Raw genomic sequence first — 72,089 nt, 5'->3', positions numbered from 1 at the left:
CCGCTGTGCGTCGGGTGCAAAATAGGAATGATACATGCGTCGGTGTACAAAGGCAATTGCGCTGGGTGCAAGCTAGGGCCCTATATGTCCAAGTATTGATGCCTCACGCACATTTTTTCACTCCATATCATCCACGTTATCATGAAGATTAAATCCAGCAGTGCTATTTGCGCTTGTACTTAGTTAGAATTGTTCCATAAACACCTGGTAAAATCAAATTAAAATCTTAAATAAAAATTTGTTCTTAATGTTTAATCGGTGCTCTCTCACCGTCACATTGTCCGCTACGGAGCGCAAGAGGATGAGATGGCCCAACTCCATGGAATACAGGATAGCATAGCATCAAATACCCTAGCATTAGATAACGGCAAAACACAGTGTAAATAACTAAATATCTTTAATACTGTGCATATATCATCAAATGTCAAAGTCACAGCCATTGTACAATGTACAGACGTTTATACCGAACGGTGTCCTTTTAATGTCCTTGTTATCGTATAACTTTAATACTGTTCGTGACAAAACCTGCATGAAGAAAAGTGTGTTTGCCTATTACACTTTTGTCTTCAAATTGCTTCTCAGGGTGTGGGATACCACTAGCTGATGCTGTGATTTTTAACAATCACAAATTGTTGTAAACATACAAATACTGCGGTGACCCCCGTGCGTACAGCCCAGTCTCACAGCAGTTCCTGAAATGGTCACGTAATTTATTACTATTGATTCGTGTACACAGATGTTTATTTCCTTTTTTTGTGATGGTCAGCACGTTTTTTTAAACTAATGTATTTCAATGGGAAGCATCTTTCGTGATCACAGCATGATTGATTAAGAGGGACTACGGTAGCGTGTAGTATGAAAGCCCGAAAATCTTCATAGTGAGGTTGGTTGGGGTGGTGGATGGCCCAAACAACACAGGACTTTCACCCAGGAGACCGGGGATCGTGTCCCACGTGTCACGTTTCCTAAACCCAACCGTTGCCTTCTTCTTTTCCTAAACCCGACTGTCCTGTTTTTGTCCCGCTTGTCATGGAAACGTAAGCCCACCCACAACCTTTTCCTTAACTTAAGGGTTATGTTAATTTCACGGAATTCTGTGAGATCAGCTTGTAAAAAACGTGCTGACCATTACGGAAAAAAAACTTGAAGACCATCACGAAAAAAACGAGATAAACATGTCCGTGTACACAAATCAATAGATTAAATTACGTAACCATTCCAAAAACTGCCGTGAGACTGGGTTGGTGCGTAATGCTGCATGATGGCACTGCTGGCACTGCAGGAGGACTAACCCCCAATGGAAGAATCAGGAGAGAAAGAGGCTTCAGGGACCATGACGATGACTGGCTAATATGCTGATTTAGATTCCCTAAAGCTGTGCTCTTGGATCTATGTACTGAATTGGGTCCAGTAGAGAGGGCAATTCGCCGGAACTGTGCCAAATACAGGTCCTCGCCACTCTGGGCAGACAGCTAAGTGTTTTTTTTATTTTTATATAAATATTACATATAATCTTGATGTTTATCACTAAGGCTCGTTTGGATATAATATACACTCACCTAAAGGATTATTAGGAACACCATACTAATACAGTGTTTGTTTATTTATAGCGCTTTTCTAGTCTTAACGACTACTCAAAGCACTATCACATAGTACAGGAACCATTCATGCACATTCACCCACATTCACACACTGTGGCCGAGGCTGCCGTACAAGGTGCCACCTGCTCATCATATAAACATTCACACACATTTACACTCCAATGGCACAGCATCGGGGGCAACTCTGGGTTCAGTGTCTTGCCCAAGGACACTTTGACATGGGACAGGTGACTGCTTTACCACTGAGCCACAGCCACCCTATCCTATCAATGTGGGCGAACATTTCTAAAGAATGCTTCCAGCACCTTGTTGAATCAGTGACACAAAGAATTATGGCAGTTCTGAAGGCAAAAGGGATCCCCCACACCATTACACCACCACCACCAACCTGCCCAGTGGTAACAAGGCATAACGGATCCATGTTCTCATTCTGTTTATGCCAAATTCTGACTCTACCATCTGAATGTCTCAACAGAAATTGAGACACATCAGATCAGGCAACATTTTTCCAGTCTTCAACTGTCAAAATTTGGTGTGCTCGTGCATATTGTAGACTAATTTCCCTATTTTTAGTGGAGATGAGTGGTACCCGGTGGGATCTTCTGCTGGTGTAGCCCATCCGCCTTGTTCGTTTTGTGGTTTCACAATTACTTTACTGCATACCTTGATTGTAACGAATTGTTATTTGAGTCAAAGTTGATCTTCTATCAGCTTGAATCACTCGGCCCATTCTCCTCTGACTTCTAGCATCAACAAGGCATTTTCGCCCCCCAGGACTGCCACATACTGGATGTTTTTCCTTTTTCAGACCATTCTGTGTAAACCCTAGAAATGGTTGTGTGTGAAAATCCCAGTAACTGAGCAGATTGTGAAACACTCAGACCAGCCCGTCTGGCACCAACAACCATGCCACGCTCAAAGTTGCTTAGATCACCTTTCTTTCCCATTCTGACATTCAGTTTGGAGTTCAGGAGATTGTCTAGACTGGGACCACACCCCTAAATGCATTGAAGCAGCTGCCATGTGATTGGTTGATTAGATAATTGCATTAATGCTAAATTTAACAGGTGTTCCAGGATTATTCCTTTAGGTGAGGGTATAGTTCTGTTGAATCTAGGTCTGGTATATCAAAGCTGTCCCCAAGTGCCGAAATGCCTGCCGTTTTGGACAATATTATTAATATAGGTCTATAGATCAGGTTTCCCTACACTGTGTGAGAATACACCGAAATTATAATTCAATTTGCAACTATTCCCGAGCGTCTGAGAAGTTTTTTGCTTTCTCCCCGCCAGTCGTCATGATTCAGCGTAACGAAAGAACAACTGCCAGGGTCATTAACATACTGATCAGCATTCATGAGGTGCTTTGCATTGACTATTTATGGTTAAACATGGTGGTGTACAAGGCAGGATAAGTGGCTGATTCACGTATGCAGACTTGTGTGTAATCTGTAATTTGTAAAGGGAACATTGCTTACAGGTGTGCGTACGCACAATTTTATAAATCTGAATGTTTTTTGGCGTACGCCATTTTTGGCTTTCGGTCGTACAAACACTTTTAGTAAGGATCCTACGCATATATAATGAGACCCCTTGTGTGTTGTGTAATCCTTGTATGGGTACCATATCCAGCCATTTACTGTTTCATTTGGCATGGCCTTCACCTGGTTTCTGGTGCAGGTTTTTTGTTGTGTTGAGACATTCATAGAGCTGGAAAACTGCAACATTGTATTAAAGATTCAATTTATATATCAGCAACAAAATGCCAAATGCATAAAAGATCAAAGTAATAATAATAACTTTGATCATTACAATAGGTACCTCTTAATTCGAATCACAAAGTACAATGTGTCAAAGGAATAACAGTTTGGGAAATATGCTTTCTTTCCAAGATTGAGATGAAAGAATTAATAACACTTCCGTGTCTCTGAGTTGGGAGCTGGTGCCAGAAGGCAATTAGCTATCTCAGCATCAAGGTTACATGCAAGGCAAACCAATTAACTTAGTTCTCTCAAAAGTTCAAACCTACACTTGGACATCTAAAGCTCACAAATTAACACATTGTATCTTACTTGTTTAATTCATAAATAAACAGCAATTTAAAAACGACAATTTGTGGATTTAGGAGGAGCTACAATCTTCACAGAAAATTGTGAAAACATTTATATCCCAAAATGTTGAACTTAATTTCAGCTAAATAGACTTAAGTTAATGTTTTGGGGCTTTTTCTAACAGTTGTTTGCAGGTTTGCTTAGCATGTCTAATACATCTAAAGTTTTACAAAACACTGCTAAAGCGCAACTTAACACCAGCTGAAAATCTCCAGTTAAACCGCTGGAGGTCACTTCACCCTGCTGCAGTAATGTAAATGTACTCAATGGTGTGGTCAGTACGCTGTGACATTACTGTTGTGTGTAGTTACTGTTCCTGCTTTTATGTAAGCTACCCTTTCATCTTGCTTGTTATTTTAAATTCATCAACTAGTCATGTAAGTCAGTGAATTATTGACTATTCTTGTACCATATACTTTTGTCTAAACACTGTTAAACTTTAAAATATTTCTTTTTTTACTTGAGTTTCTTACACTTCCCTTCTTGCTCTCAACAAATGTTAAAACATGGACATTGATTTTTCAACAAAACATTGCAAATATCCACCAACAACTTGACAGGAAAGTGGGATTCAAATTCCGATTATGTGCATTAGTTTATTTTGGCTATGGCCTGAATTGTCTGGTGACATGGTGTGGGAGTTAATTTTTGGTTCAGTTAAGTTGTAAAATAAATTTTGTGTGTCAATGTTTGTGATGATTTGACACATTCAATAACATTTACTCATGAACTTTGCATTCTAAATACTGCTGTACATCTGCAGTATACATGTTTCTTTTTATAATATCTTTTATTCATATTTGCCTATTGTTTGTTCATTATTGTGTTATACCGTTTTCAGAGTTGTTTTGCTTTTTGTCTCCATGACCATGTGGTGGCATTTGAATTTTAGTACTTGTTTCTGTTTTGTTAACATTGTCAGTAATGACATTACAACAGACTCCACATTCAAAACTGTCAAAATCAATATCCTTTTGTAACTAAATAGAGGTGATAAACATGACTTAAAAATGTGAAACATTAATTCTAAGGTTTGCTACGTAAAACAATGTGCTGAAGAACACACACTGTAGTCATACTGTAGTTTATAGATGTACTGTACTTTGTTACATGAGTTAAAATGATTCCATTAATTTGTTTTCCTGGTCATGAAAGTGCGTGATTGTTTGTCATTTCTCTTGTTGCATGCTCTCCATGCTCTTCCGTCCTGGTCGTGGAACAACGGACCAGCTCTTCACTCTCGCAAGGATCCTGGAGGGAGCCTGGGAGTATGCCCAAACGGTCTACATGTGTTTTGTGGATCTGGAAAATACTGTGGGAGGTGCTGCGGGAGTATGGGGTGAGGGGGTCTCTTCTCAGGGCCATCCAATCTCTGTACGACCAAAAGTGAGAGCTGTGTCCGGGTTCTCGGCAGTAAGTCGGACTCGTTTCAGGTGAGGGTTGGCCTCCGCCAGGGCTGCGCTTTGTCACCAATCCTGTTTGTAACATTTATGGAAAGGATATTGAGGCGTAGTCGGGCTGGGGAGGCGTTGCAGTTCGGTGGGCTGGGGATCGCATTGCTGCTCTTTGCAGATGATGTGGTCCTGATGGCATCATCGGCCTGTGACCTTCAGCACTCACTGGATCGGTTTGCAGCCGAGAGTGAAGCAGTTGGGATGACGATCAGCACCTCTAGATCTGAGGCCATGGTTCTCAGCACGAAACCGATGGAGTGCCTACTCCAGGTAGGGAATGAGTCCTTACCCCAAGTGAAGGAGTTCAAGTACCTTGGGGTTTTGTTCGCGAGTGAGGGGACAATGGAGCGGGAGATTGGTCGGAGAATCGGCGCAGCGGGTGCGGTATTACATTCAATTAATCGCACATTTGTGACGAAAAGAGAGCTGAGCCAGAAGGCAAAGCTCTCGATCTACCGGTCAGTTTTCGTTCCTCCACTCACCTATGGTCATGAAGGCTGGGTCATGACCGAAAGAACGTGATTCAGGGTACAAGCAGCTGAAATGGGTTTCCTCAGGAGGGTGGCTGGCGTCTCCCTTAGAGATAGGGTGAGAAGCTCAGTCATCCGTGAGGAGCTCGGAGTAGAGCCGCTGCTCCTTCGCGTTGAAAGGAGCCAGTTGAGGTGGTTCGGGCATCTGGTAAGGATGCCCTCTGGGCGCCTCCTTAGGGAGGTGTTCCAGGCACGTCCAGCTGGGAGGAGGCCTCGGGGAAGACCCAGGACTAGGTGGAGGGATTATATCTCCAACCTGGCCTGGGAACGCCTCGGGATCCCCCAGTCGGAGCTGGTTAATGTTGCTCGGGAAAGGGAAGTTTGGGGTCCCCTGCTGGAGCTGCTCCCCCCACTACCCAACACCGGATAAGCGGATGAAGATGGATGGATGCATGCTCTTGAAAAGATCTTACACTAAATTGGTGGTATGAAGAATTTCAATTGGGCATTAAAGCTGCATGCCTGTTAACATTTCTCTCTAACTCAGCTGAGTGCAGTTTCTGTGATGACTAAGACTGAGAGAGACTGTTCACTAGAGACCCTACACACACACACACACACACACCCCACCCCCACCACCACCATCGCCACAGCCACCTGCTTGTCATGAACGAAGTCTTTGTGATTGACACAACTATCTGATCTGCCTTCCCCTCACGCCTAGTAAACACTGCGGCCAAAAAGCAGTGACCTAGTCTGTTTGATGAGAGCAGATCATAAACTTGATCTTAAAGTGTGCCCAGAGACGGTATTATAAATTTGAGTTGGAGTTGGAAATCACCTCAAATAAATGTGTTCCCAGCAGCAAATTACAACCGTTGTCACTGACTCACAGCTTTTCTTCAAAACATGAGAAATACTAGGATGTGATTCACTTAACCTTCACCTTCTTTGTCATCCTTTTTCTATTTTCAACTTTTCTCTCATCCTTCCTCAAAAGCTCTCCAGTTCTGTGCTTGGTTAGAAAGCGTGTTTTACACTTACAAATGACAAGTCATTTCAAGGACAAAGAATTGCAATCATACCACTGAACTAAATGTCACTTCCTGCATCAGAAGACTGTTTTTAGAAAATGTCCTGTTTTTTGATATGATCCGTTTTTAAGCAAACAAAAAAATCGGTAGGATTTTAATATTGTTTATCATGGTCATGCATGTGATGTGTGGAACCAGTTCATTTAATCCTTTTTCACTGATTACCAGATTGATAAGGAATCATTTCTGTGTTTGCACTCTAAACATCACAAAATGTGTGTAAGCAGCACTAACCTACAGCTAAAACATTTAACTTTAATAAATGAAAAGAAAAGAGAATCATGTTTTTTAAATCTAGTGGTTGTAATTGAGATCACACTGTACTTGAAATAGCTCTTACTTGATACCACATAACAGCCACATGTATTAGTGATGGCTTTGTATTTGGTATACAAATCGAAAACCAATGCAAAGCAGCCACTCGGTTTGGTGTTGTGCTTCTTACATTGTTTTTGTTGCTTTATTTTTGGAAGGAAAGTAAAGGCTTTAAGTGCAGCTGCAGGCTAGCCGTTTGGCAGCTGTATGCTAATGGCTTGCCTTGTTTGTGACTTTGAAATCAAAGCAAGTCTTCTTCTGGTCAGTGCTGGCCTTAAGGCTGCCAGTTTTAGGAATGTGGCGAGAAAGAAAAGAGAGAAATAAAACTATTGTTTTTGAAAGAAATTAGTAAGACTTATGTCCGCAAGTTGTTTAGAAGCTACATGCTAAAAGATTGTTTTTACTTTCAGGTCTGGTCAGAAAAAAAACTTTTGGGGCCTTGGAAGATGTAAAAACCTCATCTGTGACTTTATCATGTAAAAAACAAGAAATGTAGGCAATAAAGGCAAAGTCCCATAACTGGTGCCACAGATAAAGTGATTGTCATATCATTTCCCAATCACTTCAAATCTGTAACTCTTTCTTTGCACCTCACACTCCCTTCAACTACCTTCCCCCTGCCCTGATTCTTTACCTTGCATTCTTTGAATCCTTTCTAGTCCCTCTTCAGTTTTCTTCCCTCCGTATCAATTCCCCTTCTATCTCCCTCTGTCTCTTTCTATCTTTCATGCCTCCCTCCCTTCCTCTCCATGTAGGCTGTGTGATATGTAAATGCGCAGACAGCTGCTCTCGTTCTCCGAGTTTTGATTCAGCAGTCGGCATAATTAACGGCTCTGCGAACTGTGACTCATCCCAAACTAGGTGAGAGCAGCTCTGTCAGCCAGTAAGCACACTTCTTTCTCTCACTGTGGTCCTCTCTCTCTCTCTCTCGCTCTCTCTCTCTCTCTCTCTCTCTCTTGAACACACATACACACACATCGGAGGGTATGTACTGAGACAATTACTGAAACACTTGCACACCTATCCCCAAAACTAACCCTAAAACATTTGGGGTCATCTCCCCTGCGCTGACCGGTGCATTGTTTGCCCTCTTCTGTCTGGGTCTTCCTCATTCCATCCTGTCATCTTCCTCCTCCCCTTTCTCTTTTCGACTACACCCTGCAGTAACTTCTCTGCTCTCTAGCCCTCTCTTCCTCCCCGAGCCTACTTATCTCTTTAATGGGGATATCAATTAACATGGGAACCTGGGACCCCAAGGCCCTTAGAGAATTAATGCATAACATCTTAAGCCACAGAGACAGGCTCCAGTGTGCTCATCTGCTTCCTCTTCTGTACTTTCTTCTTTTCCTTCCTATTTTTCTTCTATGGTGGTTTGCTTCTTCAGAGAAGGAATGATTAATTTTCTCTGAAACTTCTTCCTGGGTTTGAGTCACTTGCTGTTTATACAGTGGATGAAAGTTTTATGTTACGTGTTTATGATTTGGCAGGGGTTGGTGAGCCGCGTCTGCACACCTATTCTAGTGTGTTGCCAACATATACTCTATTTTGACAACATAGCTGGTGTGGAGATTGGACTATGGTAATGGCCCAGAGGCCTGTGGTGAGGATACAAAACATGAAGTAGGTAAAATGACTTCTAAGCTTAAAATCTACAATAAAATGACCCAAAGGGCAATTTAAAGTAAGCTAAATGCTAAAAGATGGAAAGTTTTATCAACCCTTCTGACACAAGTCATCCAGTGGAGTTTTACTGGCGGCTAAACACGGATCTCCAGGTACTGGTGCCGTTTGTCAGCATGTACTGCAGTACACACAGCTGGTTGACTTTCTCTTAGGTTACTAGATAACGCTAGCGCTAGCTAGCTAGTTAGCTAGCTTGATTGGCAGAGAACACTGAACAAGACATTCCTAGGTGACCAAAGTGTTCCAATTAACTTTGATGAATTGAAAACACACAGTGAGAGGGTCAAAGTTTATGATGAAAACATGGACAACACCCAAAAACAAGTTCATGGATAAGCATTGCAAAGCCTCTATCATGATTGACAGGTTGGCATGTATCCACACCCTAAAGCATCCCCTGCTTTATCTTCTATTTTAAAATAAATGGGACCATAATTAACAAAATGATGATCATGCTGTATTTAAGAAAACTAGCGATTGAGGCCATAAACTCAAAACTGACTTATTTTTGGAGCCACTGGAGTGGCCCCCTGCTGGAAATTAGATAGAATGCAGGTTTAAGGCACTTCCACATTGGCTTCACTTTTGAGGCACGGAAGTGGCTGCTTGGTCTGAACAGCAGTGGACCGAAACAATCAGTGTCCTGTGAGGAGATGCTGGCAACTACGGCATGGTTTAGGTGTGTGTCACAGCCATGACTGTTTGTTCAAAACAACAATGGTGGCATGATAGACAGATGGTTCATCAATCACCTGCAAGGTATTATATGAAAGTGCCTGTCCTTTCCAATGACGTCTTCTCTGATGGTTCTGTGTGACAAACTATCTGGCGTGTCAGATTAGTGTGTATGTAGGAAAGAGTGCAAAGTGACAAAAGAGTCTAGATGCTTTGCTTTATTTTTGATTTGATGCCACGTAAAGATAAGATTATCACCATTACAAGTGTAAGTTGAGTCCAGGTCAGAATCTCCTATTTACAGAAGAAATATGCAATCTGTTAAAGCACTTGATTACCAAACACGGTAGTCATCAAATTCACATCAAAAACAACTTCATCCTGTTTCTGATAATAATGAGATTGCCTGAACCCACACTGAAAAGGTTATCAACCATGTGCACAGGAAGTAACAGAGAGAGTTCGAAAAACTTGCAGCAAGCTCAACCCTTTTAACAAACAGACCGATGATATTGGGTGATTTTGTAAAACCTGTTTAATGCAACATTTTTAAATAATTATTGCCAGCATATTTTAATTGACTATTCCTTAAAAGAAATGGTAAACATATGGCTGATGTGATGATCAATGTTTGGCAACTAAATTGTTGTTGGTCTGGGACTGGTCATGGACCCTGGTCAAAGTTCAATGCAAAACACAACCATCCAACCTTCAACCACACTGCATGAACGTCACATTGCCTATTGTATTGGCACCAGATGCTGAAATTACATATAAATCCTGCAGAATCACGCAATATGTACGCCATTCCTACAGGGAAACTGGGCTGGGTGGTGTAGGAAAGGTTTTTTATGTCTATTGTAGCATCAACAACTTTCACACAAATAACAATGGGATATTTTATAAAGGAATATAATTGCTGAATGTTAGAACATTGTGTCAAATTGGTCGTTATTACTGTGACTTATAAAGTGTCAGGTTTAGTTCCATCATAGTGTTAATAGTGTCAAAAAATTTTAGCTGACGTTGTTGTTCAGTAGCTAGCTCAGAGATTATCGGCTAATGAAATTACTGATTTAGCAGGGGGGGGGTTAACACTTTTGCATGCACTATATTCATGTCACATTCTCTTTAGGGGCTGAGCCCCAATAAAGGTCTGATCCAAAAATTGCCCCTGACCTGGACCCTGAAACTGAAGCAGCTGAATAGAATTCAGCCATCGTTCATTCGATTATTCCTACCGTAACTTTGTCTCCTGTAAAAAAAAAAATGTAAAAAGCATTTTAGAAGCAAAAACACTGGACATCAAAACACTTTACTACTGAGGCAGACTTTATATTATTATTGTATATGTATTATAATTGTTGGACAGGGAAGCAACCTATTATCTACATAACATAAGCTAGATAGCTACTACCATATTTTGATGTTAAATAGCATATGTAAACAAACTTTACTGTGACAATACAAAAATTATGTATGATACATCAACATTTTACTAACATTCCAATACAGCCACATTTCAAAGATTGCACTTTTAACAATAGTGAATCAGTAACAGTAGAAGCATGGGTAGTAGACATGGGGTGAATAAAAGTGTTATATAACTAACAGTGTATTTGACAGGAAAAGCTTAGAGGCCACAATCCTCAAGATGACTCAATGTGTTTAGTTACTGCCTCCCCTTCCTTCCAATTGAAAGTATCATAAATATTTTCTTAAACCTCCAATATCCAGCAGGGTGACTTGACCTTATGCTGTAAGGTTACATTAAGGTTCTATTTTCTGCTGTGTCGGAGCCTCAGGTCCTAAGGTCAAGAGTCAGTCGTAATCCATGTCTAAATGGAGACTCAGTTGGCGAGGTGATGACCATATAGTGGCAGAAGAGGATACAGGGTAATATTAATGGCATTATTGATAGTCGCAGTCATCTTGAAAGCAACACTTAAATTCCAACCCCACCCCTTTGAGGTGAACACCACTGCAAGGTTTTGTGGAGTAATAGTCTCGTAGTTTATTCTGCTTTCTCAGACATTTAAAACATTAAAAACTGAGAGTCTGAAAAAGTGATTATTGCTGGAAAATTAATTTATATATGCACTCATTCCTCATAGTAGTGTAACCGTGTCCTATCAATATAGGCACTTTTAATCCAAGCACACACAGCTAAAAAAATGTTTTGCTCCGACCCGTCCGAACACTGATGTGGTCAAAGGGTGAGTTAAACCGCCACCTCTGAGATAAAATTCAAAACCAATCAGAGCTGATCCCATTCATATCCATTATGCTCTGAACTGGATCAATAGTGACAAGGTCTGCAGCTCATCGCTCTGGGCCGTGTCAGCATGGGAAGCCCTAATCTATAGCAATATGGCTGGCCACCAGCGCAAGCTGAAGGAGGCACAAATAAATGAAACATGGATGTTTATCAAGCTGGATGAGATTTATTTAGATATGTGTGTGATTAAGTGTTTGATGTTACTCTTTGAACACAATGTGAGCCAGGGGTTTATCAGATGGGAGGGGTGTCTGTGTGTGTGTGTGTGTGTGTGTGTGTGTGTGTGTGTGTGTGTGTGTGTGTGTGTGCTTGTGTGCGTGAGAATGTGCATATGTGTTGTCTATTTCCCCCTTAATGGCGTTTGAAACACATTTTTTTCTTTTTTATTTAAACCATGTTGCTTTGGTACCCCCTGAGCTTTCAAACCCCTGGGTGGTCGATATGGCCTAGTTTTTGAATTTCCTGCTGCACACGGAGAGGCACACAAACAACTGGCACACATACAATGCATCGTCAGCCCCACTCGCACACAGTGCACACAAGGCAATACAGACCTTGTAAGCAAATGAACAGAACATGTATGAAAGTGTTTTGTTCTTTCCTTTTTCATTCCAGAGAGGACAAGAAAAGCATCTAAGGAGGGAAAAGGAGGATGAAGGAAGGGAGAAGGTGAGAGAAGAAGAAGAGGAGGAGATGAGGATGGAGGGAAAAGAAGGAGGAAGAGGAGGGGAAGACAGAGTATAATAATTTGTCACAGTATATGGAGCTGAGCCAAGACACACGCTGTTAATAATCTGTGGTGTTTTTTTGCTGAGCCGGTTGTTGTAGTATTAAAAATATAATGCCAAATATGTCCCAGTGTCTGGCTGCCTTAATGATGACAGCCCAGGGGATGGATAATTAAGACAAAATGATGAGGAGTTTGCCTCTATATAGTTTTAATAGTTTTCCAATAGGTCTTATTCAATGTTATTGCATAGGTAATTGATACTTTGACCAGCTACTGAGTTAGTAGAACCCTATCAGTCGGAGGTGCCACTATGAAGGACTATTCTACACTGAGCAGAAAAGAAATAGTGTTACAAGGTGTTCTGAATGTATATGTAAACTGCATATGTGTCATTCAACACGCCAGTTCATGTAACCTCATAAGTGAAAACTTTACTTTGTCCATTGAATAAAATAGATTATACCAATCTCCAAGGTGTGCAGCTGTTTTATACATAAAAGCACAGGAGAACTACCTGCCAGCCGAGCCTGCATAAAAAACATGGACAAAGAATTTTCTCTTATTATTTGGGCGAATCATGAAAGTGAATACAGATGGACAGATGCAACAGCAGGTGCATAGCAATAAGAATTATCACCTTGAAATGCAGGTTTAGACCTGAGTCCCAGAGTGTCTTTAATAAACCGCTCTAAAGCCAGCGTAGCTTTTACTGGGAAAGTCTGAAACTTTAAATCCAGAAAGTAACGGCTTTATAATATGCACTTCTGCCCTTCCTTATGACTTTCTCTGTCTGCCCTTAACAAGGAGACACGAAAACGATCTGATTGATTAACCAATTACCTAACTGACCAATTGACTCATTGAGTCACATATAGGGAAGTATCTTTTAATAGCTGTTGTCGCTTTTAGTAGACAGCTTCATGTGGTTAACAATTGATCACACAAAATGCAGAGTTGTATAGTGTATATAGTATACACGGATCAATATTCCAACATATCACAAAAAACACTCCGAGGAACCCACATACATATACATACGGATCCACTGAGATACACAAGTACAAAGCTGACACAACCAAACACACACACACACATTTCATCCCACATGCTCTGTAAATAGAGAGCAGGATGTTGCAGACATTTGAGAGAGAGAGAGTGCGCGCTAGGGGTAGGTGGACAGATGAAGTGGTGACTCAGGAAAGAGATATGAAAAGAAAATATTCAGCACTTGGAGTTATTTTTCTTCCTTCTCCTTTCTCCTCGCTCATTCTCTCTGCGGACAGCAAAGGTAGCATGTGATAGACATGGATCTCACCCTGGCCTTTGCCCTTATTCTACTTGCTCCATCCATCTTCTCTCATCTCTCTCCTGTCCTATCACTTTCCTGTCATTCCGTCTCTCGTTGTCCTCATGCCGGAGAGTGTCCAAAAGCCTGCCACTTTTACCTCTTTTACACTGACCCGGTTCGGACCACGGTTATCTGACCCATGTTCAACCCTTCTTTTGTCAATTCAAACCATGCCAGTCAACACAGTCTGATCCATTGACATGACAATTCAGATGCGACCAGGGTAACAACCCAGGAGCTATGCATACTAATTACCTCACGTGCAGGGAATTGGCGGGGGTTTACAAGTCATATTCAGTGAACAGCTAAATGTTATCACATACTCCAATCCAGCTGTACACCACCAAAACTCGTGTTTTGTATTTGAATTCCACATTGTACGGTAGGCTCTCTGCAAGCTGCAGAAAAATGCACAGAGAGAGAGAGAGAGAGAGAGAGAGAGAGAGCTGTGAATAAGAGAAATAAAGGTTATTTTATGATTGTTTCACAGCAATTGCGTTCTAAAGCACAAATAATGAATCCTCCTTTTGTGGAAAAATGCACTTATAGTTTCATTCTTCTCTGCATTTCATTCACTGAAGGTGAAGCAGTAAATAAGGAAGTAGTGTACTCTAGTAACGATTTATGTTTAGTCTCGCATTGCCAGACTTATCTCCACAGCGCTGTGGAATAAGGTCTGGCTACACCACAGATACATTCTGGGATAGGAGAAAAAAAACGCCCTGGGTTGTTTGCATTTCTTTAAACCAATCACATTCGTCTTGGGCGGTGCTAAGCTCCGGATGCAGTAACGGTGGCTCTGCAAAATAGTCTCGGGAAGGAACTTGTTTTCGTGGAACATTTGCATCCCGCAAAAGAAAACACCACATAAAATATTAAATTAAGTTAACTGTTCACACAATACAGTAATGTGAGCTATTCAAAAAACTGGATACATGGTTAAATGTAATATGCTCTAACTAGTGTATCGCCGTTTGTACTTCGTCCACAGCAATCCCGCCAATCGGTCCCAAAACGTAAATCTTGACAATCATTTCCCAAAAGAACCAAGCAGGCCTGCCTTATTACACAATCTAAATGTTCTTCAAAAACTGCCGTTTTCAGCATGTGGCTTGCTAGCTCGAACTTTGTTGTAGTTTCCCGTGGGGCAAAGCCTGTCTACTCTTTGTCTGATAACATTAAAAGTAAAGGCTTCCAGACTCATTTTAAAAAAGACAGAGAGAAAGAGAGAGAGAGTCTCCAGCAGTCACACTAAACTGCCGGCTGCAGACCTGTGTTTTCTCGAACCGAGAGAGAGAGAGAGAGAGAGAGCTGACGTGCTATGGATGAGAAAATCAAAAAGTAAATAAAGTATCTCTTCTTCAATGACATAATGTGTCCCTCCCGGTTGTTAGTGACATTGTCTGGTCATATGCAAATCACATTAAAATTGGCCCGCGTCCGACCCACCTCACCACCTGGGTTGTGAAGCTGAGTCGATCAATGCTTTTAAACACAAAGTCAACCCTGGTCCAACCCTGGCTGAGCCCTCAGTGTGAAAGGGGTATTTGTGAGTATCAGCAGTCACCAAGCCAGGATTGTAGTTAATGAAAGAGAGGATCGTCAGGAGATGGTACCCAAACCTTTTGCTTGCAGAATTTTTGATATGAAATTATAATATGAAAGTGAAATAAAAAAGAATAATAATAGTAGTGAAATTAAATACTGCTGTGGCTGGCACTGTTGCCTCACTCCAAAAAAGAATTGGTTTGAAAATGAAATATTAGATTTGTTTTGTTTTTTTAAATCCTGCTATCAATGTGAAGAAAGGAAAGTGTCATCTGTGTGATTTGGAAATTTTATATTTTGCTCTCCATGTTGTCATGTTTTTTTTCCTGAAAATGTCAGACATCCTAGTATGTTGTACATGACGTGATGTAGACTGCAGTGCAAGTTCTCAAACGAGGCATTTTTAGAAATTCAGTTGTTACGTAAAGGCTTGTTATCACTGTAGGAAAGCTTTGTACGTGTAATTTGGTAAATGTATAATCTGATACAGTATTTGACATGATTTGTTTGCTGGCTATCCTTTATGTTTTCTCTTTCATCTCTATAATGTACAGTACACCCTGGGTTTCCCCCATGGAAATCGTGTAGCCGAGGTGGTAAGCCACAGATGTTGACGCATCTTGTCTCATAATCAATTCTTTTAGTGAATTATGGGCCTAAAGAATAGACAGGCTCATTAAATATGTGGCATTTGTTGGGTGAAACGGCACCTTTGCTCTGATTTTCCTGTAAAGGTTAAGACTGTATTTCATAAATTTAGTTTAGTTTATGAATATCTAAGATGTTTGGAAAAAGGGTGGTTCGTAAATAGGTAAGGCTTCTTGGATTAGTGGTTTTCACTAAATGAGTGTGTGGATGATAAACACTGCAAGTGCTGCAAGTCTCTTGAGCTGCCTCCACCACCTGAGGTACTGTAAGTCTGGCTATGAGCCCAAAAGTCCCAGGTCATCTCTTGAAAGCATCTGTGAGAAGGCTACTGTACTTTGATGAGCATAAAGGTAGATGCAGTTTGAAGTTATCACCCTGTCTCTCTCTTTCTCCCATTTGTGTTTTTTTTTTAAATTCAATTTATACTTATTGATATGCATAGGTGCTTTGTATTTCGTATTTTAAACCAGTTGAATACATTTTAAGTGGAGTATTGTTTAATTAAAGTCGCTCTCTCACACACACTGCACATCTCTCTCTCTCTCTCTCTCTCTCTCTCGCGCGCGCGCGCGCGCGTGCGTGCGCGCGCTCTCTCAATTCAATTCAAAGGGGCTTTATTGGCATGAAAGTTTCAATAACAATGTTGTTAGCCAAAGCATCAACCTAGAATTTGTCCAAATATTAGGACAACATACAAACAGTTATATGAACATTAACACAATATTAGGATGATTTATATTAATAATATAAATATATTTATTTATTCTAGTATGGCAAATATGAAACACAACTATGAAAACAAAAGTTCTTAAGCTATATGAAGGGGAAAACAATTTAATTGAATTATTATTTTTTGTTTTGTTTTCCCCTTAATAAGACATATTTACTAAATATAGCACAATATAAATTATTACAATATTAGAATTGATTAATTTGTATACAGTAAATCTTTTACTTCTTATGTTATTCTCTGTCTCTCTCTCTCTTTCTCTCTCTCTCTCTCTCTCTCTCTCTCTCTATCTATCTCTCTATCTATCTCTCTCTCTCTCTCTCTCTCTGTCTCTCTGTCTCTCTCTCCCCTCCGGAGCTTATCTCGGTGCGCATCGTCAGCATCAGTTTGAAGTCAAATCTGACAGCCGCTGCCTTGCCCGGTCCTTTTTCCATCCTTTTCACTCTCTGGTGGTCATCCCAGCTCGTTTAAGAGGTACAGTTCCGGATCAGTGGGCTAAACGTGTGTAATTATTGATGTACTTTTTGGGTGGGGGGGTTGACCTCAATTGCCGGTCGGGATGGAAGAGCCTATAAGCTGACGTGCTTTCTCTCAATGTGGTCTTACCTTTTCTCTTTGCAGTCTCAGTCGGGACTGTGGGAGCGCGTCTGATCGCTGTCTCCAACTTGGGGTGAAGAAAGACAGGGGAAACTCCTCGGGATTCTCCGTACCCCGAGCTCTTTTCCGGATATTCTGGTGAGCACACTTTGACCAAAATTGTTGCTTGATTTTTTTATTTTATTTTTAATCCATTTTCCTGTCTGAAAGTGTTCGATCTTTTTTTTTCTTCTTTTTTTTGTTGCTGATTTTAAACGGGCGTGTCTAAATGACACGGGCACTTTTGTCTTCTTTGTAAGGATCAGCGTAAAACACTTAAGGAGCGATTCATGAATTGTTTGCTCATGCCAAGAGCTGAAATAGACAGCGTGGTATCGCTGTATACTTTCTTTTAAATGTGTACCCCATGGCAACGAAGTTCGCGCTTATTAGTCTATTAATGGGAATGAAACGTGGCCATTGTGACAATTATCAGTCAGTGATTCCTATCGCGGAGGGTTAATGGAGTAAAATCCAGCCGTCCAGGGTGAGGGAGTGGGGGAGATATTAGGTGAGAGGATTGAGGAGTGTGAGAAGAATCTGAGGGATCCCTCAGGGAAGCTGCATCCCTTCTTTTATGAGAGGGATTTTATTACTCTTTTATTTCTCTACTATGATGACATTGCCTGATATTGTTTTAAAGCCTCTACTTGATATGCTATTGTCAGTGCCATTACTCCCTACATCCTACAGTACTGCTGGCTCTGCTGCAGGCAGAAATCTATGGGGCCGTTTGCTGCTTTTATTGTCCTGTTTATCAATTAAGCTTGTCTATAATGGAGATATCACACTTCCTCCAACATAAAACATTACTCTCCCACACACCATCCGTTAGCATCTCACCTCCCACATAGCCACACTTGCTGTCCACAGCCGATTATCTGGTTATGTGCCACCATTTGCACTAATAGAGAGTCCCTACTTAATGTAATGACAACTCGATTTGTCAGCCCATGCACAACAGAGGGCCGCTTAAAGGCTCATAAGCGGTGTCATCAAGGGCAGATTGAGATGCCATAAAGACACAGAGGACATGACAAAGGGCCTGTGGAGGTTGTTTGAGTAGTTTGGGATGTGTTTTATTGTCGATGTACAGTATGGGGCTGTCATTGTGAAGCATGTACAAGAATGTGTGTGTGTGTGTGTGTGTGTGTGTGTGTGTGTGTGTGTGTGTGTGTGTGTGTGTGTGTGTGTGTGTGTGTGTGTCAGCTCTGCTCAGTCATGTGTATGCAAGGAAAGAATAAGTGAGCAAAAAGAAAAGATGGACAGAGAGAGGGAGAGAGAGAGAGAGAGAGAGACAGAGACAGAGAGAGAGAGATTATGCTAACTCAAAGTATTGGAGAAAGAGGAAAACCCATGTAAGCAGTTTTTCTTTTAGCTTATATATTTATATATTTAGCTGTCAGGGCCTTCACTGATACACAGTAGGTTCTTCTGGCTTTGACATGCTTGTCACCAGCATAAGATTTATATAAAAGAAGGCCACTGCTTAATTTAACTTAGCTACATGACTGCAAGACAAACAAGGGGAGGCTAAGAGGATTGACCAGACAAGACCACCATTGAAATGCAAATGAGGGTGGCTTATAACTCAGGTAACATGAGAGGAAATTTGCTGGACAACAGTTTTGAGGGTCCGCTGTACTGTAACTCCATTTTACTACTGTATCATTTTTTGCAGTGGCCTAAAAAACGCTATAGGTGAAAGCACAGGAAGAAATGATACACTACTAGTGGGGTGACCTTATGGACATTTGATCATCAGAATTTATCTCATGTTTCGAGCTACATTAGTAGTAACATATCAGAGGAAATGTTTTTCAATCGGTGAGTGTTTGCGTCATCCCTCCTCAATTTACATCCTGTACTCTCTTTAGCTTTGGTCTGGGATTCACACAAATGTTTCAGCAATGGTTTGACACTCATTGTAGATATGGCCAGGCAATCATGCAATGAACCAATAATTTAGCTTTGGCGACCCCCATCAGTTTTTTGTCAGGTGAAAATGAAATGATGTATTCTCAGATGATGTGCTGACACGGTGTCGCTGATGGCAGTCAAGATGATGCTGATGATGGCAGTGTGGCTCTTTATAATACCGATCATCTGATTATCACTGATACTGATGATAAAAGTAGGTGCATTACATCATGGTGATAATGGTGTTACAGTGCTGCAGTCGAAAGGAGGGCGCTACATCTTACACCAGAGTAAGATCAAAAAGACTTGATTTCCCAGAATGCTCTTCATTCTAAGAGCTGTGTGAGTTATATTGGAACAGAGGCAAACACTGGGTTAAGGGGCTCTCACAAGAAGCGGACAAGTTAAGTATATTTTGACAGCATGAAAGAATGGATGGACTAGCATTCTGTGTTGTTATTGAGATGGTGGGCTGGCAGCATCATCACAGTCTTAAGAACATGACAGTCCGTGCAAAATGGTAGCGGCATACAAAGCAAATCCTGATTTTTTCATGTGACAGATTGTGTGTTTTTTTTTTTCCTTTCCTCCGTTTGTTGTTTGTTCTCTCAGACGCAGACGCACTAAATCACACATAACAGGCACATACTCAAATGTACTTATGCACATTTTCTATTTTTTAACATGGACTAATATGACAAACAAAGCGTTCAATGCATTCTCAAAAATACCCAAAACACATTGATCCAGGCCTGGAGTCACACTTGCCTACACACTTAGGTAAAACCTTATTGTGTCTTGGCCGTTTCAACCCATTCTGTCATACAGTACAGTCCGTGGCCCTGGGCTTAAAAATATCTTACGTACACACCACAGACACACACACGGTTTTAGCAGGGACAGCCCTAGTGTGCTGGCACCAAACCAAAGAGCTGGTGATAACGAGGTTGAAGTTAGTTAGGATTTTAGCTGCGCCTCAACCTCCTAACACCCTTTCTAAATCTGATTCATCCCAAAATGAGATGTTTTTCCAAGAGAGGGAGATGAAAACATTCTCTCTCTCCCTCTTTCTTTCTCTCTCCCTCCCTTCTTCCCATTCCAAATACAGTTGAGCTCACACCCCCCTCCTCCTTTCTATTACTCTCATACTCTCACACACTATCTGTTTCACACCCCGTTCCTCCCTCCCGTTCTCTCACATCTTTCTCTTCTCTCCTCCCCTGGCACTTCGATGTGTTTCTCTTTAATTGAGATGCATTTCAGTGTGGTGCAAATTAGCTTTCTACAGCTCCAGTCTAAACTTGCAACCTGTGCGTGTGTGTGTGCCTATGCATGTTATGTGCGCACTTGTAATCTATATATATGTGTGTGTGTGTGTGTGTGTGTGTGTGTGTGTGTGTGTGTGAGAAAAGAATTCCCACGGTTGAAAGTGAAGGCGCTACCTTCCTGTTCGTTTTCTCCAACGCGTCTTGTGATGCCTCCTCTCTCCCACAAACTTACATTTTTAGTACAGCATTAATAACATTCGCTGCATTGGACTCCTTTAGCGTGTGTCTCTTGGCTGGAGGAATTTTTGGCCCCCCTCTTCGGATTTGAATTCAGATCCGTGCATCTGAGAGATGACAGTGCATGACAGCTCATTAGGGAGAGGGCTGGAAATCAGGAGGGTCAGGGGAGGGGGGGGTTATTAAGACATTTTTTCAGTTATGCAATGCTTGTCTTCCTCCGCTGATTTGATCTGGTGCTCTTTGCTAAAGGGAAAGGCTGGCTGGTGACATGCTGTACACTGTGCAGGGTGAGGGCACAAATGCAGGGTAGCTAATGTATTAAAAATCATGTTTTGAGTAACAATTGCCAGTTTATGGGTTGATGTGATTGTTTTCTTCTTTTGAGAAACTTGAAAATTATCTAAAAATGAGAATGCTGGTTTCTAAGCTGGGGGTAAATCTGAGGTGTTACAAGATGATTAGTGATAGGTTTGGTATTTGTGCATGCAGATATTTGAATATTTATTCTAAGGAGTTTCTAGGGACCAGTCAGTTTTAAGGTGACATGGTCTCACAGCAAAACCTAGCTTAGAATGTGTGAATCTGTTATGAGTTTGGGCACAACTGTCACATAGAGGAATTGGAGCCTGGAATGTGAGAATCTATTAGGAGCATGTGCCATAAAAGGTACAGGTTAAGAGGAAACTGTTCCACTGAAATACATGTCTTGAGCTGTGTGAGCACAAAAAATAAAGCTGCATTTGATTTGTACTCATCGGACTGGTCGTCATCTTTGCAGTCTCCCAACATAATTTCTGAGTTATCACCCAATATCATTTAGCAAGATGGGAAAAAAACAAAACAAAAAGCTAATTTTAGCTTATTTTATTGTGAAATACTGGATTGTTTTAACTTTTCATGCCCTTTAAAACGCTTCAAAAAAACAATCTGAGATAATTATTCTTTAGTTGAACCTGTGATACGTGTACAAGTACAAGTAGTAGACATTGCTTTTTTTTCAGAGGTCTAATGCCAAAGAGGCCGGCGACCACTCAGCATGCAGCCTCAATATAACCTTTCTCTGTGATAAAAGTTCAGAAGAAATGGAGTTACATTTGGTAATGTGCATTTATCTCACCCAGTTGCAGTATCTTGAAGCAGGTTTTGCCAGGTGCTCTCTGGTGTGTGCATGTCCATTTGTATGCATGTGTGCGCAGTGTGAACATGGCATGGTGCATTTTGTGCCACTTTGTGTCTGTGTGTCTGTGTGTGCGTATGTATGTGCACATGCATGTGAGAGAGCGAGAGGAGTCGTTAGGGAGAGTGATGCTGACAGTGGGGTGACCTTGGGGCTCCCAGTCTTCCTCCTGTCGATGAAGGGGATGACTTAGTACCTCCCTCCCAACCCATGATGGCTCATTTATTATCATTAGGCACACAGTCAAAAGATGCTGCTCAGGCCCTCAAAACAGAGTCTGCGGATGTGTGCGCTTGTCTCTGTGTGTGTATCATTGAGAGTGAGCGACAACAGGACAGAGAGAAAAGTCTTATCTTTTGCGATAAGTGCTGCTGTCTGAGCATATGTGTCTGTCAGCTTGTGTCTGTCACAGGTGCGCCTGCCTTTGTGTTAGCTTCTGAACGTGCGTTTATACAAATCTTGACGGCAGACGCATTGCCTGTCAGTCCACATCTGCCTGTGAGGCGCGCCTCCCTGCCTGCTTACCATGCACCATAAACAACAGTTCATGTCATAACCTTACGTCACCTCAGCCAGCCAGTGAGTAACATCAGTGGTATATGGGTACATCAGGGCGGCCTCTGTGCTATCGTTTCTCAACGTGATGGATGGAGACTTCTGCAGGCCAGTCAATACCCAATCTGAGCCCCACTGTCCTGATTTAAGATACAGCAGCACCCAGGTGACACACTCAGAGGTATGCCACTTTAATCACTCTGAGCATCAACTCTACACTGCCAAGATTGGTGTGTGTGTGTGTGTGTGTGTTTGTATTAGTATCTCACTCAGTCAAGCACTGCTGTAATCACACAACGATCGGCAAGTGCCTGCACTTCTGACAGAGTTAACATTTCTTATGAATTTAAAGGGAGTCACATAAATAACGTTCACAGGGGGGGATTTATGCTACGTGTGTAGCTTGAACGGCATCAGATAACATACATATAGAGTTATCTTAAAGGGAATAAAATGTGTATGAAGCCTTGTGTCAACTGAAAGTTCTCATACAGTAACCCTGTCTCCTACCAAACATGATTATATACTTCAAATTGCTTTGCCAAATGGCTGATATGTAATTCTGTGTGGTTTAAATTCAATGTTTTTTTTTTCCAATCCATAAAGAGAGAGAGAGAAAAGAGAGGGAGAGGGAGAGAGAGAGAGAGAGAGAGAGAGAGAGAGAGAGAGAGGTGGATGATTGGGCATACAAACCATACAGGACTTATAAATGGGATTTGTGACCTGTGTCCCACATGTTGTTATGTTGGTTAAAGAGGGAAATATTGTGGTATTGATTAAATATTAATAACATCAATGCATTCATTCAGTCAGTTACTTTTTCAACATTTAACCAAGGCCATTACCACCCTAACATAAACCAGTTGCCTTAACAAACCCTTAAAAACATTGCTTAGTTGTATCTAAATGTAATTTTTATTAGACATGGTTTCATTTATGTCCAAATCTATTGTGCTTTATGCAAGGATGGAAAAGTGAGAATGCTTCGTGAGTGTAAAGGTGGGCAACTTAATTTAGGTGTCCTCAATGTGTACAGTCTCCCTGCTGTTTCAGTTGATTAGTGCATCATGCAGGAGAAAACGCTTCAGTACATGCGGTAATCAAGGGAAGATTGGGTTTGTATGAGTGAATGGTTGCATATCCCTACTTTATCAGAGAGTAATCTGTTTGCACTAGTTCAAATTGTTCCCCCTTGACATGTCATCATTCACATACATGCACAACACATACTTAGTTGTGTACATAGAAACACACTTGCACACACACACACACACACACACACACACACATCCACAGCCCTCCCCTCCAGCCCCTCCACTTTGGCTGTTAGTCTAATTTATGAGGTGCCGTTAATTTGGCCTAAACGTTCGTTGCGAGACCTCCCTCCTCTCTCATCCCTGCATCCCTCCATCTCATCCTCCCTCTCATCAGTCACTCGGCAGAGTAAATCAGAGGGGTGGTATTGCACAGCAGGCAATACATAGACTGGACACCTTGACTAATATACCGCTGTCCTTCTCCCTCCCTCTCTCTCTCCCTATCTATCTAACTCTCTCCGTCCCTCTCTCCATCTCTCTTGCCCGCTGTCTAAATCAAACTTGGCTCCTCTCCTCTCATCTGTTCCTCTTGTAGTTTGGCCACTTCCTCATTACTATCTACACTTCTTTCACCTCTCCTATGCTTGTTTCCTATGCACTTACTCTCCATCCTTCTCCTTTCCCCCCACCCACTGTCTCTCCATAATTCTGTCCTCTGCCTTCTTCCTCTAATGTTTCACTCCCTTACCTTTCTTACCTTGCCTTTCTTCTACTTGCCTCCTCCCCCGTTCTCCTGTTCTCATGTTAGGTGTAAATTTAGAACAGAAGGCATGAGGGGGATCTGTGTGTGTGTGTGTGTGTGTGTGTGTGTGTGTGTGTGTGTGTGTGTGTGTGTGTGTGTGTGTGAAAGAGAAACTAAATGAAAGCTTCTCAGAGTCCCCATACAGCACTCAGATGGGGCTGATTAAAAACCTAACGCCTTGGTTTTCATCCACATTTAGGATTCACATAAAATCAGATACACACCCTCACACATGCAATCGGTTACACACACACACACATACACACACACACGTGCACTGCACACATGCATTTACACATTAACACACGCACACACACGTTCCCTCCTCACTATCTTCCTTTTATTTCTCTCTTTTGCTCCTTTTGCTCCCTACTTCTGTCGTTCTCTTTTTTTTTTTTCTATCTCTGTGTCTCACTCTCACCACAAACATATACTGTAGTGACCGGCTGTGGGTGATTTTTTTCCTGATACAGTGGAAGTGAACAGAAAGAGCATCAGGCACCTGAGACTCCCTCATTGCTTTACGCCACATTGTTCTCCCTAATTCCATCCACGGCTCACACTTGGGAGTAACCCTGTGCTGTATGCATTGTTCTGGACTGCAAGGCACATCTATACATCACTGTGCATCTCTCCACCTCTTTCTCTTGTCTCTTGCTGTCTCTTTTACATCTTTCACCCCACTCTAAATAGTTCTTGATTTCATGTCTTTTTATTTTCTTCTGGTTCGTTGCTCTCTCATGTACATCCATTTACTGGCCCCCTCTCTGTCCCTTCTCCTCTCTTTTCAAATTCCCATAGCACAAAGGGCTTAGCTCCCTCTCAATAAATGTAACAACATCTAGCCTCCTGTTCTCTGCCATACACCCCCTCCCTCACCATCTCTTCTCTCTCTGTCACTCTCTCTCAGCGGGCTTCCTACTAGTGCACACTTATAGTCACAAGATAAAGCATGCTACCTCTGCCTTATCCCTCTGTGTATTATATAAAGCCATTGTGGTTATCAGACAAGAACACCTTAAAACACTGCCTCATTCTATATAAAGATCAGACTCTCTTTAGAGTAAAGAATTGACTTAATTAGAATAGAACCAGCCAGAAAGCTTCTTAAGCTTTAAGATACCAATTAAAGGGTATATATACATACATTTTTTACATAAACAACATTTTGACATTCTTATTTTGTATTGTTTACTTAACAAGGACAATGCAAAGCTCATTTTCATGTGATCTCAGTGCAAGTGTCTCCAGTGAGGCACAGATTGATGCTGTAAAAAAGATTTAATAGTCGTAGCGAATTAAAAGATTTTGCCTTAAAACAAACACAGTAAGACATCATTATTACAGCCACATTTAAAACTACAATAGACTACAATAGTACCCAACTACCTACTCTAAAATCGGTAATCTAGAGCGTAATTAAAATCAGACAGTTCAGTAGAACTGAAAATTTTACAGACATGGAATATCTATGCAACATTTAAATTAAATACAGCTTAGCCTAGCTCAGTGTCTGTGAATCCTTCTTCTGACCTTTTCTTTCTAATTAGAGTGAAAGTGTTTAAAAGAACTTCACTCTCTGATACTAAATTGGTAAAAGAGGTTGTTTCAAACTGCTACAAAAATTTGGATATAATAAGCAACATTAACTATAATTCTAAAAAAAATGTCAAAGATCCTTCCCATTTGAAAAATATGTCCTGAGAGTATTTTTTGACAGCAAATTGCTGTGTGAATTGAAATGTAAATATAATTATGTAGTTTAGAATAAAAACACAAATTATAAACTTGAATTAAGAAAAGTACGGCTGCAACAATTAGTCAATCAACAACTATTTTGATAATGGATAATGATTTTTGACTAATTGTTTAAGAAAATAAAAACCTGAAATGTTTTATCCAGCTTATCCAATGTGATTATTTGCTGGTTTTCTTAGTTAGTTCAATTAGTATTGGGGTTTGAATAGTTGTTGGACAAAACAAGACATTTTATAGACAAAAGTATTAATTGATTAATTAAGAAAATTGGCAGATTAATCAATAATTGATATAATTGTTATTTGCCGCTCCAAAGAAAGCAAGGGATAAATAAACATAAAATGTAACCCAGAAAAACTTCTAATGAAATGTGATGTTGCATACAGTATCTGCCAACATTCATACTGATATATCCATGATAGGCCTTGACACAAATATAAGTAAATACAGAATAGAATAGCAGTTTTGAAGGCTTTATACCGTATATACATGTAGAACAGAAAAGCTAACCAGTGCATTTCAGTGGGAGCTCTTTACTTGTTAGATATATATTGCGTACTCGTCCATACAACTGACTTGTGAAATTTAATTCACCAATTAATACATTCAGGTCGTGTTCTTTGGGATCATTAGGATAAATCAGGACTTATCAGATTCTGAAAATACTGGCAGCTCGCTAAAACAGTCAGCCAAGTACAAAATAATGAATTATTACCATATAAAAAAATCGTTTCAATTAGTTTTTTCGAGGATTGCTGGACACAATAATTATTTTACTCTTGAAAAGCATTCAACATGAATATAATGTAATAATATATGGATATAAACATGTTAAAAGCGCATCCTTTATTTCACAACTTCCCATTCACCACGGTTAAACACTTTTGACTTAAATAAAAATGTAATGACGGACATGAAATTCGCAAATTAAGTATGAATTTGGTGCATTTTCTTGTGTGAATCCATTATGTGGCTGTATCCCTGTGAGATCTCTGGGAAGCAGGCCAAGTGTCTCTGGCTGAGCCATCTCTGTTCGCTGTGTGTCTGTTCAGTCAGCCACATAGAAGACGGATAGAACCACCAGTCTGCTCACCCCTCCAGTTGCACCAATGTAATCAGACCTCAGCAGCCATAAAACACCGGCTATGGACACACTGCCTAGCCCGCTGTCACAAAAACACACACACACACACACACACACACACACACACACACACACACACACAAACACACACCCACATGCGGAAACACAATACCAAGTACACAGATACAGACAAATGAATGCAGGTGTAGACTTGCAAATTAAGGACAGATTTTGGCTGCGCAAGCGTAGACACAAGCTGCAAACACACAAATATGAAAGATTGTGCTGTTACATTGACTCACACATGCATATCTGTACACACTGACACACATAAAAAGTGAGGCGTTGAGTGCTGAGTGGTGGTCCATCTTCCCCAACATGCCCCACTCTTCTGGGCCAGGGGGGGGTCTTCATCATGTGGCTCATCCTGCCACCACGTGCCATTGTGTTTGTGTGTGTGTGTGTGTGAGTTATGTGAAAGCTTGTGTCTTTATCTCCCTCCCTCACTGTCTCTTCCCCTCCATCACTCTTTTAGCACCTCCATCAGTGTCTGTTTCACCCCTCACCACCGCCTGCGTCTCGGGCCATTTTGTGTCTGTTTGCCTTTTTGTTATCTTGTATCTTTTGTTCTCCTCCTCGGCAAACTAACACTCAGTGTCTCCCTCTTCCATCTCCCCATCTTTTGTCACTCTCTCTCTCCAGCTTTGTGGTGTGAACGATGACTGCTTTAGGAAATTTACTGCTGGATCCTGTCTCTATCAGGTGTCAAGACGAAAGGAAAGCAATGAAGGGGGGAAGAGAGGGAGAAGCAGATGGAAGATAGAGCAGTACACATGGAGATGAAGGAGGGAGAGAGGGGAAGGAAATGGAATCAGCGGATGAGGGTAAAGAAAGGGATGAGAAAGAGAAGATGATGCAGAGGAACCTAGAATATGAAGAAATATTTGAAGAGTATAGAATAGATAGAGAGGCTACACTATGTTTTTTAAAAACAGTCTCTGAATATAGTTTCGCAGAATTGCTCTACGCTCAGATAGAACTGAGTATCCCTTCTCTCTTACTTTCCTTCTTCTTTCTCATTTTCTCACCCAAACCAGTGAATTCATGCTTTCAGGTCAAGGTGAAACTAGTTGCGGCTGAACGGTCACTGTGAATGTGTTTAACCCACTAAAATACCATTCGTACTCTGTAATGGCTCACAAGAGGAAACACACACATAGGGCCCTATCTTGCACTCAGCGCAATTGCCTTTGTAGACTGACGCATGTATCATTCCTATTTTGCACCCGACGCACAGCGAACTTTTCCCTCCACAGACGCACGTCGGTAAATTAGGGAATGTATTTGCGCTCCCGGGGGCGGTTCAGCGAAAAGAGGAGGTTTGTTTAGGCGCAAACGTTCCCTGGTGCTATTTTGCAGTTTCAGAAAACAATTCCGCCACTGACCAGGAAAAACCTGGTCTAAAGTCACACGGACGCATGCAGTTCCCATTTTTGCAAACCATACATAATTACAAAGAAAAATATTACTGAAAATACGCTTCAGGTGTTTGGATAGATCAGGAGGCACTTTACAGTAGGCTACAGTCCTCAAAAAGTCGCAGCATTCTTTGTGGTTTGTTGTGTTTTATACATCATTTCCATGAATCATGGATGTGTTGATGACATAAATGAGGAAATATTAGAGGACTTAAGGAGACGTGATGTTGAACTACGGTGGGATTGGACACTCCGACGGGATTTGGTCCAGGAGTGGCAATGCGTGATGCGCTCCTGATGGAGCGGGTGGACGGAGATGGAGTGGGGGGAGGAGTAAGGGACACAACAGGAGCAGGTGGTGCGTTTGGAGGCCCACGCTCCATGGCTGCAGTAATCCTCTCCAGACTTGAGGAGATGCGCCCGAGAGGCCGCAGCAACATCGCCACCCGGTCAAGACGGGCATTTATTACTTTGCCGCATCTCGGACAACTCCCGCTGGCGTGCGCCAGGCAAATCCGCCGTCATAATAGCAATCCGCCACGGAACAAGCGCGCCTGCTCTTAAAGGGAATGTGAGAGGCCGGGACACACAGGGCCGATAATCGGCCGTTGGACAGTCTGGTGAGGTCAGTGACTCGAGTCTGTTCAGTGTGTCCCGTGCCATCGTCAGTCTGGGGGGCTGTCGGCGTTCATTTTGGCCGACCTGACATGTTCAGTCGGAGACAGGTCAGTTGGGACTCACCCGGAAATGGCGAGCGGAATGAGCGTGACTAGAGTCTCTCAAAATCTGACAAAAATCTTTTAAACTGACCTTTGTTGAGCTGAAATGAAGACAGATTCAGCAACTGTATGGCCTATTTCTCGCTTAAAATGTTTTCAGAAACATTCAGTGAATTATTTTAGTACAATATGAGATCGTATTCTGAACGAGCCGCCATGACAGTCTGGCTTTGAATTTCCGGAGAAAACAAACCCATGTGACGCGTTCATCCAATCAGCTGCCGGTTTTCATTTTCTGGAAAACAATACAGAGTAGCACCACCTGCTGCTATGGAGATGTATTACGTTTCTCAAGTCGGTGTCGCCTCAGTGTGTCCCAAGGCAGTTTTTTGGACCTCGGGGACCCGACTGATCATCTCGACTGGCTTTTCTGTCGACGGTTGGCCGTATGGCTGGTGTGCCCTGGCCTTAAGGGCCATCCATTTATCTCTGTTTTTCTATAACTCTAACATTATTAGTCACTTTAATATAATTCACAGTGCCAGTTTGGTCATAATACAAATTTCACATTAATTCAATGAAATGCTTTCAGTTGTTTCATGTACAGATGTAAGTGCAAACATCTAGTATATTAGCTGTGTTGTTGAGAAATTGCTCATAAAGTGCAACTGCTCCACATCCTGTTAGGCCAAAAATAGCCTTGCATCCAAACAACACAAGGGGCTGCACAGGTGTGGGAGTGAGGCTACAGGTACTGGTGAGAAGATGAGATACAAACCAGGACATCCAGATTGAAGCCTTATCATGCAACAAGACACTGCACAGCAATTTATACTGTACTCCTATGAGGAAGGATTTTACAACTCTGCAAAGTTGTCAGCAATAATTTGCTCCTCCTTCTAGACACTTCTGAGTTAAACAGCTGGATTAGCATGTTGCCACAGAGCACAAGACTATAGATTTACAGACCAACACTCTGCATTCCCCACAGCATCAAATCATCTATCTATAAGAAACATACAGATGACGTGTGTCTGCAACTGTCTTTTGCAAAGTGACTTTTAGTATTAAAATGTGACTGTGATCACACCAGGATGAATGTATTGTCAGGCTTGTACACTCTGTGACTGGTGGTCAGGGTCACACTATGTTAGTCTTTCAGTGACAACGATGCTGGCAGCAATGTCAGCACAATCTGGACACCTGATGTCATTAAAACATGGCTCATGTTCAGAAGGCTTCTGCTTACAATGAACACTTTTTTCCCAGATAGAGTATAAGAATGGTAAATACCAATGAATGCATTGTTCAGACTATTATTATTATTATTCAGATTTGAATTAACGATGTGCAATGAAGAGTTAATACCAAAACTGAGCATCTCAGTATTTGGATCTCAGACTTATCAGTGGACTTATGAGGAATTTCCCCCAAAATAATATTTAGCATGTATTAGCACGTGCCTGATTTAGCATCTCTCCCACTCCCACTGCCTTTCCCTTTCTACATCCATGGTCTTTTCCCTGTCCTGTGCATAGCAGGAACAGAATATTTTTATGTGGATAGCTCTGAGACACTTTGTTTGTTTCCCATTGACAGAGCCACAGATGTGTATGAACACAGGATTTATTTTTTTTCAGCGCACACACAACAAATAGCTAGCAGGCCGCCGTGAGGAGATATTTGCTGAATTTGACCAAAAAGTGTTTTGGATTAGAATTGCAGATTTCACCTTTTAACCTGTATAACTTAAATGTTTTTCATATTTCATTGTACTGGGTTCCTATTAAAATAAACAGCATACATGTATTTCACAGGTAAATAAAAACTCTTCATAAGATTTGTTCTCCCATGGACAGCCAAACAAACTCTCACATTTACACACAGAGATGACAAAAACATGGTAAACGTGTGTGCACGCATGAATGGCCACATTATGTGCTGTGGAGAAAAAAAAAAGAAAACCATTGCGAGAGAGAGCAGAAAAGGAGATGGTTTGAGGCACCCATCTGTCAGAGAAAAAGAGGAGAGACAGGCTGAGAGACAGACAGAGTTGAGAGAGTGAAGGCGAGGAAATTGACAAACTGCAAACAGCATGTGAAAGTACAGACACGGGCTGTGAGACAGACAAAAAAAAAAACAGAGGGAAGCAACAGAGTACAGAGACAGAGAGGACACAGAGACAGGAAGAGGAAGTGAAAGACGGCAGCCTGAGAGAGTGACAGAGTGCAGTCCTGGGAGGGAGAGTGTGTGGGTGAATGTGAGAGCAGTGCTAGCTAACTCGTCTGTCAATCAGAATCTGTGATTGACACCTAGGGGTCCGGCGCTCCTCTCTTAGCCCACTGGCTCTTCCTGTCAGGATGTCAGGGTCAGGGCCACACACGCACATAAACACACACAAACACGGTCAAGTTGTGTGTGATTTCTGGCTGACCACAGCTCTACCCAAACTTGAAAACTGCTTTATCCTTGATGAATGCAAAGGACAACTCAAAACTGTTCACTTTATGATTTTTTATTGTCATAAAGATGGAACAGAATAGGTTGATAACCTTCAAAACACACAAACAAAAAACATGGATTAGTTACAAAGGACTCAATTTCACTTTCTCAAAATAAGCATAAATAAATGTTACTGAATCCTCAAACCTAACCAAACAATCATTTAGTCATTTAGATTAACCTAGGATCATTGCAAGTTAATAATTAGAATATCAATATCATAATTAAACTCATTTAATAATTCAACAATACACATGATTAGAGTAACGTTACTGTCAAGTTCTACATTCACATAATAAAGTATTCACTATTTAATTTGAATTGTATGTTACAACCAAACAAAAGGGCATATAGAAGCATGAATTCAACACATTTCAACACATTCTGTCCTACCAGTTGCGTCTTTGGATGATCAGGAGCTGTGGTCATTGGTATCTCTTCTCAGGAATGAGTGAGAACCAAGTAAGCTTTTACCAAACATTTCGATGCCATGCACATGCACTGCTTGTGGGTGCACTGGTTAATATGGTCCCAAGAGCACTTCCTGGAGGTTGGTTTCAACAGCTCCGGTTGCATGGTTGCCCCCTGCAGTTTGGGAGTGCTTTGAGTGCCCTGAGTGAGTTTAGGCTTGAGTGCTCAGTATAGCTTGTAATCAGGAATTGACACAACAAACACACACACACACACACACACACACACACACACACACACACACACACACACACACACACAAGAACACAAGTTTTGTGATCGACAAAAACATCCTTACATGATATGATATGGTGTGGTTGTGCATATGTGCGTTTAAGGAGGCCCTTTTGTGTCTACACACACACACACACACACACACACACACACACACACACACACACACTAACAGCAGACACACATGCAGGCGCAGTCTAGCAGTGGCGAGGTCTCCTGTTGGGTCCACTCTTGCTGACTGGACAATAACCGTTGACATATAACCTTTGACCTTTACACTGTCAGCAATAAATTATTTAACTGGACCTATCTTTCACATCAGTGCGTGCGTACGTGTGTGCGTGCATGTGTCAGAAAAAATTGCATGAACATAGTGCAATTTCAGAATATCCCCAAATATCTTACCTTTGAAATTAGACAGAAAAAGTATTTTCCCCAGTTTGTCAAAAGATAATGTCCACAGATCATTTAACCACGGAATGGCTTGGATTTAATTCTGAAATTGCTTATATAATTATCCATGTCCTTGTAGGTACACTGTAGGGGACAAAATTGTTATAAAGTTATTTTATTTTTATTTTTGGTATGTCTTTCTTACGGTGTGAAAGTCAAGTGAAAACTTTCTTTTATGCATGCATATAATTAACATATATTGAAAGACATGATCAAACCAAAAGGCAAACCTGTGCATATTTAATGACAGATGGAGTTTTTGGCATAATGTACTGCTATAGATTAAAAAAAAAAGTATTTATATTCATGGTTATTTAAAAATTTTTTAGGTTTACTTTGAATGTGAATAAGAGCTGATTATGTTTTCTCTTACAACCTGAAGTTTTCATCATCATTGACCTTCCCAAAATTCACCAACCAGTTTGAGCTGCAATGTCAGTTTTGAAATCACACATACACATTTCATAACACATTTCATTACACATTTCTTAATCAGTGCAGGAACACCCCTGCATTAGCAGTGGTGTGGAGATGGCTGATCTGTCTAAGCAGCTTTCGTTAATGGAAAGAGATGTGATGTGTTCTTACATTACATGTATTTGTGTAGCTTTTATGTCTTTTTAAAAAAATATCACAAGCACACACACATTCACCCTAATGAGAGGGAGTGTCCATCTGGCAGTCTGTATGTGTGTGTATGTTTAAGTTTGTGTGTGCACCAGTAGGGGTTTGTGACTAATGGGGTCATTATTGATGCTGAGTCAGGATTACCGCTGATTGCAATGGTTGGATACCGACCTAACGAGTGTACAAATACACACCTCACATGTGCATACACACTCTCTCCCTCAGTGTCTCTCTTACCCACACGCACACGCACACACACACACACACACACACACACACACACACGTTTTCATTTCTTTCAGGCTCTCATAGGTGCACTTATGCACATAAACCTCCCACCTCAGCTAATTAACTTACTCACCCAGCCATCCCTCTCTCAACCTCTCTAGACCTCCTTTGCTCTTGCTCACATACACACACACCTAAAACATGATCTACTGTAAGTACACACACTGGTACATAAAGTACTGTACATAAACATATAGTTACATTACACTTTTACCAGACAGAAGAGTTTGTTTGGTTAGAAACAGCTGTGAGAAAACCCACTCCATTATGTGTTCCCAGGCAAATATCCCAGGCTCAATGCAATGAGCTATGTTCCAAGCATTACATTCTAGACGTGCCAGAAATGGGTCGGTATTGAGATTATTGTCCACATGAGTACCCTTACTTACTTCTTATTGCGTACCGCCACCTCCTGTGGTGAGTAGGTACTCACCCCTAAACACCTGCGCAACGCATTCTCATGAACGGGTTTGTATGATATCATACTAAAGGTTATGCACACTAAATCGTATGATATCATAAAAAAACTAGGAGATCTCTGCCTGCTCACATGACATCATACAAAGAGATACAAAAATATTTATTAATTTAATGATTAAATAAGGTAGTGTCTCCAAACTTACCTCAATTATAACTTGTCTCCTGCTAGTTGTACTACAGCACTTGCTTTGAAAAAATAAGCATATGCCAGTTTTTGAAAATATTTTTGTATCTCTTTTCGGTGTTGTACTTTGTAGACGGTCCCGTAGCACTCGTCTTGCCATCTTAACACCGGAACTAAACAGAGCTGAATTAGCACACATTTTATGCATTTCTTTCACATCTACTGCACTCAGATTCACTGGCCCTCATTTATCAAAAGTGCGTACACCAAATTTCCAGCGTACACCCAAAACCACGGTGACTTTGAGATTTATCAATATGGACGTTGGCGTACGGCACGCTCAAATCCTACGCCAGCTCAGGAGGTGGTGTACATGTACGCACATTTTGAGTTAGTGCGGAAATGCGCAGAAAAACAATTCCTAACACCACAAAACGCACTGACAAACTAAAAGAAGACCTCTATGCGCCGGTATGCAACATTGTTTTAGCCTGGGGGGGGTTCTGTACAACATCTCGCAGGAAAACACGGTGCCATAAATGTAGTGATGGAGCCAGATGACCCGATGCCCAGAGAGCAGTGTCCAGGACAGCCCCAACTGGGGGCTGTACGAAGGAGACAGGATATTATTCCTCACTTTTAAAAGGTAGCCTATAGTGTTATGGTTGGCAATGATATTCAATACAGGAAACATGACGATGCACAATATTTTTATTTATTCTTCAGGTTTTTGTTTCTCTTTCAAGTGAATGATTTATTTCTGCCATTGACCGAGTTATTTCGGCTTGTTTTTCCAGCCCCTCTGCTGTCAGGAGACAGGGTCCAGCACGGGGGGGCGGAGGACACGCGCTCTCCCTCAGCTGTTGCCTCGTTCCGACTCATGAAAAAAACACGAGTAAAATAAAAGACACTGCATAAACTCCGCTACCGTGTGTTTATTTAAATATAAGTACACCTACATATGTAGGCCTAAGAGATTGCAATAGAAGCCTGTATATTACTATTAAGACTATAGAAAAATGTGTCGATGTATAAATTAAATAGGCTAAACTTCAGCTGGAGTCCAATTTACCACGGCAACACTGTTGACCGCATCAGTGATCTCCTTCCATCCCGCATTCTTTCTACAGCCTTTAATACCAGTTTTCAAGCTGCCAAATAGTACACACTTTAATGAAAATGAACCGGAGATATCAGGGTGTCAATCTCCAGCCGGATTACGTCTCGCCATGTCGTGAATTGTAGGGGCGAGGCCTCAAAACCCAGAATATATTGGGGCGTGTTATTCTAATGACGATCGTTTTTAGCCGCGGCATTTATCAAGGGCAGGTATTGCGTACACCTGGATTTCAAAGGTACGCACAGCTTCATAAATCAGGCAGTGAGAGGAGTGTAAGCATAATCTTACGCCAACATATACACCCGTTTCTACGCAAGAATGATAAATGAAGGCCACTGTGTTCACTTGGAAGGAATCACTTCACAAGGGTAATGACATTTCAAACATGTTAAGAGGCTAAAAGCACATTTAAAACTTGCCCTGTTTCAGCCTCCTGTGTGCTAACGCTAGCAGGAGGATAACACGGTGTAGGCAACACCTATTGTTTTCTCGCTACTGACACTCCGTGTTGAAATCGACCGGAATTCTCCTTTAATGTCACAAAAATACATTGGAAGTAATATATAACCAAGATATGCATATAAATATACCCAAGACACATGCGCTGATGATGTCATGCATCTGCTGAATAAGAGTATTGGCATCTTATTTGATCCAATTCAGACACTGGACAAAACCCCTAAAAAGTCCAACTTTGACATTAACATTATTTTTAATTAGAAAATGGGATAACTAAATGTTACTGCAGTCAGACTTTAAAAGGAAAACTTCTCCAATTGTACATATAGCCTAAAGATCCGAGTCATCTGGGATACTCAGCCCAGTGTCCTGTAGCTCTAGAGGAGATTTGTCAAGTCAGAGAAAATAACCTGGCAGGTACGGTCTAACAAAAATATGTGATTGGTTACATCATGGGAAATGCAGGATTCAGTATGTTTGGAGCTTCCTCTATATCTTCAGCCTCTGCTGCTTCAGTTTAGTCGATTCTGTTTTTTTGCCAAGCTAGAGTCATGGCTCCAGACTTTGGTCCAGGTTGAAGTATCTGAACTATTCCACAGATTGCCATGCCATTTTGTGCAGCCATTCATGTTCCCCAGAGGATGAATCCTGCAGACTTTTTGTGATTCCTTCTCTAATACCTCTAGCATCACCGTTAGGTCAAAGTTTCCACTTATGCAGCAAAATATTTATACTACAAGATGATTGACACACATTTCTGGTACAGCCATTAATGGTTTCCAGATAATGTCATAGTTATAGAACACTTGTTTTGGCTATGGATGATGTCTCCTAATGACCGTAATGATTCCCTGACTTTTTTCTAGGGTGACCAGCAGGTTGACATTTGTATCCGAAAGATTAAGGGTCTGGCAATGAGTAAAGGCGGTTACACATGAATCAGATCTAACCGTCGGCAGAAAAGCCAGTCGGACTGATCAGTGTCCCCGAGTTGGTCCAAAAAGTGCCTCAGAATACACTGAAGAGAAGAGACGTAATACGTCTCCATTTATTGTTGCCCAAAAAATTAAAACCGGCAGCTGTCATGGCGGCTTGTTCAGAATACAATTTCATATTGTACTAAAATAGTTCACTGAAACATGTTTCTGAAAACATTTTAAGCTAGAAATAGGCCATACAATTGCTGAATCTGTCTTCATTTCAGCTCAACAAAGGTCAGTTTAAAAGATTTTCATCAGATTTTGAGAGACTCTAGTCACACTCATTCCGCTCGCCTTTTCTGGGTGAGTCCCGACTGCCCTGTCTCCGACTGAACATGTCAGGTCGGCCAAAATGAAGGCCGACGGCCCCTCATACTGACGACGGCATGGAACACACGGAACAGACTCGATTCACCGACCTCACCAGACTGTCCAATGGCCGATTATCGGGTTAGTGTGTCAGCGCCTTAATGAAAATGGCCCAACTCGAGGGGCGGCACCAAGCATGCATTTGAAAATCTCACTGCACGCAATTGGATAACACTACGACCAATCACAACAATACATGGGGTGACGTATCCAGAGCCCCATACGCTTAGCTACCAGCGGAGCTAACTGGTAGATTAAACTCTTGCCATATCCCGTCAGCAAAACAGCAAAAAAGTCCTTATTGCAAAGGAACGATTTGAGTGCCGTCTTCTGTTCCTCTTTTAGGAGAAAAAGCCAAGTCGAACTCGTTCATTGTAGCAGCCAAATTCGTTTCAAACTACTGGTGTTCATCCGTAACCATCTTGCAATGTTTACTAAATGACTTTCGACATCTCAGCGCTGTCGTCATCTGTTTAGCTCGCCTCTGGCCCGCCTATATCGGATACACCACTGTGATTGGTGCAGCTTGGCTACAAGGCGTAGTTAATGAGCGTCATTACTAAATGAGTGTGTGTGAGTGTGAGTGACTCGCTGAGCAAATTCAAATTGTGCTCTCGCAAGAACTCTGGATTTCCAGGGTACTTTAGCACATGAATTACACACAAATCTTTATTCTCAATAACAACTCAACAGTGTAGCCCCAGGTTTTAATCAAAGCATGAGTGTTATGTTGCATGGGTGTATGCCGTGTGTGTGTGTGTGTGTGTGTGTCCAGCTCCAGCGTGTCTAAAATGTTCATTGTTCCTGAAAGCGACTGGTAGTTTTTAAATCAAGTCTTTTATGAAGTTCTGCTGCTCTGGGCAGACCATTAACATTTCATGTCACCCTGACTCACTCTGTTTCTTACTCCTATGGGCATTAAGCAGAAGTTCCCTCTTTGTATAATCCCTACTGCAGTCTGCAAAAGCAAACCACAGGGACCATGTTTTGTTACAGTTAGTGAGATCTTTGATTTTTTTGTGTTTTTGTTCAAAGAAAAGTTGACAAACAGCTATTAACCTTAACCCTGAGATCAAGATTTTGCACATGAACTTTGCATTCCAAGTTTAAAGATTTTAAAGTTAATTTTGACAAAGTGATGTTCATAATGCCCATGGTGGAACAGATTTTTTTTTTTAAATCAGAGTAGAGCCTTGGTAAAAATGTCTTATAAGTTTCATCACTTTGCCAGACTTAATAGTTTCTTTCTCTCACTATGTCCTCACTCTCTTAACATTCACCGCTTACTTGTCAGTTCTGAAGCGCAGCTTGCCTTAAGTATTGGGATTCAGTGTGTAAGCTCATCTCATTATCCCCATTTGTGTGTGAACGCGCGTGTTTGTGTGCGCTTCATGTATGAGTGTATAACTGACTGTGAGAGTGTGAGTGAGTGATGGGTGCGTAAGCCCTCTCTCATGCGCTCTGTTTGAAATAAAGCGACAGATAATCGCAGGGCTCTGGTGAAGCGAGCTCATCTGAGCGCCAATCGATACAGTGCCATAGCTTCAAAGCAACCCTTCAAAGAGGAGCCATATGCCGTATGCTCTACGTGCTCCTTGTGTATGTGCGTGCATGTGAGAGGGGCAGGGCGAGAGAGCCAGTGCAAATATGTGGGGAGAGAGAGAGACAGAGATCGGGAGTGGGAGAACAAGAGGAGGAGACAGACAGAGTCAGGGAGTCTCTCTGCACAGATGAAAACAGTTTTCATTTGGTGGCAAACATTATTATATCACAGTTGACATGCAAAGTGCTTGTGATGCAACTGATGTCGCTATTTAAATTGGACAAAATCATTGTTTCGTTAGCTGGTAATCTCCTGATATTATGGCTCTGTCATCTTTTATTCAGCAAACCGGCAGCAGCTGTGGCCTTTGTTGAGAGAATGGGCTGGTGGGAGACACACACACACACACACACACACACACACACAGACACACTTAGACAGTTTAAAGGCCGGGAGATTGTGTGTGTGTGTGTGTGTGTGTGTGTGTGTGTGTGTGTGTGTGTGTGTGTGTGTGTGTGTGTGTGTGTGTGTGTGTGTGTGTGTGTGTGTGTGTGTGTGTGTGTGTGTGTGTGTGTGTGTGAGTGTAGCAGAGAATAGACGATATAGTGTACAGAGGAAGGAGTGTGAGGACGGGAGAAAGACAGAGTGAGAAAGGGAGAAGGAGGTGTATGGAGATGTGTTTGTATGTGAGACTAAGAGAGGGAGAGAGATCCCCAAAAACATGCTTTGTTTAGCGGTGCCATCTCACCTTCCTCAAAGTGAAAATGAGAATGTATTTTTGGCACGCCGGTGTAAAAAAACTTGTCTGGAAGTTTTTGCGTGAGCCTGAGTGTGATAGATTTATTATGTTTCTGTGTGCGCGAACGTGTAAAGTGTGCGTGTGTGTGTGTGTGTGTGTGTGTGTGTGTGTGTGTGTCAGCATGTTTGTGTGTCAGCATGTTTAATTAGCTGAGACGAGCAGGTGTAAAACAGTAATTAATGACACAACTGACTGACTTCGTTGTGTATACATGAGCTTCTCATGCTGACTGAACAAATACATACACTTGCAAACATTTGGGTCTGTGTGTATAAATGTAAGAGAGAGTGAGTGTGTTTTCCATGCTTTACTACAAAAAAGTAGCGCAAGAGCAGTGAGTTGAGTAAGTGGACACAATCATCACACACATCGCCGTTCGGCCACTCAAACACTCATTTAGTTTGCAAATGGACTCATTACTAATGAATCACAAGCTGCTTTAGAGCAGGCTGAGCACACAGTAATGGTTTGGCCAGTCTCCAGAATAGAGACACTAAACACACACGCGCACACACACACACACACACACACACACACACACACACACACAATCACATTGACAGAGATTGAGAGTGAGTATCCAAAAACCCCAATTACCTTCACATCCAATGTAAGAGAACAAGCTAGAGAGCTAATTACAAGTCCCACACATGTAGATGGGAAACATTCAAGCACACATTCATACTCGGGCAGATAATATGTCACCAGTAATTTTCTTCTTGTTTTTGTCTGTGATTGTTTGTGTTTATAACAAGCTTGTTATAGGAAATATTGCTGTGTCATTGTTTTATTACCATAAGTCATGATTACAACCCCTGAGCCCAACAATCTTTATTAAATCATCAATAAGGCTGTGTAATTGATTATATCCAGATTGATTTACACTTCAGTACTCTGACGGGGTTGAATGAGATCAAATTATATTAGATGCCTCCAAATGCACCATGTTGTCATTCAGTTAAGTGAAATAAATATGTTTGTTATTTATCATTCAAGCACTATCAATCTTTTTTCTCATGGTGGTTTGCCAAGACATAAATACTGCTGATTCTCTCTCTCTCTCTCTCTCTCTCTCTCTCTCTCTCTCTCTCTCTCTCTCTCTCTCTCGTGAGTGAGTGAGATGGAAGTGATTGGACAGAGTAATTGGACCTAATGAATATGTCAACTGCCTGTTTCTTTCGCTCTCCATTAAACACAACTGGATTGGATTTACTCTGCTTACTCTAACAACTTAAAGACTCCATCAGTAGGCTACTTTCCACACGCACACACACACACACACACACACACACACACAGATTGGTTTAGCTCAGTCGATCAATGGCCTCTTGGTCAATGTCTCCTTCGGGAGGGTAATCTATCTGCTCCTCACTAATGAAACAGAATGATCGTGTGTGTGTGTGTGTGTGTGTGTGTGTGTGTGTGTGTGTGTGTGTGTGTGTGTGTGTGTGTGTGTGTGTGTGTGTGTGTGTTGAAATGTCGTTGTGCATTCATGGGTGTCAGATTGTGTCTAGAGTGTATGGATATGGTGTCAAGTTGTTTGTTACAGATTTGATCTACCATTTTGTGTTAGCCACACACGTACACACAATGTGTATTTCTAATGTGCCCTTAGGAGAATTTTAAAGACTAATTACCTTCGAAAATCTTATTATACAATACGTCATACTCAAATACCATCTTCACCTAGTATTTATAAGAAAATTAAACAAAAGAACGTAGTGACACAAATGTGTAAATTTGTCTCATTTGGCTGCCAATTTAAAAAAAAAAAGAATTTCAACACTTTCTAATTCTAACCCTGTTTTCTGTCAGCACCTTTTTTCAAATTAATTTTACCAAAGTATCTTTATACTTAAGAACAAATTGTTTTGACAGGTTAGAAAGTTGCTGCTGTTCTATCTCTTTGGTGTCAAAATGCTAAAATATCAATACCAAGACTGGGGTATGGCTTCATTGCATGCCATACCCTAATCTATCTCTTGCCGTTTCTTCTTGGTATCTCTACTGTCACCATTAAATAAATGCCCTAAAGAAAAAATTATGAAACATCTTACCAGCATTTATTGTGTCCACTGTTACACAGTGGTGTAGGAGGGGCTTTTTTCCTGTCATTTGACGACTTTTGCCGTTATGTAAAAACAAATAACAAATAATACCGGTAGTACCATTTGTGATTCAAACAAGATCTAAACACTTGTATCCATTATAGCCCTATGTGTATACTTCATATGATGTCTGTTTTTGTTCCTTTATTATGTCTGAGAACTAGTTGTACCACAAACCAACATTGTGGGGACTGTTTTCTTCATCTTCCTTCATCATTAAATCAGTTTTATGCTTCTGCATCGAATTGACGGCATACCCCCGCAGACCTCTCTGCGTCTACGGACCCTTCGCCGCAGCCTGACATGCACCTCTCGAAAAATGTATACACGTCGCTCGGCCGTGACTTGGTAGCGTTGCATTTCCTGGTTCCCCTTCTCCATAAACAACATGAAATCAAGGAGAGGGTTAACTTTTCCTGCTAAATATGTCTCACCTTGGTCAGAAAGCACAGGGGAGACACTTTGTTTCTCGCACTATGACTCTAGACTCACTACTCGCTCCGAAGCTAATCGCCGTCACTCTCTCACTTCTCCCTCTACCACCCACTCCCCCCATACACACACATGCCGGCTCGACGCACACACCAGCGCACAAGTATAAACACCAGGCCACTTACGTAGGCTACGGCGAAAGCTCTGCGTGGAGCCTCTGCAGAAGCATATAAAGTCTCTGTTTGCTCTGCAGCGACCTCCTGGAACTGTAATGTACCACTATGTGCTCTTTATGAGCTTGTACTTACAGTTTTAGGAGTCTTAAATACAACTTATCTGTGTATTCAAGTACTATATACCGTAGATTAAAATCAAAAGTGACATTTTCAGAAACCAAGGAGAAAGAGAGTTGTTTTTTAATATGAGCTCAACCTTTACAATGTTTCTGACAGCATTTAAGGTAGCATCTGTAAATTAAGAAGCACTTTGATTCTTTTCCCAACCTTTTAAAAAAAAATCCTTTTGTTAAGAAGGCAGACAGGAATCAGTGTGAGTGTGTTTATGTGTAAAGGTCGGTCGATCGGAAATCAAAGGTGTTATAGTTGTTCTGAGTGAACGGCCACACAGGAAGGAATGGGAGACCTGAAATTGTTTAAATTCGAGGAGAACGGCACACACGTTTAGACAATCTCTCCTGGAAGACATTCATAGTGTTGTTCATGAAAAGTTACAGAAATAGTTTTGTAAAGAATGAACAAAGAGGGATAGAGAGAGTTCAAACCCTGGCTCCTTTCTTACCTGCGTACAGCTAGCCAATCGTGGCGTGAAGGGGGTTTGAATGTCGGTTTTGGGAAGAGACTAAAATCTCTTTAATCTGACATCAACATGTTTGGGGGGACAGGGTTTCAGAACCTATTCAACCATCCAACAAGCACACCTGACGGCGCATACTGGCAGCTTCAGGGTGTTTGCATTGTCTCCTTCCAAAGCCACATGTATTGCAGCCAGGGGAGCATAGCAGTGTGAAGTACAGTAGGTCAGTGTTGGCAAGGGAAGACAGAAGAACAACATCCAACAAACCAGGACTGTCTCCTCACTTCCTGCTCTGCTCAGCTGGGGTTGGATAAAGTCTGGAGCTGCAGAGGGAATGGAGGAGAGGAATAAATATTGTACAGGTTCCAGACATTTAGCAAATCCATGAGGGCTATTTCTAGAATATGTTTTTTTCTTTTTGTTTAGTTACACTCTGCAAGTTCTCTTTTAAACTGCCCCTGCAAAAGCAGATTTAAAAGCAGCCTCTTTTATGATTTGTTTTTCAAATGATGCAACTGTCAAATGGTATTCAGTGCAGCAGAAACTGCTTCACTTTGCTTCCTTGTGTACATCTACTCCACATTTCCAGTCAAAGCTGTCAAAACCCACCTGCGCTGGATTAAATTGAGCTCATGTCATTTGCATGCATTGCGCAATAGGTCATTTTGTTTGTGTGACTACTGTAATTTCACATATTTCCATCAGAGAATGTTTGAATGTATTATAGGGAAGTCTAAATCTGTGAAGGGAGTTATAATTTAGGCATTGTAATCATGGAATAGTTTGTGGAACAAAGGTATACCTTAACGGTCCCATGGCATGAAAATTTCACTTTATGAGGTTTTTTAACATTAATGTGAGTTCCCCCAGCCTGCCTATGGTCCCCAAGTGGCTAGAAATGGCAATAGGTGTTAGGGTTGGGCGATCTTTATTTTTGCAACTAAACAAAATAGACATACTCATGATTTCTGAAACTCATTTGGATCACTTCATAGATAATTCAGATGTTGATATAGGGGGGTTTTCAATTTATAGAAATGATCGAAACAGGTTTGGAGGTGGTGTGGCCATTTATATACAGGATCATTTCCCTGTTAAACTGAGACATGACTTAATGGTTGATGAAGTTGAAGTGTTATGGTTACAGGTACATATTCCAAATTTATAGGTTGTTATAGGCCACCTAGTGCCAGGATAGAGTATGTAAATGGTTTATGTAATATTCTAGACAAGGTGACTGAGGAAAACAAAGAGCTATACTGGCTGGGTGATCTAAATATTGATTGGCTATCTGAGATTTGTCCTCTGAAGAATAAGCTTAAAACCATGACAGACACCTGTGGTTTATCTCAATTAATGGATCAACCAACAAGAGTTTCTAGTAACAATACAGGATCTTTAATATTAAAATGTATTGATCATATTTACACTAATAATCCTGATATGTGCTCAACACCTATTTCTGTGAAAGTTGGCTTTAGTGATCACAACTGTATTGCTGTCTCCAGGAGAACTAAGCTACCTAGAGCCTGTCCTAAAATTATTATGAAAAGATATTATAGGGTATTTAATGAGGAGTGTTTTTTAAATGAATTGGATAATATTAAATGGAATTTGATAAGTGATATTGATGATGTGGATATATCCCTTAATTTATTTATGGATTGTTTTATGAGAGTTTATAACAATCATGCCCCATTAAAGAAATTTACAGTTAAAGCCAAAAGTGCTCCTTGGGTTGATACTGAGTTAAAGAGCATAATGGCTCAAAGGGAAGAGGCTAAAAAGGTTGCGGTTCTTTCTAACTCTCTGGAGGACAGAACATTTTATTGTATTTCAAGGAATCAGGTGACCAAGGAGAACAGAGTGAAAAAGAAAAAATATTTTCAGAAGAGAATTGAAGACAGTACTTAATGAAATCATGGGGAAAAAATCTACTTGTACTTCTTTTGTTGAATTGAATGGAGTTTATTTGACTAAGCCAATACAGATTGCAAATTATTTTAATGATTATTTTGTTAATAAGGTTTCTAATTGTAGAGCGACAATGAAATACACTGTTGATTCCAACTAAAATGAGCTAATTGAAAGGTGTATTATGAAAGATAAACTGTGTAGTTTCGAATTTTATCAGGTTAATGTTGTGCAGGTGGAAATGTTGTTGAGATCTTTGACTGTTGGAGGGTCTGTTGGTACAGACAACTTGGATAGTCGGCTGTTGAAGTTAGCAGCTGGACATATCTCTAAACCAATTTGTCACATTTTTAACAGATGTCTGGTTAGTGGTGTGTGTCCAAAACTTTGGAAGGAGGGTAAGATAATCCCTTTACCCAAAGACACAAAATCAACTTTTTGCGGCCCAAATAGTAGGCCTATTAGCATTTTGCCTATTCTAAGTAAATTATTTGAAAAGATTGTATTTGAGTGCAAGATTACTTTACTAACAATGATTTGACCACTATGTTTCATCATGCTTATAGGTATGGTCATTCCACCTGCACTGCAATGACACAAATGTCAGATAGCTGGCTTACATCAATTGATTACTCAATGCTGGTGGGTACACTACTATTGGACTTTAGTGCTGCCTTCGATGTGATTGACCATGACATTTTGATTTCTAAACTTATTAGTTATGGTTTTACTTCCTCAGCAATCAAGTGGTTTAAGAGCTATTTGTCGGCGAGGTTGCCAAGAGTTTATTTTAATGGTGCATTATCTTGTAGCAAGTCCCTGGATTGTGGTGTTCCTCAAGGAAGTTGCCTTGGACCTTTGTTATTTTCAATTTTCACAAATGATATGCCGTATATACTCAGTAAGGCTACATTGACTATGTTTGCTGATGATTCTACTCTTTATTATGCAGCCCCTACATGTTCAGAGCTTAATCAGGTTCTGTCTTGGGAGATTGTATAATTGGATCAAAACAAATAAGCTTTTACTAAATATTTCAAAAATATTAAGTATAATATTTGGTTCTAAGTATAGATTATCTGACAATCCTAAAATTAATATACAAGTTAGTGGTCACAATGTACAGCAAGTAAAAAAGGTGAAGCTTCTTGGACTTTGGCTCGATTCTACGTTGTCATGGTCAGATCACATCAACAAAGTTGTTGCTAAAATGGGCAGAGCTGTTGCAGTAATGCGTAAATGTGCACAATTTTTAAATTCACGGTTGTTTAGTCGTGTTGTTTGTACATTGGTTTTGTGTCATTTGGATTACTGTTCTGCTGCATCATGCAGTCATTTAAAAAAATTACAAGTGGCTCAAAATAAGGCTGCAAGACTGGTCCTTGGTTGTTCTTCGAGAACTAGTGTCGCAGAGACGCATGAACGTCTTGCTTGGCTGGTGGTCAAGCATAGACTATCTGCTAATATGTTAGGATATTTTCATAGAATTATTAACACTCGGATTCCAAAATTTCTTTATGACAATATAATTTACTATTCAGATATGCATTCACATTACACAAGAGGGGCGAATAGTTGACAGATTTCTTTACCCCTACCTAAATCTGACTCTATGAAGAGGACCGTGTTTTATAGGTCAATTGTGTTTTGGAACAATCTTCCAGTTGGGGTTCGTGAAATCAAGGGAAAAACTGGTTTTAAAAAAAGACTAAGACTGTATTTGTTTTCAACATCATAATATCGTCTGGATTGGCTGAGAGAGGTTGTATCGTGTGCTATGTTGTTTTGTATTATTTTACTATTATTCAAATAGTACTTTTTGTATTGTTATTTTTTCTTGTTCTTTTATGTGTATTAATATATGATATTTTTGTGAGTAATTGTGATTGTAATTACTCACATACACGTTTTGTATGTATTGTTTGGACCCCAGGAAGACTAGCTGTCGTCTCGGCAGCAGCTAATGGGGATCCTTTTAAATAAACAAATAAACACCCCCACCCTCCACCTTGCCCCCCCTCTCTCCTCCTCAATAGCATGTAAAGCTACAGACACAGAAATGGCACATACTAAGGAAAGCCCATTGTAGGACTGGCTCTAGTGGCTGTAATTTCGGGAAAGAGACTTCAGATACAGTATTAAGGGACCACTAAGGCCTATATAAAAGCATCCAAAAAGCAGCATGTCATAGGACCTTTAAGAGATTGATTTTCAACGTGCTTAAAGTCTGTGATACAGTGATTGTACTTATATGGGTGAAGAGGGAGAGACAAATGCACAACAGGCCTGGTTGTGAGATGAAATCCACTCTAGCACTTTGAAATCTCGTCTTGTTTTACCTCTCACATTCTCCTGTTAAGTGTCTTGAAAAGTTGTTGTTCTGCAACTGCACCCTATGGTAATCTAATTTCAATCTTTTTTCCTCTCTTTCCATCTCATTCCTTCCTCTCTCCTCTGTCTCTCCCCTCTCTCTTTGCAGTTTGACGTGCCACAGTGCTTCTTAAGGTAAGGGAGAGTCTCATTTCGTGTTTTTCTTCTCTTGTACTTTCTTCCTCTAATTTTCAACCCATTAAACACAGCATGCCATAAGCATTTGGCACAGTGTGTGTATCACGAAACAATCTGCGTTCTCAAAATGTATTTGGCTCAGGATCCTGCTCACCGAAATACAATAACATGTGTTAAGATAACAAAGAGACACTCTGGGTAACACTCCCACTGCACGCCCCTGGTAAAGCCATGATCAGAAATGCACAGAACTGAACTGAACTGAATCAGTAGCCAATAGAAGACTTTTTAAATGGACTTTTTAAATGGATTATACAGCATGTGTGATACATTTACACCCTTCCATTAGTTAATCAATAAGATATATACATGCTGTGTAGTAATTCTGCGTAGTACACATAAGAGTGATAATATACAGTAAATCCTCTTCCCCACTGTCTTGCAACTGAATCTGACTGTCACAAGCTGTAAGTCATGACTGGGTCTGTCTGCAAAGAAAACGGCCTTATAGTTTTTTAAAAGGCAAGGTCACTGTTTTTATTTATTTATGGATTACAGGTTTCAGCCTTAGTATATCTCAAACTTATTACTTTTAGACTGGGGTACTCTGTAATGATATCAGCAGACTCACAATACTTCTCAAACGAAAAAAGTAAATGTGCTCCAGTGCCATACAACTGGGCTGGAACTTGTGTTTGTAATATCTGACTGCAGTGTATCAGTGTGAGAATGGACTAATCTTGTGTTGTAAATGCAGTGCTTTTTTATATCAGTTTAAAACCTTGTATCTCCAAATTTCTTTTGTTTATAAATTGTTTTATTTCTGAGCTCAGTGGTTCAAGTGGTCTAACATGCTATGAAAAACATTTAACAAGCCCAAATTTGTATCATTTTCTTCATGGATCCCTTAAAATACAGCAGAACGAACTTAAATCAGTGGAACTACTTGTGGCAATTAATGGAGAGGCTTGGCCTGGGGCCAAATTCATTGACATGATGCGTACTTTATACAGTATGCGAATCCCACGGCCATAGTCTCAACCAATGGATTGCACTCTCAGCCGTTTCCCGTTTCCACAGGGATGTCCGCTATCCCCCATGCCTTTTGCAATCTCTCTTGAACCGTTAAGGCAAAATAAAATCTGTAATATCCAGATTAAACTGGAATAAATCTAATCTTTTATTGAACAACAGGCATGTGCCACCAACCCAAAGCAAAATTACATATTTGAGCATCACCATACATGCTTCCCTACATAGATAGATAGAACTTTTGATGCACGGAAAGAACACGCACTTTTGATAGCCCCAGTGATGGTAAACTTAAATTCTCATGCTATAAACAACTGCACCAAAACATAGACATATGTATATATTAAAAAAAGAATAAATCATCAGAGCCAGCCGCTCCATAATAATATAATATTCTGAAGTAGCCAAATTTACTGGACCTACACTCCCTCCTGCAGCATGCTAGCAGTATTAGCGCTAATGCTAGCTGAAGCTCCACTTGATTTTAAAAACAAATCAGTCAGTTTGCAGCATTTTCAACGTCAGCCAACAGTGCTCTCTTATATTTCTCTCTCTTTTTCTCTGCCCCCCCACCCCTTGTGTCGCTTGATACCTCGATTAATTTTTTTGTCAACAGTAAAGCTTCCAATTTTCAACTTCCAACAACCACGCTGACGCAGACCATAGACAGTATATATAAAGACGCTACTCGATTCTGTCTTGAAATTCCTAGAAGGCATTGTTTCATTTTAACTTTTGCAAACAAATATTTAAATAAAAGAAATGCAGGTAGATTAGTTTTATTTCAAACCATGGACGTTTACGTTTTTGAACATTGGATCTGAATAAGTAATTTTGCTACAAAACAATACAGACTAATATAAAAGTTAGTGACTGTAGAGGGTAACCATGAATGTGATATAGAGAGACTCATATGTGGTATAAATACTGATCAGATTACGTTATTACTAGGTGTGAAGGATTTGGACAAATTTGGCTATTGTTTGGACAAAGACCGTTATTATTGATGCTTGAAAGGGGGCCAAGAGAAATTATATGGGCCGCTGTTTACAAATAAGTGGCCGCATGGCTTTGACAATTATGCGGCTCTCTGTTTGGCGGCCGGCTCAAACGGCCTATGGCGGCCCGCGGCCCCTCTGGCATCTGCCAAAATGCCAGATTACCAGTCCGTCACTGCATGTGGTCCTCCATGTTTCCTTCTTCAAACTTGCCAGGGCCAGGAAGCGACGATACATCAGCAGCAGCTGTGAGTCGAAAACACGAAAGGCAGATCAGTATAGCCTGTATGTCCCTTACCAGCTAACGTATTTCAAGATGGCCCATCATTATGGAGCGTCTACCCCAGTTCATGCAAGCGCAAATGTAAAATTCCAAGCTAATAGGAATACTTGAAATTGATGGTGGTGGTCAATATTCATGAAAAAGGACAAGTTTGTGAAGGGCAATACAGATTTTGATAATGAACAACTACAAACGTTACACACTGGGGCTTTAAGCACAATGATCCCCTTACCCCCACCGATACATTTCTGGAAGAAACTTGATACCTTAATTCGGCAATATATTTTGAATAATAAACAACCTAGGCTAAAATAATCCTGCAACGTACCTCAAACACGGGAGGCTTGGCCCTCCCCAACCTTAAAGTGTACTACAGAGCCTTTCAGCTACGGGCCCTCAGAGTGTGGATGGCCCCCTCATCTACAGTCCCATGGAAAGAAATAGAGCAAAACCTCACTGGAAGTCTAAGACTGCAAGACCTTGCCTTTGCAGGTGTGTGTCCAAAAGAATTTATGCTAGCCTATGGCCCTATTATCACCAACACATTGACTAACTTTAAACAGGTGGAGGAGCAACTATGCTACATCAACAAGTGGCATTTGAACACCCCAATTTGGCACAATACACTAATGTCTGGTAACAAACCCTTTGCTTGTAGCAGTGTAGTGACAGAGGCATTTATACTGTAAACCAGTTATTCAATGAGAAAGGTATGTTGAGTTTTGAAGACCTAAGAGCTAGTTTTGAGGTCCCCAGGACATCCTTCTTCTTGTATCTGCGCTTAAGATCAGCCCTAAAATGTTATGGAGTACCATGGGGAAACAGTCTTGAAGCGCACCCAGTCATTAAATGGTTAGTTGATTTTCCTGTGAGAGGATTAGCATCCAAGATCTATGCTAAACTGTTGCAAGTATCTATAGGAGAACTCCCAATAGCAAGGAAATGGGAGCGAGAGCTGAGCCCTGAGGGGAACGCAATTTATTTGGAGACAGTTTGGGACAACATTTTCCATTACTCCTAGAACCCAAATAGCAGATCCACTTCAACATACTGTATGTCATAGGACATATTGGACTCCTCAGAAAAGATATGTCTCTTTAAGTCATTCTCACTCCCTATTGCACGTTTCAGTCAACCTGAACAAACTGGAACTTTCCTGCATATGGTTTGGGAGTGTGAACAGGTGTATGAGTTCTGGAATAAAACAACATCAATAATATCTGATGTGATAGGATGTTGACTTCCTACTGACCCGATTGTTGCCGTAGTTTCTAGAAATAGTTATGCTTGAGCTTTCTACAGCAAGGATTAACAAAGCCAAATCATCGACTATAGACCTATGGAAAAACGCAGCAGCACAAGTATCAGTCCTAATCACCTCAGCATCACAAGAATTAGAGGAGAGTGACTAGGCAAGGTGTGATTTCTGTTTTTGTTTATGTTTTCCTCAAGACCGCAAAGGGGGGATAGGGTTTTTGTTCTTGTTCAATTGTATTTGTATGTTTTGTATGTTCTAATTATAAAAAACAATAAAAAATGTATCGAAAAAAAAAATACAGCAGAACTTTAATTCAAGATGAATGTGTATAGTCTCTTCATATGATTGTAGTTGACTAAATAAAATTTAAATATGATAGTAAACAGTTCATTTTTAGATAAAATAAATAAAGTTACATATTTGAATTTGAATTAAAGTTTTTAAGGCCCTACACACCCACGATACAAAAGTGAAAAAAAATATAGTAAAAGGCAAAAATTATTTTTGTAATTGTTTTCAATGAGAGTGAAGCGTTTTGCTTGCTGCTTTTGCATTGCTGAACATCTCAGATGTTTTTTGTTGGAGCGCCCCTGAACTCCTCGAGTTGAACCCCCCAACTCAGAGCGGAAAAAACATCCAACGTCATTTAACTTCACAGCAAAATAACGGTTGGCTGAGGACAGTTGATTAGATGGTTGCCTAGCAAGAATAAAAAAAACGCAACTGGTCTGATCGGGGTGTCTTCAACAAAAAAGGCAGTGTGGTGTTCCTCACGTTGTGCAACCTGCAAACGCTCTTTGGCTGCCCGGCCTTAGACCACTTCCCAGGAGTGGGTGTAAACATACTGTCCTTGATTGACAATTTCCCTCACACTATGTTACATTTGTTGCATAGTATTGTAGTTTTATGACCTTACATTGTCCACAGCACAACTTCAACTTTAGTTGTCTTATCAGCCAGAATAACTAAAAACATCAAATTTAAGCACCTAGGCTACTCTATGTGTCATATTTTAACATTTTTGACTTTGGTGACACCCAGACCCAAAACCACTAAGAATTAATGGTTTAAAAGCAACTAGCTGTAAATACTGCACGGATTATCACAAGGATGTCCCATTTTTCTACAAACAGAATTTTTTGCCATCAGAACAATTTAAAAGTTGCTATGACCACATATCAGAATCATCAGAATCAGAATACTTTATTGATCCCCTGAGGGAAATTATTTAAATGCAGTTGCTCACAGTCAGATTCAAGGTAAAAGAAGAGTAAGAAAGAGCAGTCAATAAGTGTATAAAGTAAATAAAGTAACATATCTACAATAAGAAATACACTCACCTAAAGGATTATTAGGAACACCTGTTAAATTTCTCGTTAATGTAATTATCTAATCAACCAATCACATGGCAGCTGCTTCAATGCATTAGGGGTGTGGTCCTGGTCTAGACAATCTCCTGAACTCCAAACTGAATATCAAAATGGGAAAGAAAGGTGATCTAAGCAACTTTGAGTGTGGCATGGTTGTTGGTGCCAGAGCGGCTGGTCTGAGTATTTCACAATCTGCTCATTTACTGGGATTTTCACACACAACCATTTCTAGGGTTTACAAAGAATGGTCTGAAAAAGGAAAAACATCCAGTATGCCGCAGTCCTGGGGGGCAAAAATGCCTTGTTGATGCTAGAGGTCAGTGAGAATGGGCAATTTGCACCGGCAGAACCAACAGCATTGGCTCTGCACAGCACTGTTATAAAATGAACCATTTTATTGCACAAAGTGGCAACTAAACATGAACCCACACAGCAGAGAAGGCGTTTACATACTGCATGACATAGAATAGCCTACATCAGACAGAAATTGCACATGTAATGCATTGTTGCTTCAGGACTACGGTCAGGTCATGATCTTAGACAGTGTATTGAGTCCACGGCAGTGACAGGGTCAAAGAAAACTAAAAACTACGTCACTCACAGATAAGTTATCTTCTTATTTAATGTGGGCAAAACACAAACGCGTTTCAGCTAGAAGCCATCATCAGTGTTCACCATTTCTTACTAAATAGGAAGGTCACTAGGTTAGGTTACTTAATTAATAACACAAGAATCATGAAACACGTTTGACTTAACCTGTTTAAAATTACCAATTTTTCAAATTTGGATATCGTTACAAAATCGGAAATCAAATGAACGAAAAAGTACACAGGCCCAATTACAGAAACTACATGAAAAGTTCACTGTTGTTGCATGTTGGGTGGCTCGAAGGGAGAGTGGTTGCCCCTCAACCACAAGGTTGGTGGATCAATCCCAGGCTCCTCCGGCCACATGTCAAAGTGTCCCTGAGCAAGACACTGAACCCCAAGTTGTATGTATAGCTGTCCTCTGCTCCTAATACTTAGGATGGGTTAAATGCAGTAATAGAATTTCACTACATTGTACTGTGTGTATGTGATGATTAACCTGTTAACAGACGTCGGGGTTAACAGACGTGTTCTGATGTGTTACATAATAGTATTTAACCACAAAAGTTCAAAACTTTTGTCAATATGGACATGCTGTATATTGTTTGATTGGTAAAATTCTCTGCAATTGAATCATTCAGTTCATTTTACTGAAATCATAAGCACCAAAGCATTATTCATGATCTTAGTGCTCATGCTATTTAAAAAAAAAAATTGTGATGCTTCCCTACCTGTACGCTGTCCTAAACGCTCAATCTTCGTCCATCTATCCATCCATCCATCTTCGTCCGCTTATCCGGTGTCGGGTCGCGGGGGGAGCAGCTCCAGCAGGGGACCCCAAACTTCCCTTTCCCGAGCAACATTAACCAGCTCCGACTGGGGATCCTGAGCGTTCCCAGGCCAGGTTGGAGATATAATCCCTCCACCTAGTCCTGGGTCTTCCCCGAGGCCTCCTCCCAGCTGGACGTGCCTGGAACACCTCCCTAGGGAGGCGCCCAGGGGGCATCCTTACCAGATGCCCGAACCACCTCAACTGGCTCCTTTCGACGCAAAGGAGCAGCGGCTCTACTCCGAGCTCCTCACGGATGACTGAGCTTCTCACCCTATCTCTAAGGGAGACGCCAGCCACCCTCCTGAGGAAACCCATTTCGGCCGCTTGTACCCTGGATCTCGTTCTTTCGGTCATGACCAATCTTCGTCCATTCCTGGCTTATTTATATTCCTCTAGTCCGTAAGTGTCCACAGATCAAAAGGTTAACAAGGTTTTTTCACAAGAAGTAATCCAGGTTATGAATATTGTCCTGTAGAACCCATGCTAATTGTCCGCTAACTGTCTGCTAACTTCATTAGCCGATCTCGTTCCGTCTGAAATAATATTTTTCTCCTTGCCCTGCACCGTGTTGCTGGGTATGTTTGTTTTCCTCAGGTTGCTGCCTACAAATTGAAATCATCCCCACCGTTTTCTGTTAAGTTTTCACCCCGGGACAGCCCCGGACGCCCAACAAGCGCTCCCACTGTGGAGCGTCAATACGCTGCGTCATCTCTCTGAGCAGCCATCTTAGAAAAAGCTGTCATTGGCTATCAACATGTCAATCATGGCAGTTGTAGCCAATCACATTCCCTTTCCAACGGTATATAGCATGATAGGAATATCCAATGGGAACCAGTCCAAATGAATGGGTAACAGCCCTAAGCCCCGCCTCCCAAAGACAGCATGCGCATACATGTGATTTATGAGAAAAAAATATGATCAACAGTGTTTGAATGAATGTAAAAAGGTTTTGTAAGTAATTTTAAGTATTTCGTATGTTTTTTCTAATAGCATAGAAGTGAGTAAAAGCATTTAGCAACATTTGGTCACTTGGAGAAGTTTTGGAGAGGGTTTGGTTCACCGGTGACACTCGTTATACCAAATACTGAAAACTCCCTAGCTCCCATTAGGTTACGACTAGAGTTCTGAAACTTTATAGAGGTCTTCTTGAAAAGGTCTAGAATGTATGTGTTGTGTTCTGCATAGTGTGGCACAAAGTATTTTTTTGTTATTTATTTTCAAAAATTACGTTTTTTTAGACAGGACCAAAATAACTATTTTGAACCATGTTTGAACTGCTGTAGTGTATGTTGTGTTTTAATCACATGCTAATCAAGCACATGTCCCTAGAGTAGAAGAATTTAGGTTTCAAATGAAGCCTCATACATGCATTTTGGCCTTGCAGTTCTTCTGTTATAAGCTTTTCCCTTTGGGAACGAGAAATAGGCGAAAATCAGGCAAAAGAGGTGGATGTTAACAGGTTAATGTTACCTCTGTGAGGGCCTTGTAGCACTCAAACAAACTCCTCTCTGGCTGATGGGCTGTCAGCTCCGCTGGGGAAATGTCTGCACATGCTGCAGAAAAGCTTGTCCTTATTTACACTGTATTCCATCCAAGAAAACTGTCCATACCACTTTAAAGAGAAGCCATTGTTGTCGCGGTAACTTTTAACAGTACATTGCTTAACACATCCATGGTACATTGTCTAAAAAGCCAGCTAGCTAACGTTAGCTGCTGAAGGCAGCCCGGAGAGTCTGCCTGTTGTTACCATAGCAACCAACTACGTTCTGAAGGTGTTTGATCTAATTGTTTGATTGTAGGCCCTATGTTTTAATCAGAAGAAAATACACATTAAACACACACAACTAGCTAGTTCTGTTATTATTTCTTTTTTTGAATACATTTGAATATTTTTCATAACAAAACGTATTTTGACCAAACTTTGCTGGACGGGCCAGTGACTAAAGTGGGCTGGCCGGTGCCGCCCTGGCCCATTACTGCCTACGCGCCTAGGTATGCAGCAAAGCATTTGTGAAGCCACAACGCACACAACTTTGAGGCAGATGGGCTACACCAGCAGAAGACCCCACCGGGTACCACTCATCTCCACTAAAAATAGGAAAATGAGGCTACAATTTGCACGAGCGCACCAAAATTGGACAGTTGAAGATGGGAAAAATGTTGCCTGGTCGATTGAGACTAGATTTCTGTTGAGACATTCAGATGGTAGAGTCAGAATTTGGCGTAAACAGAATGAGAACATGGATCCATAATACCTTGTTACCACTGTGCAGGCTGGTGGTGATGGTGGTGGTGGTGTAATGGTGTGGGGGATCCCTTTCACCTTTAGAACTGTCTTAATTCTTGATTCAACAAGGTGCTGGAAGCATTCTTTAGAAATCTTGGCCCATATTGATAGGATAAGGTCAAACACGGTATTAGTATGGTGTTCCTAATAATCCTTTAGGTGAGTGTAAATAAAATGTTAAGTAGAAGTAAGTGATATTAGGTTACAAGTAAGATTAGGTTAAAAAGATTGTTTCAAATGGATTGTACAAATTCTATTGTAGTGCAGTGTCAACATTAAACAGTACAAACATAAATAAGTACAGTATGAATATAAGTAGCAGCAGTGAATAAAAAAAACACAATTGCACATGTAGCTGATAAATTATTTGAACATAATTGTCCAAGTATTTGAAGGAACAATAAAAAAATGTTTGGCTCAAAGAGGTTGTTAAACATTTCACCCTACATTTGAATATGAAATACTGTCACATATCAGTATTGAGAAAATGCTGTAATACTATAATTATTGCTGCTCAAATGTGTCCAAGTCACCCACACCTCAGAACTGAGGACTAGTAGAGAGGGATGCCAATCCTCCAAAGAATTTAAAACATAAAAAGCTCCACAATTGTAGCTACAAGGTTTTAACCAAACACATGCCATGTTAGTGTGCCCCTTAGTGTTTATTTGCTTTGAAGCCCAAGGTTGTGCGGCAGATTTGAACATTTCTCTGATATGTGTGTGCTTGTCTGCATGTGTGTGTATGTGTATGTGTATGTGTGTGTGTGAGGGCATGCGTCTACATCTTAGTTTCTGTCTCCCTCCTTGTGTGTGTCTGGTTTCCAGTGTTTGGAGTGGGCTCTGTTGGGACTGTGTGTAGAGCCTCATTAGTGGCTAAGGTTTGGCTGGCCCACTGCTACTGGAGACTCACTCGGGGGCTCAGAGTCATATGTTTCTCTACTGCTGGCCCATCTGCCATATTGGCGCTCACTTAAGACTCTGACTTTTGTTTCCTTTTCTGTGCATGTGCATCTTTGTAAGTGGTGGTGCAGTGGTGGAAGAAGTATTCAGATCCTTTACTTAAGTAAAAGTACTAATACCACACTGTAAGAAATACTCTGTTACAAGTAAAAGTCCTGCATTGAAAATGTGACTTAAATGTACAATATGTAATTTTTTTGCCAGACTTTTGATGACGTCGTGAAGTTGCATGAGATTATTGGAGTTTTTATTGTTAAAGGACAATTCCGGCGCAAAATGAACCTAGGGGTTAATAACATATGGGTACCGAGTCAACCGTTCTCTGGGCTGTGTTTTCATGCTAATCAAATGTGTCTCTAGCTTGAAACAAGCTAGCGCAAACCGCTGATTAGCTTATAATGTTTTTGGGGCACAAACGCCGTGTTTGAGCTATTTTACTGGTAACTGGTTGCACGGCGTTCATCGTTCGACTGGTCATGACTGTTTTCTCAAGATGGCGCCTGCTTGTATACGTGATGTGCAGTCTTTATAAACTATTAAGGGTGTGACGAGATCTCGTTTTACGAGATCTCGCGAGATTAAAACGTGACAAGATTTCTCGTCGAGGTGAAAAGTTGTCTCGTGAGGCGATGTTATGTCAGCGTGATGGAGCGTGAAATTACTATTGAAGATCCCCCTGCCACTTTTAAATCATTTGTGTGGCAACATTTTGGTTTTCCTCGCGAAATAATAAACGGCGAAAAGAGTGACAGACAAGACGAACGCAATATGTAAACATTGTAAGAAAAAAAATGCCGTATACCGCGCGCTAACACGAGCACTATGCAAAAACACTTACAGCACCACCACAGCTCTCTACTAACTACTGCACCCGCGACGAAAACATTAAAAGGGCAAACAACTCTAAAAGCCTTTGCATCTCTGCCACCGGTAAGTGCAAGAGCCACGGCAATAACGAGGGACATAGGCGTTTTCATTGCAGCTGATATGAGGCCATTTTCTGTGGTGGAAAATGTTGGATTTCGCGACTCCTCCACACACTGGAAACGAGGTACGCCATCCCATCACGCGCATTTAACTCGCACTGTAGTCCCAAACCTCTACAAAGAAGCCAAGGTCAGTTGAATAAAAAAACTATTTTCCATTCATATATTTCATCATTGAGGATTTCTTCAAATTTCTTTTAAAAATCTCGTCTCGTCTCGTTCTCGTGAACCCAATCTCGTGATGTGTCTCGTCTCGTGGAGTAAGTGTCTCGTCACACCCCTATAAACTATCTTTTTAATAAACTGTCTGTACACTTACAAAGTTGTCAATGCTTCGGTTTACATGTAGGGACCCTCATTATGCTACCGTAGAAGTGTGGTGCTATTTTGAGCCTTGTTAGTGGTGTAGAAATAGCTTTCTTTTTACTTTACCCTCTGCCCCTTTACCCTCTGGTCTTTTTCCCAATGGATTATTAAACTGCCATTTAGCCTCGTTAGCACCCGGCGCTGGAGTTTGTGCTGGCTGGGTTCGGATTGCTGTAATGGTAGTGGCTGGGTGGGGGCTAATGTTCCCTCTGTAGGTGTAAGGGCATTTTTACATATCCTTTTGGATTCACCTGCTAAGGGTAGGCTATTTGTATAATCCTCATGTGTTTCATATCAAAATGTTCAGCACAAACCCAGCTTTCTGTAACGTCTGGCCCAAATTTGTCCAAGAGCAATGTGTAAAGAGATAATTTGGCCCTAAAGCTGAAAAGTTGATGTCCGCTTTTTGTCCGCAGGTTATAGACGTCTCGCACCACGTCCCATGTCATTGAAATAAAATAACATTTCTCTGGGTTAGAATATTGTTGGAAACATTTGTAAAGTGCAAGTACCTCAAATGTGTACTTAACTGCAGTACTTGAGTTTATGTACTTAGTTAGGCCTACATTGTGGAAGGTAACATTTACTCAAGTATTGCACCTAAGTACACTTATAAGGTACTTGTATAACCCTGGGCACCAAAGCAAACATATACAGATATTGTTATTATTTAAAGTACATTCACAGCTAAAGATAAACTACCCCAGTATATAAAGCAGTTCAAATTAGCTTCATCTTGACTAATGGCTGGCTAGATATATAGATACATATAGAAGATGACCACTGCATGAACTGGTCCAGTGCACAATGTCACTGTATGTTTACAACAGCTCTAAACAACTTAAGTTGTGTATTGTGTTATGTTTGTGATAAAACCCCACTTAAAGCTTTAGCTTTCATAGCTTCGCTCAGCAGGAGAAAGGTTAATTATCACATCCTGTTACAGACAGGACACCTCCTTCTGTTACGCACACACATATAACACTCTGAACCCCACAAACACACAGACCATCAACCGTGTGTGTGTGTGTGTGTGTGTGTGTGTGTGTGTGTGTGTGTGTGTCCTAATTTGCCTCACTCATCACTCGATTGAGCTTTCATTTCTTTTTTCCTCTACTCACTTCTTCCTACAATATGACGGGACTCATGCCACAAAAATTCATTCATGAAGTCGTTCATCAAGAAGAAACGGACAAATTCCCTTTGGATCACGTTTCTTACCTTTGATACGATGTGTGAATTGGGGAAGGTTTATCACATTGAAAAATGGGGCGCAATTCAAGAATGAAATGAAAGATGAGTGGACAGAGGTATCCAGTGGGTGTGAAGCACTGAACCACAGAAAATGGTTGCTGTTGTGTTCTCTGGAAGATGCCAAACAATTTGCAGAGGGTAAAAACTCAAGGAACTATGAAAAATTACTGGGATTTTTTTTTCTCTACTTCAGATCATAAACCCTTTTACAATATCTCTACACTCTTTCATGTAATCCACTCGACTCTTCTATCCACTTTATCCGTCTCCTCAAACACTCCCATCTCCTTGTTTTACCCCCACTCTCCTCATTGTCTCTTTTTCCTTTTATCCTTCTTTTTTTCCTGTTTTCCTGCTATTTATGCACCCATCCACCTCCTCCCTCTTTCCATCCTCATTTCATTGCCAGTCGAGACAGCTTCAGAAGCAGGTGCTGAGGCTGGGAGAGGAGGGGAAAATAGGGTGAGAAGGAGGGAGGAAGGGAGGGAGGAAAGGAGCCAAGGGGATAAGGAAGGCTGAGCGAGAACAGAGAGAGATTAATAGATCAAGCGGAGAGGCATATGATGAAAGTTTAGAAGAGTATGGAGAGGAAAGGAAAGGAAATGAAAGGAGAGGAGAGGAATGGGTCAGGTTGAGGTAGGATTGGAGCAGAGAGGAAGGAGGGGGGAGGAGGGAGATATGGGGAAAGAAGAGATCTGACTAAATCAGGTAGGTGCTATGCAGAGGGGAGAGGTGTGGAAGAGGCTATTTAAATGCAGGGTAGAAATCAGGTGCTCGAGGTGGGGAAATAAGGAAGTGGCAAAGAAAGGAGGAAGGGGAGGGGAGGTGACGGGGGGTGTGGGGAAAAGGAGTGAATGAGGTAAAGAGAAAAGAAGTGTGGAGGGAAGGAGGGAGGAAAAGTAAAGAGGCTGGGGGAGGAGAATGATAAAAAAAAGCCCCAAGGAAAGGTGGGGGCTAAGTGAAAAAGAGAAGGGAGTGGATGGATGGATGGATGGATGGATGGATGGATGGATGGATGGATGGATGGATGGATGGATGGATGGATGGATGGATGGAGCATGTGTAGGAGAGAGGACAGGAACAGTGTTGTTGTGCTTTTACGGGAGGACACCGGCTGCAAGGAAGTGAGGTGGGTAATAAGGCCATATCTCATTCCTGTGGAGCAGCCTCTATCCTATTAGTGACTACCTCTCACTGGATGACTTATATGCACCTCGTATTTCACCAGCAGGATGACGGCAGATGCTTGGGAAGAAACAAACACGTGTGCACACACACACACGCATGCACATTCATATACAGCCCAAGAGAAGCAATGAAAGGAGAAATCTGCTCCTCCTTCCTGATGTGAAGAGAGAACGGCATCAGTGTAGAAAAACCAACAGCTTACAACAAAGTGTCAGATTGTAGAAGATATTTTACGCTATGAGATTCTAAATGAAGACCAGCACTCAAAAAGTAAAAAAGTTACTTAAAGGACTGTTATTTATTTAAGGGGACACCAGATGAGTTTTGGGACCTTTAGCCAAAATAGACCTGACCCTCCCTTCATCAGCAATACATTTTGGATGACCCTCCAACATGACCCCCCAACAATTTATTGTACTGATTTGTGCTTGGCAAAGCTGTACAGATTTACATTGTTTTTTTACAGCATTGACATGGGTGTCTAAACGGCTGCATTCTCATCTGATGCATCCCACTCCTCTGTTAAGGTGTGATGGCCATTTCAGTAGATTTACTCACTAACGTTGTGGAAACACAATAAGCATGGAAACTAAATGCACACTTCTTGCATTACTTCAAATACTAAGTTACTCATCTAGTAAACTAGTATTCACATGATATAAAACATTGAGACCATTCAGCAAAGCACAACACTGGTTGCTATGGACTCGTCACTAGGCTTACTCAGTCATAGTATATTTAGCCGCTTTCCGACCGGAGGGATTTTTGCAGTTCCTAGAACATAAAATTCCTAGAACTCTTTTTTTCTTGTGTTCCGACTGGACCAATTTGGGGATTTTTAAGTCCCTCTGGCTGCAGTTCCTGTAACTCTTTCAGCTCCTACTTCAGGGCAGGGTCTTTTTGCTGTTCCCTGTTCAGCATAGGGACCTAGGTTAACGAGGGTCAGGTTTCTGGTACAGACAGACCAACAACAGGACAATTTTAACAGTTTTCGCCATCTTATTCATCACTAAATTCAATTCTGAGAACGTTTTAAGGCGAGAAATGAACTGTTAACATTTTGAATATAGGCAGTCTTGCAAAAATTGATGCCAACTTTACAATTTGCTTCAAAGTTTTCAGAGGTGAGAAGCTCCATGAAGTGAGGCGTCCGCTAGCTCGTTGCTCGGCCAGTCCTGCTCAGAGACCCCGCTGTAAGCTGGAGGTCTCTCAGACCGCTCTCGTAAATAAGAGGCTTTTATTTCGAGGTTGACGGTTTGTTTGTTTAAATATCAAAACACATGTTCATCATAAGATTAACGGGAACCTGTGGTTACTGTCTTTTCGGAGTTAAACTCCACAAGCGTGCCCTGCGGCCTTGACAACCTTGCTGTCCGGCCGACTCACACACACACACACACACACACACACACACACGTCCACAACGCAGAGGCGGGGGAGGGAGAGATACCCATTTCTCTTCGGGAGACTTGCTTAAATTAGTATTTTAGTTAATACTTATTTATTTAGTATTTAGTTAATATTTTTTTGTTGTATTTGTTTTATGATTTTAACGCTATAAAGACCGCTGCCGTGCTTGCATTACTCCCTTACCCCTCCTATAGTCCCTATGGCCACTTGGCCAGTGCGAATGCAATGGAAAAAACGGTTTTGGGGGAGAGTAGTTAGTAGAACTGCTTAGTAGTGGACTTTTCCTATAACTACGTTCCTGAAATCGGCTATTGTATATTTTAGCATATAGGTAAAGCTGCCAAAGCTGAACATTATCCAAAACTCCATTTCTCAGACGAGCGTCAATTTGGGAGCTTGCATGCTACAACTCCTTCCTTCTCAAATCCCTTGAAAAGGCTGTCGTTTGCACAATTTCACAAATAATCACCGGGACTGAAAGGATATACCTCCCGTCTCATGCCTTCCCGGCTGCCAGCTGGTGTTATCCGTGGCGTGAGTTTCGGCTTTTCAAAATAAAAGCTTGCGTCTGGTCAGCTATGTTTTCGTACGGTGTTTTGGATGTTTTTGAACTAAACAGTATGGCAATCATGCTAATGAATAAAATTATTTTTTCAGCAGACAACAGTTACAACACGATTGAGCTAGCAAAGCAGTTTTGTGTTTATATGTGCGAGCGGGATTTATTCAGTTTGGGAAATCCCATGGTCTCTAAAGCTACAGCTCAAATTGTCTGGCTGACTAAACAAGGAGGGACCCATCTGCCACCAATAGGGGCCGAGACTGAGAGAGCTTCATGGAGCTACATGGATAAATATGCACCAAACAAGCCACTTTGAAATTTTGGTCTTCTCATGAATACAAAAGTTGGGAGACCCTCCCCTGTAGACAAAAAAAAAAATTGGATGACCCTCCCATCAACAAAGAATAAAAACACATGACCCTCCCCTATTTTCCTCCGGTGGTCCATTCCATAAATACCGAACGGTCCCTAACTTATTACTCAACCGCAAAAAAAATGTTACATTACACATTATATTATTTTCATTACTCAGCCCAGCACAGTCAAAGGTGCCTTTAAACAATTCCAAAGCCTCCATAGCCAAATATCACATTATCTGCAGTTACTCACCTTCAACAGCCAGCTTAATGTGTTAGCCTCCAACTCAGGCTTTAGCAAGAAAGTGAAGAGCACCCAATATGTAAACAAAACAACTGTGAAATTAGTCTTATTCCTCCTCCTTTTGGTAGAAACGAACTGCCTCCCCACACCTCTAGCCTATGTGCCAAGCCAACAGTCTGTCAGCAAACTGATATCAACCCTCCATCCGCCAAGGATGTAAATAAGCTGACTGAGCATTACTGTGAGTATTGTAATTACTGAATCCCTTAAGCTGGGCATACACTGTACGATTTTGGAAATGTTGTTTAATTCTAACTCATACTGTATGAGTAAATCATCTGCGATGTAAAGCCAAAGCTCACGATTTATCTGCTCACACTGTACGGTCTAATCATCAAGCCACGACCTGAGTGCTCACACTGTATGTGAAAAATAGAAAATAAAATGGCCCGTTGGCCTTATGGCTTTTGACAATTGTCAATAAAGATTTGTTTAAAATCTCCAAGGAAGGTATAGGCTTATTTGCTCAAAGAAGGAGAAAAAGAAGACAAATATTTCTGATGTTATGAATTCGTCCAACAGCCAGTTTGGAGCAGTTAATTGGCCCCCGCTCCTTCCTTTACATTGCACGGCAACAACAACCCTCGTCAAAGCTGAAATTCAGTCTGACTCTAAAATGAGTCTTCCGGCTCAGAAATCGGGTCAGAAACAGGCTCAAATTGTGCAGGGTATGCCCAGAGTTACAGTCTACTGATAACAACTTTTCACTGTGTAATGGTTTACTGCCCAATACTGGTGAAGAAAAGAAAGTTTTATGGAAGAAAAGGCAAACAAAACGAGCATGTGAACCAGATGTCATGAGTGGATATACAGTCTTAGCTCACTCCACTAGTCCAAGATCAGATTTATATTCAGAAGCACCTCTGGAAAAACTCTGTTCCAAGCATGGTAACAGATCATCTTCTGTTCAGCGAACAACCTTGCACACTTATAGTGGGTGTCTGAATGCCGTATAATCAGTCGCTCCAGGGAATTTTGTAATTGCAAGATATTTAACAAAATATCTAGCTATCTTGCAAGGGTTTGCAATTTGGACCAGACCCTACACTTTTACTTCATAAACCCTCCTAAGTTCTTTTAATTTAAACAGTGACATTATGTCGGAACAATCAAATCCAAGAAGTCTGATGAACATTTAAAAACATTTTGCATTCAAATCAAAATGGGGGGAAAAAAGAGCTATCCTAATTTTTCATTAGATTGTCCAGGAAATCAGTCAGAGAGGATTGGTACTTTACAAAAAAAAGCAATTACAATATAAATACACACCCAAACATAAACAATTAAAACATCTTTTCAATCCCGTCTTGTCCTTTAAAGTTCATTTGTGTTATTGCAATATGCCATCTCCATGGTGACATTTTCTCCCGAGAATGAAGACTGACCCCGTCAGACTCCTCACCCGCTGGAGACCAAGCACACCCAAGGACTAATGGTTTGAAGAAAGGGGATATACGAATCTATTCCAATCATTTAAGCCATTTTAATTAAATATATGCATATTCTTTCCCTGTGAAGAATTTGGGGCAGCTGTATCAGTGAGAGGGGGAAGAAACAGAGAGAAAGAGAAAATGGGTCACTTTGGCAGAGGGACTGAGAGGCTTCATTAAGAAACCCGTTGCAGTTATTCTATGGTCATTCTAATTCCGCTCCAGCATTCCCATTCTGCACTCATGGGCTTCCAATATCAGCCTAACATTTGTGACCTCGTCAAAAGCAAGAAATAAGCAGGTGTCATGTCATGCTGGTCTCACCCACCGCCACCTCTGTGACAGTCAGCCAACTTTTCTCTATTTATTCAGCACTTATTAACACTCAGTCTCGCTCTCCTTGGAGAGAGAAATGTCAGGTGTTTCTAATCCAGAACTTTATAGTTTCTTAGTGAGAAAAGCTGCACGCATTGTCTTTGCCAGTGAAAGAATTAGGATGTTAGCACTGAGTCAATTTTATGTTAACTGTGCAAGGTAATTAGATGTACTATGTAATTTTGCCTTTGAAGATGATAGCTGAGCAGATGGAACAGGGCAAAGCTCTGTCAGAGTTTCTCCACTTTAGAAGCCTTTCCTCCCTCTTATATCTCATTTGCCCTTTCTCATTTGCTATAATTCTCCTCATCTCCCTCTCTCTTCCTTACCCTCTAACACCCGTTCATTTTTCTTGCTTCCCCTCTGTGTTGTAGACACTTTCTTCCACTTCTTTCGCGCTCTCAGTCATTCGTTCTCTTGGCCCCTGAGCACAGTAGTGTCTAATATGTCTTTAAAAGTAGGACAGCTATGAGTCATTTGTTGCACCTACCAAATGATAATTCAGAATTGTCACCATATATCCATGACTGCAGGGCCACCCCAAGCACACAATAGCATCTGCTGCTCAACAGTTCATTGTGATTTTTTTTTTTCACGCCAGTGTTAAATGGAATTTAAAAATATAGGATTATTTCACAAAGAAGTGACACCGTTTCACAGCAGGGCTGCTTGTGCCCTTTGTGTAAACTGTGTCATTACATGGAATTTGCCGTGTTGGAGATTGCTAGCAGCTATCCTCTGCTGCAGCTATTTCTTCCTTCCAGTAAGCATGAAAAGAATTAGCTTTCTTATATTTTAACTCTTTTATCTGTGCAGTTGTGGAGCAGTAGTATCAGTTTGAATCGGTTTGGCCTCTCAAAAGGCAGAATGGAACAGATCATTACATCATTAAATAACACAATTGTTAATGTGATTTACAGAAAGACCTTGAAACTTCAGGGACTTTTCAACAATTGTTCACACGAAGGTCCGTTTATTAGCATTAAGTACTACTTAGCCTGAAACACTGTTGTGTAATGTCTTCTTTGGGGTTGACCCTAGTGATGTCTCAGGGTTATCTTGTCTTGGAACTAACGACAGACTAGATTTTTTTTATACAGCTGGGTGACTAACTGGAGATGTAGCGTTTGAAGGAAAAAGGTGCTATCTGCCTGACTGCTTGTAATTTTGTTCCAACATTTGAAACATGGTTATGCATTTAAAGGGGCTGTACTTGACATTCAGAACATTAATATAGCAGTAGACACATATTTTCTTATATAAAGATATTGTGCACTAATGGCATGTGCTGTTATCTAAGCTTCTCTGTTCTTTGTTTTGGTAGCTGTTCCAGCCACGCATGCAAGTTAGTGCGACAAAGCGTCGTTATTTGACAAGTTGGTAAACGGTCTGTGTGGAGGCAATCCCAGACCCCTTTTTCAGTATTTTGAGTTAAGCACCTTTAGCACCTCCATTAATTATTATTTTTGGCCACTTGGGGACAAGCTGTTAACATAAGATTGACATTATCACCTAACAAATTTGATATATTCAACATGTTAGCAAACAATTGCCTATTTATATATCCAGCAGAGCAACATTAGCATTTATTTGGAGTCGTGTTTCTAACTATTGTAAATCAGATCTCCATTTAGCTGTGTTTTGGTCTTGATTCTAATACACCGCTATGTTCAGCAGCTAATTGCTAGTCTCGCATTGCCAGACCTATCTCCACAACAATATGTCAGCGCTGGAGTATGGTCTGGCTTATCTATTCTGGGATAGGGAAAAAAATGCTCTGTCTTGTTTGTAGTTTTTTAAACCAATCACAGACCCTGATGCAGCAACGCTGGCCTTGCAAAATACTGTAGATAGCTGAGATAGTGGAAGGGGACTGACATCCAGCGCATTTGTCCCAGCAATGTACATCTGTTAAGCCAGACTAGCTAGTTACTAATTTAGCCTCTCTGTCATTTTGTGCAGGGCACATAGTGTACAGTGGGTTTATTTAAAAAAGAAAATGAAAACAGCTGCCAGCTGCTGCTGGACACAAGGTTGTTGAAGTCAAAGGATGTGTGTTTTTGGTGAGACTGAACCATAACAGTAAATTTGCAGGCTTTGAAACCATAGCAATGCGCAGAAAGACAATAAAATGCTCCGTAGAGCTGAGGAGAACTGCAGTTTGGTTATAATTCTCTGTGGGTTTGTGTCACAGAGTCATCTTTCCATTATTGATTAAAAAAATAAGTATTGTCGAGTGCTGCTTTAAATTCTGTATTGTAAAATGTCATTAAATTCACTGTTTAAAAGCCTTATGTTCTTACAAGAAACTCCTAACTCAAACATCTTAACCCTAATTTAAAGCAACACTAAAGCACTTTTCCCGCTTCGGTCCCCCTACAGGTTGGAAGCGGAATTGCCCATTACATTATGCAAGTTTGCCAGATCAGGTAGCAGATCTGTAGTTCGAATGAGACATAATGAGACATTACGACAGCGGTAATGGACAATTCCGCTTCCAACCTGTAGGGGGACCGAAGCGGGAAAAGTGCTTTAGTGTTGTTTTAAAGTTTTAGTGCGTAACCTTTTTATAATAATAAAAGTCCGTTACATTCAAGCCATTGCCAAATGGCCCAAATCTCTGTATTTCTCAGCATGGCTATGTTTACGAAATGGTGTAGTCCGGCGACTTTCGTGCACAGAAGCTCGAGTGAAGATAATTACCTCTTCTGAAGAGTCCATCATGTTTTTAATCCTCCATGTCCTCCTTGGCTACAAGTAACTGCGTGGAGGAGGGGTGGATGTGGTGCGCAATCATAGAAGGCTTGCGTCATGTGGACACACCGACAGTTTTGTTGTCATTGTTTAGAATTCCTCATGGGGGAGACAAAAACTATGCACTGTAGCTTTAACATACAGTACAGTCAACATGAAGTTGTGTTTTTCTAACTGTGACTATTTCTCTCATTATTCTTGTTTTAATGTGTGCTATGGACAAATGTCTGCTCGAGAATTCCAATAAAGGCCTAACATTGTAGACCAACTCTTTGGTTTAACTCCCCAGAAATTTGGCTGCATTTGGTATGTAAAATCCTAGATATGAATGCACACTAGAGCATTGTAATCTGACTTAACTCAAAATGCCAGATTAAGCTGTACTTATCCTACTTTAAGTTTTAAAAGGAGCTAATTTTTGATGTAGTGTAGGATCACAGTGTGACTTGAATTTCTATATTGTGTGCGTCTCTTCTATGTTATCTTGCCACTAGTGTACAGGTTGTTGGATGAGCACACATGAAACCATAGCTGTTGTTCAATAATCTCCATTCCACTGGAGGCCAGGTTCAAGAGCAGTGGGTCACTCCTAAAGGGTCGGTTGAATTCTGCAGTCATGTGTGCATCATGGATGCTCTCCGAACGCTTCATCATCCTTGTGGGGGCAGATGAAATGCCTATCCCTCTGTGCAAACTCTTAAACGTCAGACACACATTAACAAGTTGTCAACAAGTTCAAGTTGTTTATGCAAAATGTGTCATGATGCTCTGAGAATCCCTGCTGCCAACTTGACCTGCAATAACCTCCTGGGCAACTTTGATCAATGCTGCACACACATCTCGAGAGAGAGTAAACATGTTTACAAAGTTAAATTTGAAATGTATTTTCTCTAGAAAAGTACATTGCTGATGAGCATATGATCTTGAAACATTTCACACTTAAGTGGCACTGTAAAAGAGATGGTGCAACTTGAGGAGGGTTGTGTCTAGACGTAGTTTGTAGGTAATTATGTCAGTGTTATGCATGGCCCTGCTGTGACGCTGCATTGTAAGTAGGGCTTAAGAGATGGCCTTCTGATGCCCACTCTGCTGCCCTGCTTACCCACTTGCCTTGATGTTGAGTCCAGTTGACAGAAACCTAAGAAGAGTGTTTCACACATGCTGAGTGAAGCCAAACCAAAGTAAACCGAGTTGTAGTGACTGCACTGGTTAGGGTTGGACATCAAAAAATTATCTGGGCCATTGCTGTGCAGATCAGTGCAGAAATAGTTTGGTACATGGAGTGAAAAGGGTATGTGAAAGCATTTTAGTGACCTAAATAATATGCCGCTTTGCCCTGAATCATTTCCGCCACCGGCAGAAACCCTTAAGGTGATGTCCAGACAGAGCAATTGGAGTTGAATTCCCTTCAAATTACTATCAACATTTTGACGCTCACAGAATAGTCACTTCAACAATCAGCATGAAAAGGATTCAAAGGCTCTCTGAAGGGCTCCCATGGGAGTCCTCAGAGAGATTCAAAGCAACTAAAAGGGTTTTCAGACAGACTTTTACCATGGGTGCCACTTTAGCACATAAAAATCGGGGAAGACTACAGTAATGCCGTGTCCACCGAAAATAGCATAAACATAACTTGTCCTAGCTTATTGTGCAAGACCTGTAAACTGAAATTGCTTGCGCCAACATGAGCTTTCCAAATGATCTAGTTTCCAAACTCTTTCTCTGCCGCGGCTGCTGATGCTTTAATTGCTTCTGCTGGGCCAGCACAGGTGAAGCACATTCTCACTAACAAGGTGGTTTCCAACCAGGGAGCACTGAAACCCAACAGGAAAACAACATGATGGAGAGGAAAACTGGATAGAGGGTAACCAATGCTTATAATAATCCCCCACCAAACTGATTTTACCAGCCGTTGTCAGATCGTTACAGAGGAAACATGGTGCAAGTGGAGAGGAATCCAGGGAGGAATGTGTCATCGACTGAAAATAAAGTGTGAACTAGTTTTCACACATAGATCGCATATACATTTTCCACCGTGCGCATATATGCAAGCAGGGGCTGCACTCAAAGCTATCTGATTTTGACCTGAAAACAAGGGGGGTTAAGAGGTCAAGGAATGTAACAGTAATTACATATGTCCTAGATTTCATACATTGTAATTAAATAACTCATGATCTTTACATCATCGGATTCTGCAGTTAATATATTCTGTCATCATTGTCTCTGCCCTTATTTAGTAAGTCGGTCAGCAGCACAGGAGTGGTGTAACAGCACAGACTAGTGGTGACTCTTTGTTATGGCACCTTGCTCCAGAATCACTTGAACCTCCACTCTTAATATTGTCTACAGTACACATGCTGTAATCTCATTCTTTTTTGCTTTTCTTTTTTGCTGTAAAATACCATGCCTGCAACTTGTCACAGCCTGCTGCAAAGTGTTATGCTTTAAATGAGGGTTTACAAACAAGAATCAGATTATGTTAAAACTGCTCAGATTGGATATTTACATATCTACTGCAGTGGCTGATTTGCAGCACTGCTGCAGAAGGTTATTTGTCTCAAAGTTTAAAAGAGGACGGATTTCATAACAATAATAATAACTGTGCAACGGCCCGTGATCCTTTGAGAACCATCCTGATTTCGCTCCACCAGTGAAGTGATTTCTATTTTGCTACGACTTGGTGCTGCTCTGCTGCACTGCCATAGATGGCAGAAGAATTCTGTATAACAGCACAGGGTCATTACAGTCATCAAACATGGAAGAGTAACATCTGGATGTGTGTGTATGTTCTCTCTTTGCTTACGTTTCACACGCCTCAGTGCTAGTATTCACACATGTGTCCTAATGCAACCCTTTTGAGCTGTCAGAGTGTGTACCTATCATACTGAGGTGCTGTATGCTTTTCCCACTGGCTTTTCAGCCCCTCATCCCCCTCACAGCCCGTACGTAAGTAGCTGGAATGGAAACCTTAAAAGCCTTAAATTCCCCCAGTATAGGAGTTGAGCCGGGGCCGTCCATTTGACCTGACATGCTTTTTGGAACAATTATTGCACATTAATTGTGTTTATGTCAAAGCATTCAGATCGAAGCTTCCAAATGCTGCCCATAAAAACACACACCAATGCAAAGGCAAGTGCAAGCAGACACAGACACGGGGAACTTAGTTAAAACCCAGAGTTGGCTTTAAGAGCATTGAGTTCTGAAAGGCTAAGGCTCTGTTCCTAATCCCTTTCCCACTTTTTCTCGTCCCTTCCCTTCCCTCCCCGTCCATGTTTACTTTCTCTGTAACCGTCCTTCTCTCTTGCAGGAGAATTCTGGGGAGATTTCTTACTCTTTCATTCCTCAAGGATGGAGCAGCACAGTGGACCTGTGTACTGAAGCAGGTAAGCACTGAATAGCATGATGACCTTCAAACAAACACAGGCACACACATATTTTTCCTTCCCTTGCTGTCAAAAGCAGATTTGTTCTGGGTCAGATTGGTGTATGATTAATGTTGCTAAAAGGTTTTGCCATGTCCACTGAGAAAGACACAGAGAGGGAGTACAAAAAGAAATAGAAAGGGGTGGAATCTTGCTTCTGTGAAAGAGAGCAAAAGAAGCACAGAGAGATACTCCTCCTGGGGGACGGCAAGAGCGAGTGAAGACACTGTCGTCAGGATGAAAGTTTAACCAAACATCAGCTCCCCACAGAAGTGTCAAATCTGCTGCCTTTGCAGTGGACAGACTGGAGGGAAGACACGCAAAGAGACAGACGGGCAGACAGGACAAGACAGAGCGGTGATCCCAAGCTGTTTTTAAAACGCTGCCTCTGATACATTATTGAATATGCAGCTCTCCAACGCATCGCTGAGCTTTCCTCTCATGTTACCGCTCAAGTTTGCATAGCGTCACCATTCTATATATAAAGCATT

At 41.1% G+C, this 72,089-nt stretch overlaps 1 long non-coding RNA gene across 1 annotated transcript; it reads left to right on the top strand.

Moving 5' to 3' along the window:
• The first annotated feature begins 17,081 nt into the window (after positions 1 to 17,081).
• LOC114547791 (uncharacterized) lies at positions 17,082 to 71,559 on the top strand. The gene is made up of 4 exons (XR_003691271.1): positions 17,082 to 17,158; positions 17,306 to 17,419; positions 47,554 to 47,579; positions 71,484 to 71,559. It is a non-coding gene; the product is annotated as an uncharacterized LOC114547791 (long non-coding RNA).
• The last annotated feature ends 530 nt before the right edge of the window (positions 71,560 to 72,089 follow it).

The sequence above is a fragment of the Perca flavescens genome, chromosome 2, assembly GCF_004354835.1.
Source record: "Perca flavescens isolate YP-PL-M2 chromosome 2, PFLA_1.0, whole genome shotgun sequence".
Lineage (NCBI taxonomy): Eukaryota > Metazoa > Chordata > Actinopteri > Perciformes > Percidae > Perca > Perca flavescens.
Note: the sequence above shows the minus strand (reverse complement) of the source record. Positions and strands in the feature narration are given on the sequence as shown.